Below are 72089 nucleotides of genomic sequence, written 5' to 3'. Positions count from 1 at the left end.
ATTGTGGGGGTAGTGTCAGCTCTTCCTGAGTCCTCAAATAGTTTTCAGTTCTCTGAATTGCTGCTTGTCAAGATAGTTTGAAAATAAAGCATTCCCCACAGCTATTGTCCCTGGCACTACCACCAATGCCCCAAGTAGAAGGGAAGACCTGAGGTTTAGAGGCTCTTCTCACCTGGCTCGTCTCCATGAAGCAGAGACAGTTGGCACCTACCACCAAGATTGTTCTGCAGTCTCCCCCTGGCAGCCCCACCTGGCCCCCAGGCCCAGAAAAAATCTCTTCCTTCTCTATATCCAAGAACTTCCCTATTTCCCAGTGCAGAACAATTGGCAATTCAAATTCTCATGGTATTCTCCATTGCTTCTAATAAAAAATTAGAAAAAAAAAAAAGTCTGAAATTGTTACATCTCCTCCATGGTTTAAGAGATCTACCATGACAACTTTATTGTATAATTATATATAAGTGTGTCTGCCCCTTTCTCTGGACAGAAGGACTTTGGCAGCAGGAATTGTAGTCTCTCTTGTTTATACCTATACTCCTAGCTCCTGATTTGGTATGTGCTACATAGCAGAAACTCAATCAACATTTTTAAGATAAATAGCAAAATAGGTAGATGGATGGGTGGATGGACGGATGAATGAATAGTTAGATGGATAGGTGAATGGATGATATATTAATAAATCCATAACTGCCCCAGGAGTCAAAATAATGCCTCATGGGGCAAGCCCTTTGAGCTAGAAAAGAATAACAAACATTGGTATTATTTACTAGAGCCTAAAAGATCTTCTCATAGCTTTGATCTTATTGATCATCCCAACAATGATAATGGTGATGTTATTATCTAGTTTACAGATGAGGAAACCAAAGTTCAAAGAGGTTAAAGAAGTTGCCTGAGTCACCAACTAGCTACCGTTCCTCCCTAGGTCTAAAATCAAGTCCTATGTATCAGAGCCCAGACTGTTTCCACCACTGAGCTGCCTCTTACAAGAGAGAGTGGAAAACCTCTAAATTCTTGAAATAACATTAAACATTTCATAGATATAAATGTTTAGTGTGTAGATTAAGTATTTGATGGTAACATGAAAGAGTACAGAGAAAAATGAACATAGGAGTAGAATGAGTTATTGCAGAAGAAATACACATTTGTATTTAATGTGATTTTACTTTCTTTTCTTTCCTTCATAAACCACCAACTTGCAACAATTAGGTTGTAGTTATAGGCAGCTTAGAGAAGGATGTTTTGAATTAACAACTAAATTGTCAGGTTTCTTTGTGAAGCATTTTATTGTCGAGTACACTTGGAGGGAATCAGTCCCAGGGGAAGCCTATTTGCCCTTCATTTCACTCTGTTGAACAGATGACTTGCCCACAAAACATTCCTTCCTTTATTCTCTCCAGCCCTCGACACTCCAGCCACTTTCTTGGGCCACCAGGACTGTGCACAATGTTCTCAGAATGGGAAGGGACCTTAGGAAATGGCTAGTGTGAGTCCTTATCCATGCAGGAATCCTTCTTCAATCTCCTAAAATGAGGTCACACAAATTCTGCTTGATCACTGAGCATAATAGGGTGAGTGTGGAGAAGTGGTAGAAGTTCAAATTGAAGCTCTTGCCTAGCTCATCACTAGCTCTGGGATCTCAGATAAGTTCCATAACCTCTCTCACTTTTCATTCTCTCATCATGTCAATATTCAGGACTAGGGTGAAGACTTTATGATCAAAAACATACAAAAAGCCTTGTACAGACCCTGGCTCATGGTCGGTGCTCAATAAATGGTGGTATTTCATTTCTCCCTGCCTTTATTGTTAGAACCCTTAAAATGTTGTGGGAATGTTTTCCTTTGTAGCTTTCTAGTTCTGGTTTCTCTGACCATGAGGAGCAAGTCTCCCTCAAGTTCACCTTTCAAATATTGGCAAATGGTTCTCACTGCCCTCCCATGCCACCTTTTCTTCCACACAAAACAGTCTTGGGCTCTTCAGCTCTTTCTCACCTGGTGTGGTTTGTCATCCCCACTGTATCCTGGGCTCCTTGATCTGCATGCATCCTGCTTTGCCAGTGATCCTCTCACAATGTCCCAATTCCAATCAGAAGCTATGAAGGTGGGGAAGTGTGTCCTTCATGTCTCTTCTTTTTCTCTTCTTCTACCCCAACTTCAGATTCTTTGCACCTTTGTATGTTCCTGACTCACCTACTCACTGATGGCCCAGGGTAGGAAAGGCTGTGTTGTTGGATTCAGGCCAGATACAAGAGAAGATATCGAGAGGAAGGTAGGCCTTCAGATGTCCTTGATGTGACCTCATATGTGTACCTTCCTCTGTGTCCCCACAGCATCCACCCTCCCTCCCATGTTTACTAGAGAGGGACTCATATTCCCTTGTTCTCTTGTCTTCTGATGATGATGATGTTAAGGATAATTTTACTTCTCCAAGGTCTTCTGAGTTCCCAGGAGACATGAACACAATCTGTGGATGAGCAAGGACCTGTGTTCACACATGTAAATGACCGTTGTTTCCTCATAAACATCAGAAGTTATTGCCAAGAAAGGCCAGTAGTTGGGGTATCAGCCAAAGTGGGTCCTGCTCCATTCCCATGCCAATTATTGATGCATTTGTCAAAAGCTAAGGCAATGATCAAAATCATAAATATGGGCTGAAATCTTTAACATGTATCCAAAGCATCTGAATACCTAAAAAGATTTGTGATAAGCTGTGGGCAGATTTCTGAGATTTCAACAGCTCTTACTCTAACATCTGCTTTATTTATTATTAGAAAATCAAAGAACTCAAATACTTTATGCTAATGAAATCTCCAGGCCAAGGCTTTAAATGTGTAAACTTAAAAGAGAGTTAAAGGGAGAGGCATCTAATATGGCAGCAACTCAAGTATATAAGTTCAGAACCAGGCCCAGAAAAGCATGGGCTAAGTATTAGGAGGCAGCTTGTTTCAAAGCTGAGTCACCCATGGTGCATAGTCAGAGGTGACTGGTGGCAGAGGAGAAACATCAGGCAGGTGCACACTGCCATAGTTCCCTTTGCCTTCTGTCCCACAAGAGCCAGGGTTTGGAGACTAGCTTGTTTCTTCATGCAGGTTATTTAGAAGGGAGCAGACTGGAGACCTGTACTCAAAAATATTGTTTTGCAAACCCAGGGGATTGAAAATCCAACCTTTCTTCAAAATCATTTTGGGTCATTTGGGAAGTGAAAACTCTGAATTAAAGACTGAGTTTTGGAAGTACTCTAGTAGTACATAAAAATTCTGTCTCAGGATAGAAGAGAAAGCAATGCTTTCACTGACTCTGAGCACAACCTGAACCTCAGGCTGAAGATAGAGAGGGTGTACTGACTGGGTACAGAATCTGTGGATGGCTAAAACACAGTGGTATATGACAGGTTATTCCAAGGCCATTGGAGCCAAAGTACCCCCCATGGCCTGTGCCAGCATGTCATATGGAAGTTGTCTTTTTAAGTATCATTTGAAAACATTTTTTACCTTTTCATAGCAGGTAAGGCATCATATTCTAGAATGAGCTAACAAATGCTTCATTAGGAAACTAACTTTTTTTGGATCCCTTACTTTTTAATGCATATCTCATATATGTTCTAACAATTAATCCTTACAAAATCCAACCCACTAGATCAAATTTATTGCTCCTCTTTTTCCCCAATGAGAATACCAAGATGCAAAATGTCTCAGAGTGACCTTCTCAAGATCATGGGGATTGGTCACTGAATCCCGAATCATTTCCTTCTAGACAATGCCACTTGGCAGTGCCCTACAAAGGCCTGAGTCCCAAGAAGAGAAAACTTCTTGGGAAAGTTTTCCCAAGTAGGGAAAAGAACTTTAGACAGATCTACATTCAAAATATAAAGTTTGTTAAACTCACCAGCTATGAGAACTGGGGCAAGTCACTTCACCCTATATCTCAGTTTTCCCATCTGGAGAATAGAAAGAATCACCCCTTACTTTATGGAGTTGTTGTGATGACCAAATGAGGTGACCACACAACAATGTTCTGCACATGCTTAGTGTATATGGTTGGTGCTTAATATAAACACACTGAATCTCATTCAGGCTCCAGGCACTAATTTCAATAAGGAAGCTAAGAGAGAGGTGCAGGAAAGGGATATGGGGCATAGCAATGGGAGGAGGGCTCTGCCCTGGAGGGAACTGAAGTATCTGTGAATGCAGATCAGAAGCATATTTTGCTACTTTTCCAGCTTGGTAGAGATCAAATATCCCACTGTGTGTGATGTCCGAGGGAGAACAAATATAGATGCCCTCATCTTTTCTGAATCATTGATTGCATTTGTCTTGTGAAAAATTCTATTGCTGTCTTTATGGCAAACTGAAAAAAAGTATTTTTGCTCCTCGTTTATCCAAGAATAACACAATCCCCCCACAAATAGCTATTTTATTATGAACGCAATCAAAGCTGAAAACAATTTCATTTTCCCCCTTTGAGGTCTTCGGAAACAATTTTAATTTCATAATAAAGTGAGGCCGCACAGGGCTTGTTTCTTAGAGACAGCAGACAGGGTGTATGAAGCCAGAGATCCAGGAGTTAGAGCTGGGTCTGTGTTGGGGTGGGGGGCTTTTCTCCAACCTGTGCTCCAGATGGCTTGGAAAGCATTTCGGAAGCCATTTGCAGTGCTTTTTCACAGCAGGCTTTGACCAAACAGGAAGGCAGAGCAGGGATTCACTTCACTTGGAAGCAGGAAAAGGAAAAATATTCATTCATGCAGGAGAAATCTTGAGCTTCAGCAGACCATGGTGGGGCTAAAGGATTTCCCAGAGAGGGAAATGGGCACCTCTCAGTGCTGGCAGCTCAGTTGCAAGCCTCTGCCTGTGGCCTTCAGCCTGGAAAACAACACTGCCACTTCCACTGCCCTAAACCAGACACCTGAGTCATCCTAGATGTTCCCATATCCCCACATGTCTTTAGGTGTTATGTCTTCTTATTTCTCTCTTGAGAGTTTCTTGAATTCACCTGTATCCTTTCACCCACTGCTGCTCCCTTTGCTCAGACACTATTATCTTGCTCTCACCTGAACTATTACAACAGCCCCTGACTGATCTCTGCTTCCACCTTATCCCTATCCACTCTTCCTCCACATCACTAGGTCTCCCTTACATTTTATTTATGTAATTAAATAATTATTAATAGAGACAGAGTCTGGGTGTGTCATCCAGACTGGCTTGAAGTGGCACAATCTTGGCTCACTGCAGCCTCAAACTCCTGGGCTCAAGCGGCCCTCCCACCTCAGCCTTCTGAAAACAGGACTACAAGTGGATGCCTTCATGCCAGGCTAATTTTATTTTTTCTTTTTTTAGAGACAGGATCTCACTTTGTGGTCCAGGCTAATCTAGAACTCCTTGCCCTAAGTGATCTTTCCGCCTCCACCTCCCAAAACTCTGAAATTGCAGGCACGAGCCACTGCACCCAGCCTCTACCTTATATATTGGTTCCCTACTTAAATCCTCCAATGTCATTCAGTTACCTTGAACATTAAGTTTCAATTTCTTAGCCTGGTACATAAGACTTTCCATTATTCGGCCTCTGCTTACCTCTTGAGCCTCATCTTCCATCATCCCTCCACCCTTTGCAACCTAAACTCCAGTCTTTCTCAGCTATTGACACTTGAAGCATGTCTCTACTTACTGGCACTTGGTGCTTTACCTGAAATATTCTCCTTCCCTTGGCAGCCAGAGGAATCCTTACTGTCAAAATCCAGCAACTCCTACTTTGAGTAACCATCCTGGGTTTCTCTGTATACACCCTTCAGACTGTTCTATTTTTATTTGCTTATATACTAGTATTATCTATTTTATTAGTACCTCCTTGAGTCAGGCACTTTCATATCTGACTGGTCTTTGTGGTCCCTTGTGACCGACACACTCCTGGAATGTTATGGGAGGGAGATAATGAAGGAAGGAATGACAAAAGAAAAGGAAGGAGGAAAGGACAGAACAAGAGAAAGAAGAAAGAAGGAAACAGGCAGGCAGGCAGGCAAGAAAGGAGGGAGGCAGGGAGAGGGAGGGAGGAAGGAAGGAAGGAAGGAAGGAAGGAAGTGAGTGAGTGATGAATGGAGGGGAAAGACTGCTCAACCTACCAAGACATCTCTTCTTGGTTTCCCAGAGATCTTTCCACTTAGAGATATAAAACATAAACTTATATAGAACTCTGGGCTGTTAATAAAACAGCAAAGGAAAGGGTGCATGTGTGTGTGATGTGTGTGTATGTGTGTGCATGTGTGTGTGCATTCCCAAGTGCTTGCACATGTGGGCTGTGTGATTTGAGGAATGGTGGAGCTGGTACTAATAAAAAGCCTAAATATTGATACTTAGAAGGAATTATTCTTTTCTAAGACTCTTTCATAAAAATGGGTCTAGATTCTTATTGACATATTTTCCAACATTTTGTGATGAAAGTTCACAGTGTAGAAAAGTTGGAAAATTGTACTGTGAACACTTATATACCCACAACTTAGATTCTACAATTATAATTTTACAATATTTGCTTTATTATACACTTATTGATCGGTTCATCCATTCCTCATCCATGCATAAATTTAACTTTTACATGCATTTCAGAATACGTTCTAGACACCAGTAGTTTACATTCCTTAGCCTTCAGCATGCATGCCATATAACCATTAGATTTGTTTGTAATCCCCTCTTCCTCCAAAATGGTTCTTGATCAAAGCATGAATATATTAAGACCCTTCCCCCAAAATTGCAAAAGACAAAAGTTAAGCACTAAAAAATGAAGGGATAATAATGGGAGAGGAAAAAATTTTATCCAAAATTTCTGGTGAAGAAAATAACAGCAAGTAAAGGCAAAAAATACCTCTGAGTTCCTAGAAACCAGAAGTTATATTAAGTATTGGCTTTAATATTCTTGTAGCTGCTCTAGTAGGGACAAATTTTTCCAAATCTCGATACCTAGGAATTGGTCAGAGGAACATAGGTAGAAAGGGTGCTTAGTAATATTGAAAACAAAGCCAATATGGTGTACCGATTAAGGACCTAGACTCAAACCAGAGCTTTGAGTTCAAATCTAGTTGTTACCACTTACTAGTTGTATGAGCTTGAGCAAAGGCATTTAACCATGTGAAGATTCTATTCCCTTATCTACAAAATGAGGGTCTCGCAGTACCAGAGTCATCTTGTTTATTTTGTGACTTTAATCAGATAATGCCCATCATTCACTTAATACAATGCTGGACACATAGTAAGTACTCAATAAGTGTAATTATTAAAGGAGGAAAAAGAAGTTCTTCAGGGGAGGGTGAAATTATAATGTTAAAGCATAGCTTTATGCAAGCTTTTCTTAGGGTAGATGTAAGTGTTAATATTCAGTAATACTATTTTCTTTTAATCTAGTTAAGTACAATGAAAAAGCTAGAAACTCCTGAGCAATGTGAGAGATACCACTGATTGCTTATCCAAAAATGATCTCTACTTCTTTCTAGGCTTGAGTAAAAGCCACATAGTCCACTCCATGCTCTTTCTGTTTTTGGTATTTGGGGCAGACCAGGATGGCATCCTACAAGATAATGGAGTCTCAATATGGAAGGAGGTTGGATCCCTGAATTGCTGCATGGAAGAGAGCTGCCTACCACCCTGAACATCTACTTTGGATTACTACAGTAGTAAGAAATAAAATGACATTGTGTTTGGGCTATTATACATTGGTTGGCTGTATTCAACACAGCAGTTTAGCATGTACTAAGGAATACAATTTATTTATTAAATGCAACATATGAATATTTTGCCCTCCTCGAGTCCCATATCTACTGGAGAATAATATTACATATGAACACATACAACAAGATAATATAAGTATATTCTCTTAGTCTCTAGTAAAGTTATTTGTCCCTAGAAACTTATCTTTGTTTTTTTTTAAAAAATATACAAAAATGAATGCTTGAAAGGCCTGCTAGGACCAGAGGCTGGCTTTCCAGGGCTTTTGGTTCTGTGGCCCTGCCGTGCTGTGAGACAAGAAGAGTATTATGTTCCCTTCCAAGGGCCCAAAAGTAGAAAAAAGCAAACTAAATGGGCGAACATAGCTACTGAATAATGGGATCCCTTCCTTACTCACAAAGTCTGCAGTGCTCACTGATGCTTTTGTTTGTATAGTGCATTCATAAGGAAAATTATTTCTAGGGGGCATCCATAAAGAACCTGTGAGGTCTGCACTCACTTAGGTGTGGAGAAAAGGGGAGGCATTACAGATACCTTCAGGATTAGAGCTCTTCCAGAAAATGTGCAAGGAACGAGCTTGGAGAGCACAAAAGAGGAAATGTTTTTCCTAGCCAAGTCAGAGAAAGCTTCAAAGAGGAACTGACTAATCTTGAAAGATAAGTCAGAATCCACCAGTCTAGAAAAGGAGCAAGGGCATTCTGATCAGAGAATAATAAATGGATTTTAGCCTTGTTAGGCCATGGCCTTCACGCATTTCCCAATTACTGGGGCTTGGTGCCTGACCCTGTCGCACCACCATAGCAAATGTGGTTAGAATCACCCTTATCACAGCTGCTTGTATTTCTGCCGGGTTACCTAAGGACAGGGACATAAAATTCACTCCGATAAGGGCTTGTGTGCATCCCAGCAATCTTGTCAATTATCCCTGGGCTGATTTGCATGCCTGCTCCTTCTCAGCTCCAATACTGGCTGGCAAAGAGGCCACTTCCTTTTATCGGTGTCTATTGTGCTGTCAGGCTTGGTTTACAACACGATAAGCTTACAGACACTTACAATTAATGAGCTTCTCATGAGTGTTCACAAACACATTAAAAATGAGCAGGTAGCAAATTATCTATGGGTCCCAATAATCTGCACTTACATAAATATCCAGTTTTTAGCAGACTGGAATTGTCTAAAAGTCCCTCATCATTTGTCAGGTGGGATGTCAGTTTAATGGGCCCCTGAGCATGTTTATGGGTCACCCTATCCCACTAAACTGTCTAAATTATCTGCCTGCTCCCTCTGCTTCTAGAAACCCACTCATGCCTGAAAAGGTGGCTCCAGAATAAAACCTTAGCTAAACTTGAAATCTGGATATTTGAACTCCTGGTTCTTGGGGAATCCACTATGAAATTCTGCAAAAAGTTCCGTTTTTTTTTCCAACATACATATCCACAAGACAGCTGCAAATATGGACAATAAAGAAGAAAGCAATTATGAATTTGGTTGGAGTCTGCCTGCCACTTGCTAGCTGTGTAATTTTGAGGCAAGTTACTTAATGTTTCTGAGCCTCAGTTTCTTTATCTGCAAATGGGGATAAAAATAACAGATTTGACATAAAGATTGAATGAAACCAAGAGTATAAGTAATAGCAAAGTGACATGCACTCTGCACCGATGGTTGTAAGTGTTTTTACATTAGCTCAATTTATCCTCACCACAATCTTAGAGGAAAGCACTATTGTGTAACCCCATTTTGCAAATGAGAAAACTGAGGACCTGAAAGGCTAAAGCTTTTATTTAAAGTCATATAGCTGGTCATTGATCGACCTGGGAGTCAAACACAGATGTTCTGACTCCAAACATCTTGCTTATTTAAGTACTGTGCTACGCTACCTGGAACAGTACCTGGAAAATACTTGGTTTTCTGTGAGTGTAAGGAAGCTAGAGAGATGAACACAATTTGTGTTCTGAATTTAAGAAAATACAAATCTGTTAGAGTGTATTAGTCTGTTCTCACACTGCTAATAAAGACATACCTGGGAGTGGATAATTTATACAGGAATGAAGTTTAATGGACTCACAGTTCCACCTGGCTGGGGAGGCCTCACAATCATGGAAGAAGGTGAAGAAAGAGCAAAGGGACATTGTATTAGTCCATTTTCACACTGCTGATAAAGACATACCTGAGACTGGGAAGAAAAAGAGGTTTTAATAGACTCACAGTTCTACGTGGCTAGGGAGGCCTCACAATCATGGCAGAGGGCAAGGAGGAGCAAGTCATGTCTTACATGGATGACAGCAGGCAAACAGAGAGAGAACTTGTGAAGGGAAACTCCCGTTTTTAAAACCATTAGATCTTGTGAGGATTATTTACTATTATGTGAACAGCTATTTACTATTATGTGAACAATTATTATTTGGAGACCCACGCTCATGGGTCTTTGATTCAATTATCTCCCACGAATTCCTTCCATAACACGTGGGAATTATGGGAGCTACAAGATGAGATTTGGATGGGGACACAGAGCCAAACCGTATCAAATGTCTTACATGGCAGCAGGCCAAAAGAGCTTGTGCAAGGGAACTCCCATCTATAAAACCATCAGATCTCATGAGCCTTATTCACTACTATGAGAACAGTAGGGGGGGATCCGCCCCCATGATTCAATTGTCTCTACCTGGCCCTTCCCTTGACATGTGGGGATTATTACAATTCAAGGTGAGATATGGGTGGGCACACAGCCAAACCATGTCACAGAGAGATAAGACCATTTGAACTCTTGGATAGGACTATCACTAAGGTAGCCATGTTATTAATTTTTATTGTTGCATAACAAATTACCAAAAATTTAATGGCTTAAAACAGCACCTGTTTATTATCTTACAGTGTCCATGGGTCAGGACAGCAGGCATAGCTCAGCTGGGCCCTCTGCTCAGGGACTTGCAAGGCTGCGATCAAGGTGTCTGCTGGGCTGCATTCTTTTTGGAGTTTAGGGTCCTCTTCCTGCTCACAAGATGGCTGGCAGAATTCAGTTCCTTGCTTCTGGAAGACTAAGGCCCTCAGCTGTAGAGCCTGCCTGCAGTTCCTGAGGCCCTTTCCATAGGCAGTTCACATCTTGACAGCTTACACCTTAACAGGCCCTCAGGATAATCTCTCTCCCTTTAGTCTGCTAAGACAGTCTTGCATATAAGGTAACATAATCCAGGGAGTGTCTATCCTGTCATCTTTACCATATTCTGTGGGTCAGAAGCAAGTCATAGGTTCTGTCTGCATTTAAGAGGATATGACTACAGAAGGACATGGCTCGCAGGTCAGCACAGCATGTGTCTGCCATACCATACAACCTAGTGGTCAACTGGGACACTTTGGAGAGTGAAAAGATGCTATTCATAATGATTCTGAGACCACAGACATAAACCAGGACTGTCCTAAGAAACCAGGGAATATGATCATCCTAGCTACAAACAACACGGGCAGTTTACTATGAGACTAGTGGAGGCAAAGTGTAATTCTGACCAGATGGATCTGAGAATACAGTTGACTGTTGATCAACATGGATTTGAGCTGTGCAGATCTGCTTATATACAGATTTTTTCCAACCAAACTCAAATAGAAAATACAGTATCCCGGGATGTGAAACCTGCACATAGCATATAAGGAGGGCTGACTTTTTGTATATATGGGTTGTGCAATTTTAGTGTGGGGGGTGGTCCTGGAACCAATCTCCAAGTATACTGAAGGACAACTGCACTTTATTGAGCAAATTGTTAATTTTTAATCAGGTTATGAAGGATGGGTTTAATTTCTACAAGCAGAAATGGGATGAGAGCAGAGTATCCAGGCAGAGAGAGAAGTTTGGGCAGAGACATAGCAGTGAGGAGGAACAGGTCAGGTTCTCTGAATGAGGGAAGCCAGGCAGAGAACTGCAAAATGTGTATAAAGGTCTTCATTCCCAGAAAGTGGGCATAGGGATTTACCTTGCTCTGTGCTCTTTGGCTGAAGTTTCTGGGGAGAGGGCACCTCTCTAACCCTTAGTGCCTCTTAGATCTTCTAGAAGACCTGCAGAAGAGAGGAGAGAGGCCTTCAGATTTCTGCATCCCAGGAGGGTTTCTCTTGGACACATATGTCTATCAGGTACCCTTCATTTCATTATTCCTGTAAAGAAAATCCTAGAGGAAGGAGCAAAAAGAGATCAGTTAAATTTGATTAATGATTTGTTAGAATTGAAATTAAATAACCACATCAGCCCACAGATCAGCTCTGCAACTCTCTTATTCAGAGTTGTAATGGATGTGCATAATTCATTCTGTGATTGTTCCTTGAGAGCACTCTTCCGTGGAGTACTATGTGCTTAGCTAACCTCTCTTCCTGCTTCTGGGGTGGTCTTGTTAATTTTCCATCCAACCATCCCCTTCTCTGACTTAGTGACTACTCTGACCTCAAACACTTCATCCCTCACACAGGCAAATAGGAGTGATCCTTGAGATGGCCACAAGTGGGCCCTAATATGGTTTGGATGTTTGCCCCAAAACATCCAAATCTCATGTTGAAATGTAGTCCCCATGGTTGGAGGTGGGGTCTAGTGGGAGGTGTTTGAGTCATGGGGGCAGATCATTCATGAAAGGCTTGATGCCTGCCCCATGTTCATGATGGAGTTCTCACTCTATTAGTTCATGTGAGAGCTGGTTGTTTAAAGAGCCTGGCATCTCTCTGTTGCTCCCTCTCTTGCCAGGTAACATAACTGCTCTCCTGTCTTTCTGCTATGACTGTAAGCTTTCTAAAGCCCTCGCCAGAGGCAGATGCTGGTGCCATGCTTTTGTACAGTCTGCAGAACCATGAGCCAAATAACCTCTTTTCTTTATAAATAAGTCAGCCTTAAGTATTCCTTTATAGCAACGCAAATGGAATAATATACACCCTCTGCTACCACTAGTCCACTGGTTAGGTGACACTTGCTGGCATCATATGGAACCACTTCTGGGAAAGCGTCAAGGAAGATACCCTGGAGGATGAGCCATTTGGTTCAGATGGGGTCTGTTGCCAGCTCAGGCTCCAGCCGAGAAAGGTGAGATGGAGACACTGAGCCATAGCCATGACAAGCTCTGATGGCTCCTCAACTTCCTACTCAGGAGAAGAGGATAAGTCTGTATTGTATGCCCTTGGGGAGTAGGAGGCAGGTCCACTTCATTGGAGCAAGGAAAGAAAAGAGGGAGCCAGGCAAATCCAAAGATCTGGAGCACATCTGTTCCTCTCCATTACAAAGCAAAAGATAAAATTTCCCTGATATTCATTCATTCCTTTTTCAACAGCTATTTATTGATCTTCACTTATGTGCCAGGCATTGGACTTGATACTGAAAGCTTAGTGTCAACCAAAACAAAATTTCTACCTTCACAGATCTGACAGTATCGGGTGAACATTGAGAGTGGAGAGGTAACAAGGAAGAAAACAAATAAATACAAAATAGAATAAATGAAGTGGGGTGGTGGAGGGGCATACCTGATTAAACACAGGGAAAGGAAATTAGCTCTAAGAAAGTGACATTTTATTTGAGATGTGAAAGATGACAAGGGGCCAGTAATACCCAAAACATCTCAGACAGAGGAAAGAATGTATACAAATGTCCTAAAGTGGGAAAGAGAAGTTGGAAAACCCCTGTGTGGTTGAAGTTTCTGAGTGAGCAAGGGGCTGGCTCAGAGTGAGATAGAAGTGTGATCGGAACTAGTTCACAACAGACCTGTAGGCCAAAAAAAGTTGGATTTTCTTCTAAGTCCAATGCGAAACTCTTGGAGGGTTCTGAAAGTATCATGCTGGTCTATTTTGAGGCAGTCAGGTCTGAGTCTTGGAGATGTTCAAGGAGATTTCTCCAAGAGGGAGAAGTGAATTGGAGAAGAGTCCTCATCATAGGGTACTTAAGGCCATGAGGTTAAAATCAGAATACTGGGCTGCCTTCTTGCCACTAGGGTTTGTGTTATCTCATGAGCATAGAAAATGCAGCTGAATTTCTAGTTATTCAAATTCTGTAACAAAATCTTCTGCCTGAGGAGAGAAGAGATCAGCTATAGAACTGGAGAATATAAACATTTCGTCCAGAAATAAGTATGCTTCTGTGCTGTGTCCAGCAATGTGGCATGATGCAGGAACCAGAGGCCAGATGATGGGAGTATTTCCATGCTGAAAGCTATCTTGAATTTAAAATAAACATAGAGAGCTGGGATCACTGGAACCCAGTTATAGCTTCATGGAGATTTTTTTCTTTTTTTGCTCATAATTCTATTTTAGTGCATATTTGAAAATTTTCAGAATAAAAAGTTGAGTACAGTGACAAAGAAGAGAACTTTCAAGTTAAACATGTATTAAATATAATCTCTGATAAAAGCAAATATTTATTTAGCACCCACCATGTGCCAAGTACTGTGCCCAGTACTTTACTCAGAGAAAGTCTGGGAAGGAGATATCATTATCTTCATTTTACAGATGAGAATACCGAAGTTAAAATAAATTAGTGGCAAAGTCTGCCTAATTCTACTTCTGCATAAGATGCCGTAGGTATAGTCCATGAATATAGGCATATGTTGAAAAAAAGTATTCAAACGTTCATGGCAATGATAAAAACCAGATACAGAAGGGTAGTCCCCTGTGGGAAAAGTGGAATCAGACATGGATCAAAGATGAGTACACAGGGGCAGATACTGTACCTGAAGCAAAAGACTGGAAGCAAACATTACACAGTGTAAAATCTGATAAAGCTGGGGGTGGGAATGCTGGTATTAGTTATAGTGTTTGCTATACATTTCAGAATGTTTGAAATATTCATAATAAAAAATAAAATTAAACAGATGAAATGTGCACAGGCCTTGGAGACAAGTTATGGTTTTGATCACCAACATTAATTCTGCCCAGGAAATGTCAGTGGGTGAATCTCTACACATTGCAGCCACAACATGAACATTAAGAACATGAGGACAGAACTAACTTCATCCTGTCTCTAGGAAACTGGAAACTGGCTGATAAATTTACATCTAAACAAAAGGAAGTTTACAGCTCACAAATACAAGTCATGCTGAAGTTATGGTCATGAGAAGCAGTGTCAGGCAGGGCCCAAAGAACTACTGTACAGGAAGGAGAAAAATATCCCCAGTTTGAAAGAGCCTGGTCTCTGGACCCACACAGGCCTGGAAGGTGAGCTCAAGAAGGAAGGTCTTCTGGGGATAAAAAACATATATATGTTAAATGCTCCCTGCCTAACAAGAACTCTGTTAGGTGCTCTGCACACATTATTCCATTTAATCTTCAAAACAACCCAGGAGATAGCTATAACTGTACCCATTTTAGAGATGAGAAAAACTGAAGCTCATTAATGACAGATTAAATGACCTGCCCAAGATGCACAGCAGTAATTTGAGACATCCAGATTCCCACCCAGATCTGTCTGATTTTAATGCCACTGCTCCTTCCATTCCATCAAGATGCCACTCTGCAAATTCATTTCACCTGAGTCCCCTGCTGCCTGCTGAGATGGTCTCCCTCTCTCTCTACCTGCACCAGCTCAGCAGGAGCAAGGTCTGTTGCCTAGAAGACCAAGGAAAAAGAAGGTAGCCAGGTGGCAGAAGACAAGTCAAGAGGTGGTGGGAGTCAGGACTCCTTTTCAAAGGCAGCATGCTGGATGATTTAGATCGTGCTCTCTGACTTTGACAGTCTGGCTAGGAAGAGTATTCCCAGGCATTACCAGGGAGACTAATAGAATGGCAAGACAAATATCCCAATGGTCAGGTGCAATGGCCACAGGATTCTCCTGAGAAGGTAAGTGAGGATGATGAGAGTGATCCCACTGCTGGAGCAACTTCTATAGTCAGCAAGTACCCCTGGTTTTCAGGGCAATGTGTCGACTGGGCCCGTAGAAGAAAACAGAAAATAGGAAAATATATCTAAAGGGAAGAAGGGCATAGGATAGAGGTAACACAGTCCACGGTTGGGGACGGTACTGAGAACAGTTCCAGAGGTGACACCCACTAAGAAAGGGATTTCTAGGTGCCTAGGGCAAGTGGCCTCCCCAGCAGCGAGCACCTGCGGAGATGGAAGGGACCTGCTTGCTTCATGCCTCAAACATGTTTAAGAATGGCGACATTCACAATTCTTTTCCCTGAACAGCAGACTTTTTAATACAAAGGGACTATTACTTTTACCTTTTTCTCAGAAGGAATTTCCCAGTGGAAAAACAAAGACCAATGGTGTGGCAGACACTTAAGCATGTAAATTCACTCCAAAGAAAGAGTTAAAGTGCTTTCTAATATAAATTGGTTTTCGGTATTTCAGTGCCAATATAATTAGATTGTAACAAGCAAAGCCCTGTAACATAACACAGCGAAAATTTGAAAATTTGATTCTGCCTGGCAAACAACCAAGTCCCTGCATGTGCGCAAACCTGACATTAATAAGCTACAAGAGATTACATGATTTAGAAAAGAAGCACTTGGTGTTACCAAATCAAATAATAGATCTCTAGGCTATAATTAGGAGAATTGGGACTCAACAATGAAGTCATAATACTGTAATTTAGCTGTGAGTAACAGAGCCACGGAGTCACATTAGGAGGTGGGATAGCGTCTCAGTGGTGTGCAGCTCCCAGTGGGGCAGCAGCTCCAGCACCTCGCACGCAACCACCTGTTGGCACCATGAAGTCACATGATGAACCTTGGCCCTCTGTGGCTGCGTGGGACCCTAGTGCTTCAGACATACAACTTTAAAGATGAAGCTCCCCAGGGACAGCTGAGGGGGCAGAGCTGCTGCCAGGGCCATGTGGGCAAATTGCTGCCCCAGAGTGCTTTGGGAGCTAACAAAAGACACATTAAAAACGCAGAAACATAAACAAAGCAAAACAAACACTGTACGAAAAAAATAGAAAGAAAATGAGAGAGCCCAGCAGCATCATTTATAGTCCCTGAGCTGCAGGGGATTGTCAGGTTGGGCAAGTGCATTTTTCCTCTGAAATAGTTTCTATGTAGAATAGGCAGAGCTTTACTCCACCACCTCCTGGCAGAGTAACACAATCTGTGCTGTTAGGTCATAAAACCAAATAATTTCACATGGAAAAGAAATCCTAGCAGGGCTTCTTAACCTGGAGTCCCCCAAGGGGGTCTGTGGATAGAACTGGATTTCAATATAATTGGTTTTCTTTGTAATCCTATGTATTTTATTTTATGCCTTTTAAAACATTATTCGGGTAAGCGGGTCTGTAGCAGATGCTGGAAGTGCCCCCTTGCATAGCTCTCCTTGCATGCCCCCTTGCATGGCTTCCAACTGTCAGTGTCTGATCTCTGGGTCTAAGGACACTCTACCTCACCAACTATGCAAGGAACCACTGCCCAGATGCCCACACATGGCAGGCTGGAGGTGCCAGGGTATTAACACCCTCAGGAGTAGGTGTATAATTACCCCAGCTCCCTCACCCTTCAGGTAGAAAAATTCTGAGCAGTGGTTTCGCACCTTTTCCAGAGTATCCTGCAGGATTAAGCTCCAGTTGCCCAATTTATTGGCTTTCTTTCCTTTTATACTTCTCTATAGGTATTTTCTGTATCTCTCAAATACATTACTTGCACTTAGAATCTGCTTCTGGGAAAATCCAAACAAAGATAGGGTTCACAGGTCATTAGACTGCCAAAAGGATTCATGGTAATTAAAAAAAAAATTAAGAAGCCTTGCCAGGTATATCTCAGGTCCTCCCCCTACTCCAATCACCATTTCACAGATTAAGAAACTGGGGCAGAGAGATCTAAGCACCTTGTCTTACAAAAGGGAGTTATAAAGAATGACATTAGCTTCTTTTTGGCTATTGTTGCTCTTATGATCATATCTTGCTTACTGATTCATTTTCCACATTTAACTTTTTCAACCTGATTTCTCTTCTTTCCTTATTCTTTCCCAGATTCTCTCCATCAGTAGCCATAGGTCCAGCAGTGCATGCCCTTTGACTGGATGCTTTTTTCTGATCTGGCCTGAATGCATTTGGCAGGGGCCTTGCTCTGCATAACCCTATTACTGCAGCAGCTGCTCCTAGGACTGAGCCACAGCAAAGTGTGGGAGAAGAGTCTCTCCTACCACATTCAACACAAATACCATCTCCAAACATTTAGTTACCCTTGGAGCCCGATGGCACCTGAGTATACGCTTTCGCTCTTCCAGGATTCCACAACAGGATTTAGCACTGGGATGAAAAGTAGTGTGCTTATTTTATTTACATTTATATCATTTCCCTATAAAGGACATTGTTCTAATTATGATTTTAAACAACTTATGGAAATATTACACTATAATAAAGAGAACATATTAGTATGTCAGGTAGAAAAATATAGAGATACAATTATATTAGGAAGCCAGGAATAAAGTTACACAGAAATAACATATAGCCATTTTAATAATAATAATAATAACAGTAATAATTATGCTATTTACAATTATTTTATGTAATCTTCACCACTCCCTCAGGATATTGGTATTATTGTTTATAGATGAGGAAACTTCCTTGGGTGAGGAAATTTCCAGAAAGTAGTTTAATATATTGACACTAATTCCTCAATTTTAAAAGTTAACTTCTTCCTTCCATACTTCCCCTTCTTACAAGAAATTCCCCCTTCCCCTTCTTCCCTCCAAATGGGAGAATTAATCTTGGCTTGCTGTGAGGACAACAATCTGACTAAATTCTTTCTTATCTCATTTTGAATGACTTGTCAGGTCTTTCTGTGACTGTCTCCCAGTTAGTTAATATGAATCTCTAAGTTTTATACATTTTGACACAGCAAATAAAACAGAAAAATATTTTTAGGTATTGCGGATAAGTTGTCTTCAAGCAAGGTGGCTTTTCAAGAATTCCCCAAAGCTATATCCAAGATGGTCAGGATGTCCAGGCAGGAAGCAAGTATCAGACAAGGAAATAAAGAAAGAAAACCTAGGCCAGACTGAATTTATTTGTGGGCCCTAAAAGACAATTTCTTTGATACAACAGCTTTACCCTTTATTGCCTATTTCTCAGCACTGCAACAGGATAATTAAGAAAAAGAAGAAGAAATCTGTGTGTGATTTCCCTATTCTAAAACTTTTGTTAGATCACCATTATTGAGTATTAAGATTTAGTTGCCTTGAAGTTTTTAATATATATTTTAAGTAATCTAATTCCACCTTAAAATAATAATATACTGCTTTACAGTTATACATGAAGATACCATATAATAGATTATCCCCAATTCCTCCTTCCCTTTCCTTTATGCATTGCTGTCTTCATTTCACTTATCCACATGCTTATCCAATATATTGCTACTACTATTACTTAAAACAGTTATCAATTCAAAGTAAGAAAAACTAAGAATTTTTCTTACCTTCATTTACTCTTTCTCTGATATTCTTCCTTTCATTTTGTAGACCCAAGTTCTAACTTAAATAATTTTCTGTCTGAAAAACTTTTTATATTTCTTGTGAGGAAGATGCACTGGTGATGAATTCTCAGTTTTTCTTTATCGGAGAATCTCTTTGTTTCTCCTTCACTTTTGAAAGATAATTTTACTGGGTATAGAATTCTAGGTTGCTATTTATTTCTTTTAACACTGTAATTACTAATTCTACCCTCTTTCTACTTGCATGGTTTCTGATAAGAAGTCTGCTATAATTCTTATCTTGTTCCTCCATGGGCAAGGTTCTCCCCAACATCATCCCCTACCCAGGCTTCTTTCAAGAATTCCTATTTTTTTTCATTTTTTGTTTTTTAGTGGTTTGACTACAATATGCCTAGGTATAGACCTTTTGTATTCAATGAAACTCTTTGAGCTTTCTGAATCTGTGGTTTGGTCTATAATTCATTTCTGAAAATTATCAGCCACTATTACTTCCAATATTTCTTCTGCTCCATTCTCTCTTTCTTCTTCTGGTATTCCAACTATACATATGTTATACCTTTTCAAATTATCCCATAGTTCTTGAATGTTCTGTTGGGTTTTTACCCACTTATTTTTCTCTTTGCATTTCATTTTCAGAAGTTTCTATTGACCTATTTGAAAGTTCACTGATTATTTCCTTTCTCATGTCTACTGATAAGCTCATCAAAGGCATTCTTTATTTCTGTTACAGTGTTGTTGATTTCTAGCATTTCCTTTTGATTCTTCCTTAGAATTTCCATCTCCCTGTTTACATTACTCATCCATTCTTGTATGTCGTCTGCTTTTTCCATTAGGGCCTTTAACATATTAATCATAGTTATTTTAAATGCCATGTCTGATAATTACAACATCTGTGTCATATCTTAGTCTGGTTCTCTTGCCTCCTTTGTCTCTTCAGACTGTGTGTTTTTTCTTGACTTTTAGAATGCCTTGTAATTTTTGTTTGTTGAAAGACTGACATGTGCTGAGTTGTAGGAACTGAAGTAAATAGGGCTTTACTGTGAGGATTTATGTTAAGCTGGCTAGCACTGGGGCTATGTTAATATTTCTGTAGCTGGTGCTAGAGATTTCAAATTCCTCTAACGTCCTTGTTTTTGTTTTCCTTGTTGTCTTTGGGTTTTACTAAGTATTCTTCCTTGGAGACAGTCAGTGACCTAATGGTTCTATTGGCTGTGATCCACTGTTATTATGCTGGAGTCCTGTTGGTATAGTGGTAAAGTTTGTTAGGATAGAAATATTCTATAACTTATTAAATCCTGGTATTTAGTAGGTGATCTTTTAGTCTGTGGGCTGTAACCTTCACAAGTGTTTCTCTATTGGTATGGCACTTTTCCTTCTTAGATGACACAGGAAGGCTAGACAGGTCTGGTGTGGGAGGAATGAATGATCTTCCTCTGGGTAGAATGAGGCTCTAATGAAGTCTTTCTCCTCCCTCCCCCCAGAGGGTTGCACTCTGTTATGAAGAATGCTCTGGATATATCTCATGGTGGTTATTCTTCCCCTTCTTTTGCCAGAGCCATTAGGGAATTTTTCTTGGCCCTTCACCATGAGAGACTGATGGGATTCCCAGAGGTAAAACCCATAAGAGTGTGGTGCTTCCTCGGACTGCAGCCCCCAGGAGTTTCCTGCCCCCATATTATAATGCCCACACTCAGCCTCAAACAATTAATCGATATTACCATTTTACTCTTCCTGCCAGTTCGTGGCCCCAGCAGCTTCTGTTCCAGATAAGCTGATCTCAGCTCTGTCTCCCTGGATCTACCTGTTTCCCCATATTTTGGGGTATTGGTTTACTTTGTCATCTCACTTCACAGATGAGTCAAGAAAAGTAACTGACTTTTAGTTTTCTCTGTTTTTTCTTATGGAAAGGATGGAAGTGATGAATTCTAAACTTTTTTACATGTCAGAGCTGAAACTGGAAGTCCAGCATTGAGATTTCTTACTCTAGAGTAGAAGAAGGTATTGACATGCAAAGAGAATACTATCCCTTTCTACCTGAGGGATTTGGAGAGAAAAAATGGAAACAACGGGAGAGGAAAAGAGGGTCTGATGCCAGGGTTTTTATTTTTCCTCCTGCTCATCTCAAGGCTAAACTTTAAAGGAGAGTGACTTAGAAACATTCAGATGAGGGGAGGGAGAGCATGGGCAGAGGAAGAGTATGAAGCAGTATTCTGCCCTGCTTCAGTTATAGGACTCTGGGGAAAGAGTACCTGCTGGCAGCTGCCCCCCTCCTCTGATACTCTCTGGCAGTACAAGAGAGTTAGTAGGAACGGCTGGCTTACTGCTTTCCTGAGTTTCTCTTGGTTTCCATGCAGTATGTACAAGACTCAGAAGTTCCTGAAAAGTGATTTAAAAGGCAGCAGATTTGGGATGCAATGGACCTGTTGTAGAGTCTGCCATAACAAAAATAGAGATGACTCCTGGCAGAAGATAAAGAATGGATGCCAGGGCTGGTGGTATCCTGGCAGAGGCAGAGCTGCAGATGAGTCAACGGTGCCGAGGAGAGCTGAGATGAAGATCAGTTAGCCAGGGAGGGCTACCAGGTTCAGATTAAACTGAAAGAGTAAAGCAAGGCAAATGAAGGCACTTGCCATGGGCTCAGCTGCAATGGGACAGGTGCCATCAGGCAGAATAACACACTACTTCTTAGACCAGAGAAGCTAGAGGACAGTACAATAATGCCTCATGGATCTTGAGGGCCCTTCTTCCCAAATAGTGCAAGGTCCTAAATAAGACCCTTTCTTCCACATATACCCAGATGCCATCTTGATTTGTAGCCAAAGGTAGGAAAACAAACTCCTAAAGAGACTCTTTAGATTATTCTGTCAGATTAAAATTACAGATTGAACTAATTACTTTTTATGCTAACCATTAGGCAACACATGAAGAATGTCAGAGAAGTTTAGAAATTTAAATAAAATGTATGTTCTCTGTGTCCATCTGAGTTTATTTGGGGATTTGGGACTCCACTACATTCTCCTGTCCATTACCCTGACTTATCTTCTTTATAGCACATCATGATCTGAAGGTTTCTTATTTATTTGTTTGATTTGTATGTCTACCTCAGTAGAAAGAGAGCTTCAAGGAAACAGCAGCCTGGACTTTGTCTCATTTGCCACTGGGAAGCTAACCCTGAGAACAGGGTCTGGTTCACAGAAGGTGTTCAATCAATACTTTTTGAATGAATGGTGCTTTGTAAAGCCTCTTTGTCAGGTGAGACATATGGGTGTAAGGACTGTGAACCTCAAATAATTCAAATAATTAGTTTAATTATTTAAACCTCATAAATTATTTTAATTAATGTTTATTAAGTGCCAAAAGCACTTTACATATGTAGACTCTTTTAAATACTTACAACAACACCATGAAGTCAGTAATATTATTATCCAATTTCTAAATGAGAAAATGAAGGCACAGAAAGGTTAGGTAAACTGTCTAGGTCACAGAGCCCACGAGAGTTTAGGGCCAGGGTTTCAAACAAAGCATTATGGCTCCAAAGCCTGTACTCCCATCCACCATGCCACACTGCCTCAAAATCTCATGTGTGGCCTCAGCTCACCGCCTCCTTCCCCTCCTCCCTCACACCAGATGAGCCACAGACGGTTAAGTAGGCAGCGAACACTTCTCAAGATGTTTTCATCGATTTTGCCAACACTCAGCTGCTTTATCGGCTCTGATGAAACATTTGTGACAACCACAGCAATTGCAATGATCATTTCCATGCTGAAAACATTTGCCTACAAAGCAGACATTTTCTCTTCAAAGTAAACACTGGTGCTGCTGAGAGGCGGCTGCCCATACCCACGCCGTGCATACTGCTTCCTCTAAATGCCTCGAAGGCAAAATCCCCCCAAGCGATGATGACAACAGAGAACAGGATGTGGGCTTCTCCTCCAGGAGACCTTGTCTGACATTTTCAGGCCAGTCATGAAGTGTCTCCCCTCATCCCCACCTGTGAACCCGAAACCCAGCCCTTACTCCACCCATGCTAGCAACACTAGGCACAGAGCAGTCACCCTTCCTGATTATGTGTCTGGTCGCCCTCTTAACTGCATCATGAGGGTATGGATGATGCTTTATTGATCTTCAGCCCAGCACTCAGTGCATCTGCTTCATTAATTAGTTAATTGTAAAGAGAAGAAGATGTTGAAACCCCCTGAAGCTGGTCCCATTGAGTTCAGAGGAAAATAAGATAGAAGCCAATAGTGTTGGGTAGAGAGAGGAAGAACCACCTTAGAGTAGAATTTCCCTGAGTATGTTTCAGTAAGTCCTACTCCAAAAGATATTGATAGGGCGTTTGGTGTGAGGGTGGGGTGGGGAGGCTCTCATTGCCAAATAAGATGAATACATGCAGAATTAAGTTGAATTAAAGCAAAAAAAAGTCTCTGTCTGCAGGACTTCTCAGAGCCTTTGGCATGTCAGAATGCCTGGTGAATCCCCAAAATGGGCAAGAGTGTACAGCATTTTGCAAATGCATTTGACCATAGGCCTGTTTCTTTTCTGGGCGTTTCAGAATCCTAGTGGACTACAAAAACCAACTTGAAGAAATGCTGTCTGCACAGGAGAGGACAGAACCTCCTCAGTCAATGTTTTACATGGGCATGGATGGACAGATCACAGAAAGCTGATCATTAGCATGGCTGAAGTCTTCTTGAGAATAGAGAGATCCAGATGGCATCTCTGTAGGAACAGCCTCTTAGACACATGGAAGAATGTACTGCAGACATAACAAAATGGACCACTACATGCTAAGTCCCGTGCTAGGTCTTCTCAGGAAACTAATTCAGCCTCCGACAGCCCTGGGAGGTCAGTGTTAATATCCATTAATGAGGAACTCCAGGACTGTGGAGGCTGGCCAGTGGACTTTTGTGGACAAGATGGGAGTCTTCCAAACACAAATCCAGTGGCTTCTCTACATTACTTAGCTGCTTAAATAAAGACAAAAACCCAAAATGTGAGAGCAATTCACTTCTCTTTCAGGGCTCTGGGGTCTGCAAGACCATCTTCTCCTTGAAGAACCTGACCAGAAACGAGCTTCACCTGGGGCAAGATGGAGACCCCCCCCCCCCCAAGTCAGAGAGAAGCTCTTCTCATACCTCATCTACACACCAAATCACGAACTTTGCCAGTGTTCTTAAGTGATTGTGACTGTTTTGCTTTCGAAATATCAGTCGGCCTGTTCGAGTAATTTTATACTTAAATTATTTAAATGCAATCTATCCATTGAAGCAATTTCCCCTGCACAGGAGAAGTGTTTTCTTTTTTAGGGAACTGAAGCATGATAAATAAATGAATAAAGACTTGTAGCTGTGTCTCTCTCTCTCCTGAAGAAAGCACTTCAGCGGCGAGTCCCTCTTGTCAGAAATCTTGGAACTCATAATATTCCCTGTGGTTCTGCCGCTCAGCATTAAAAATAACCAAAGACTCGAGTCACAGTTGTGTTTTTTTTCTAGACACGAAGCACATTTTACGCCACAATGCCCGGGATGACACAGGGACAGTGCAGAGCTTGCTAATATTCTCTACTGCCTCTCTCCCCAGGCCTGCAAGCAGTTAGAATGGCTTAGTGGTGATCACAAATGCTGTCCCATTTGGAAAGCACTTCTTTAAGGCAGCACCGATTAAAATTCATGAAAGGCGGCTTGCTTGCATAAATAAATTAAAAGATGCAAAACTAAAGTTTAAACACCCATACACAACTAGCATTTTGCAAACACCATATGCACCGCGGTTCTCAATTCTGGGCTGTCATGCAAGAAGTAGGGAAAGAGGCCTCATTGGGTTTGAATGTATAAAACTGGGAGCACCTTGATCACCTTTGGCACAAAGGAGTCTCAGCAGCAAAGTGTGAACTAATTGATTTGCACCTTGTCTAAATGCATATGGATTTTAGGGGAGCATGCCAATATCTGGAGAGTATTGTTAAAAAAACTAAAAACAGAATGAGCACAGATTTTACAATCATAACAATGCCAGGTCCCAGCTCTTAAAATTACTAGGCTATTTTGGGTAAATCATGGACAGTCTCTGATGCTCAGTTTTCTCATCTGTAAAATAAGCATAAGACAACTAACCTCTAACCTTAGATTGTGATATGGAGAGTAAGTGATATGCCATACTTAGGTCAGCTGGCAGAGAGGAGGTGCTCGCAACGTTTAATTCCCCTCTTCCTGTCTTTATCTTACATTTCTACAGTGGTGTCATTGTGAAAAAGGAATGAGCTCTGGGGTTACAAGCTTTAGAGCTGAGCCCCAGCTCTGACATTCACTGGCTGATTTCATCTCTCTGAGCCTCAGTTTCTTCCTTCATAAAGTGAAGATGTTAACATCACCTCTCTCCCAAATGTACATAACATCTATAAGGTATCTGGTCCTTTCAATATTATAAGGTAGACATGACCAGCAACCTTATCACCATGTCCTTAGTGAAGAAATCTTAGAGAAGATTTTATTTTCCCTCCAGAACTCTAAGGTAGAGAGTGTGTAGTGCATACATTCTCTCTCTAAGATAGAGAGCTCTGGAGGAAAAATAAAATCTTCTCTAAGAATACATAACTGTAATGACATATCTCACACAGGTTTGGAGTTCAAATTTACACTATCCGTGTTGTTTGGTGACCCTGCCCTCCCCCCCACCACCCCGCCTGACCTCGCAACATAGGAAATTAACAAAAAATAAATAGGTCTCACTATTGCCTTAGCATCATCAGGAAAACGATGCTAACAGTTGAGACAAAGTGAGCCCAAAGTGACTTAGCAGATGTGCAACAGAGCTAGGACCAAAAAGCAGATGAGCCTAGCTCCTCCAATTCCACTGCATGTGAGGTATTGGCCCTTGTCCCACTCCAGTGGCTTTTTGCTGACTCTGAGGCAGCTCAGGACCTGCCTGGGAGAAACCTGGTCCAGGTTTCCTTCAGCTGTGGGCGTTTAGAGGCCTGCCCCACCCTGATGGAATGAATATGATTTCATCCCTAAGCTCCAAAGCTTTGCTGCCATATTCAGATTATTCAGTGCAGTTGGCATCAGTGGGATACATTTCAATCTATCTAAGGAACTAGTATGCTCTTTTCTGAACACTAGGGTGTTCAGCAGCTTAGGAGCTGCTCTTCTCAGAGGGGGAGAGGCTGGAGCTGGAGGTCCACAAAACCTTCACATGGGAGAGGTGAGTTCATGGGAGAACAGCTTAAGTAGGCTTGAAATATGTTCCCCTTCATGAGTTGGTTGGGTGGGGGAATCACATGAGAAGCCTGGGAACATCCATCTGGCATTCTCTATCTGGAGCTCTCTAGCAACATATTAAACCTCGGGGATCACTAGGAATCAGGGCCAGACCCAAGGGGGAAAATTCTAAAACACATTGTATCTGTCAGTAGTCTTGGAGGGAGGCAAAAGAAATAAATTCTGGCTAATAGAAGCAAATTAAAAGTGTGAGAGGAATTTATAAAGAGGATATCAGGGAAAATAGTCTTCAATAGGTAGAATGGTAATCTGAAATTCCCCTTCAAAAAATACCTAGAAATGCTAGAAAGATATGATAAACAAACTATGTATTTTAGCTTTTTTTTTCTTTTCTTTTTTTTTTTTTTTTTTGTAGAGATGGGTTCTCGCTATGTTGCCCAGGCTGGTCTTGAACTCTTGCTCTCAAGCAATTCTCCTGCCTCAGCCTCTGGAATAGCTGGGGTTGCAGGCATAAGCCACCATGCCGAGCTATATTTTAACTTTTAAGAGCTTGTAAGAAAGTAAAAGACATCCCTGGGGCAATTAAAATAAAGAGGAAACTAGACCCTTGTGAGCTGACCCTGAATTGCCCTGGTAAGTAGGTAGGGAGGTGTGAAAGAGCATGGGAGGTGCCAATATCATTGACCTAAAAGCTTGGCTTTTTATGCCTACCTTGGAACAAAAGACCAAATCTTAACACCTGAACAAAGACATCTGCATAAAGCCAGAACACTCAAGCAGTTACACCATGTATAAAAGAAAAGACTTGAAAATCCACTCAAGCTAGTCTCTGTGTACAAGGATGCTTGTCTATACTGATTGGGCTCTGGAGGGAAAATAAAATCTTCTCTAAGAATATGTAACTGTAATGACATACCTCATACAAGTTTGAAGTTCAAATTTACACCATCCATGTACATTTTTGGTGACCGTCCCCACCCCCACCCCTGCCCTGCAACACAAGAAATTAACAACAACAACAAAAATAGGTCTCAAACAAGAAATACTTTGGGGCGCCTGGCAGATGCAAGGTTTATGTCATTATTTTCGTTATTTATGTAACTCACAGTGAAACACTTAACTAATACAAGGAGGAAAAAATCTGAGTCAAGACAGTAGGAAAAATAACAGGGCCATGTTTTCAAGAAAATTGGATAATATAAATATTGGAAAACTGTAAAATAATAGTCTAACTCATTAAAAGCAAAAAGAAACAGAACGTGAGAAATGAGCAAGACATTAAGGAAAAGAGTCAGACAGATTTTTTAAAGATCCAAAAAACAGTAACAGAAGTAAAAATTGTTGCCATTGAAATTTAAAAGAAAAAAAAAAACCCTCAATGAATGGGTTGAAAACCCACTATAAAGAGGGAAAAGAGAATTCGTGAAATGGGAGATACTCATTATAATGAAAATGTGGAAGTCCAAAGAAAATGTCTCAGACCAGTAAGAAAAGAAATGAGTTAACTGACTGACAGAATACTTCTCAACAGAAATAGGAGAAAACAGAATATAGTGGAGTAATAGTTTCTTTTCTTTTTTTAGAGACATGGTCTTGCTCTGTCATCCAGGGTAGAGTGCAGTGGCACCATCATAGCTCGCTGCAAATGTGAACTCTTGGCCTTAGGTTATCCTCCCATCTCAGCCTCCCAAAGTACTAGGATTACAGGCATGAGCCGCCATGCCCAGCCAGAATAATATTTTCAAAGTACTGAGATAAAACCACTGTCAACCTCAAATTCTACATCGATCTAAATATTTTTCTTCAATCATAAGATTAAGGATGAAGACATTTCTGGACACATGAAGACTAAAGGCAAATACCACCAATAGACCTTCATTTAAAAAAATTACTGGTCAGGCGCGGTGGCTCACGCCTATAATCCCAGCACTTTGGGAGGCCAAGGCGGGCAGATCACCTGAGGTCAGGAGTTCGAGACAAGCCTGGCCAAAATGGCGAAACCCTGTCTCTACTAAAAATAAAAAAATTAGCCGGGCATAGTGGTGGGCACCTGTAATCCCAGCTACATGGGAGGCTGAGGCAGGAGAATCACTTGAACCCAGGAGGCGGAGGTTGCAGTGAGCCAAGATCATACCACTGCACCCCAGCCTGGGTGACAGAGCAAGACTCCATCTCAAAAAAAAGAAAAATATTACTAAACACTATATTTCATGGAGAACATTGAAAGAGAAGAAAAAGTTGAGCTGCAAGAGTGAAAGGTAAGCAAAGAAACTGGCAAATAAGTGGGTAAATCTAAATAAATGTTAACTTAGTAAATAATTGTAATAACAACTAATTTCAGGGTATAAAAACAAGGTGGAAAGAAAATAGAGGGCAATAATGTAAAGTGGGAGAAGTGAGATTGGTGTTAAAGCAGTCAAGGTCCTTTTGTTGTATATTTTATATATGTAGTATATATAACATATCTATGATATATACATATTCTACATATATGTAAGTAATCCCCCAAAAATAAACATACAAATCCATAAACTAAAAGGTAGAGAATCTCAAATTGGATTTAACATAAAGCATATTGGGAAATTAAATTACTTCTGATAAATCTAGATTTGTAAGTTCAAGTTTTGATGAAACCCTTCTACTCTAAATACTTGGGCAATGTTAAGAATTTTAGGGGACAAACACATCATTCTCTTTACCCTCCTCACCTAAGTTCAGTAGAAATTGAGATACAGACAGAGCAGTTAGACATACGGAAATCAAAGTATCATTTTATTACTGATCACAACTCTGTTTTTTCCTTAGGTGTGCAACGACATACTACATGCTGAACCCTGGAAGGTGGACTGAGTTGCTCACCCAGTGACAGATAGCGCTAGGCAACCTTAGGCCTTCCGCTTCGGGGACAGAGTCTTCTCCTGTAAACGTTATGACATGAGGAAGGAAAGAAGAATCCATGCTTTCTACAAGATGTAGATAAGAAGAGAGAGAAGGAGGGAGGAAGGAACTGGGCTGACCACACTCAGCCCATGCAATAGAAGCACTGAAGTATTGCCATGGGACAGAAGACTTGATTTTTGACTGGGAACATGAGGGTCAGTAAAAGCAACTGTGAAAACCATCAGATAGGGAGAGGCAAGCACCAAGAAATAGAAAATAATATATAGCTAAAAATAAAACCTGCAACTTGAGTTTATCTTATTGACCAAAAGTATAAATCACATAAAGAAATCCAAAGCTAATGAAGATAGCCAACAAAAAGAAAAATCAGGGCATGTGTTCTGTCCACATAAAATTGATGTTATTAAAGCAGTTTTCCAAAGATATTAAAGCACATGCATTTTAAAATTCTCAAGGAGAACAACAAAGAAATAAATTCTATTAAATAAAGAGCAAAAAGTGATGAAATAAAAAAGTGGGAAATGAATAGATATATGTAAAAAGGAACCGATTCACAATTCACATTCTAAGAGATGAACAGTGGAGTCATTGAAATAAATTATTCAATGAATAAACGCTGAATCAGACACAGTTGAAATGAGAATTAGCAAACTAGAGGATAACAACAAGGAATTCAGCCAGACCTCAGCAGAAAGAGAAAAAGGGAAGATTTTTTAAAAATTAATGCAAAGAATAGTTTAGGGAAGTAGAGAATAGACTAAGAGTCTCCAACATACATCTGAGTTCCTGATAAAAATAACAGAGGAAGTGAAAGGGAAGTAACATGATAAAACAATAGAATTCTCCAGGACTGAAAAAAGATATGAGGATTCTAGTTTAAAAGTAGAGAACTGGGAGCATTCACTATACTTTTATCCCTTCCTAAATTTCACTAAAATGACAGTGAAGGGATTTTAAAAGCCATTCATTAACAAAGCAAAAAAGAACAAGAGAGAAGGCAATAGCAACAAAATTTTGGAAGCTAGAAATAAAATAAGACAAAAATCTGTCTTAGTAAATTTTGGAATGCTGAATCCTAAACCAGCAGTGGGAATAGTCAAGAGGCAACCCAGTTTATATCACAGAACTAGCTAAAGGCTCAGGATTTTACAGCAGCTGAGAACTTCTGGAAACTGGGGTAAAGATGGGGCTAAAGACAGATGAATTGGGTAAAAAATCTGTGTGAAAATCAATCAGATCCCACACCACTCCTCACAGTAGGGCAACTGCCCCTGTTCACCCAGCCAAGACTGGAGTCCTTTTCTCGCAAGCAGTGCTTCTCCTGGTGTGGACCCAGGAGCAGCAGCTTCAGCATTACCTGGGAACCTGTTAGACATGCAAATTATTGGACCGCAACTCTGACTTAACTGAGCAGAAATTTAAGGGATGGGACCCAGCAATCTGTGATTTAACAAGCTCTCCAGTGAAATGTGAGAGCCACTGTTCTAAAACAAAGGGTGTTTGTTTGTTTGTTTGAAACAGAGTATTGCTCTGCCACCTAGTCTGGAGTGCAGTGGCATGATCTTGGCTCACTGCAACCTCCACCTCCTGGATTCAAGCAATTCTAGCACCTCAGCCTCTGAGTAGGTGGGATTACAGGCGCATGCCACCACACCCAGCTAATTTTTGTATTTTTAGTAGAGATGAGGTTTCACCAAGTTGGCCAGGCTGGTCTTGAACTCCTGACCTCAAGTGATCCACCTGCCACAGCCTCCCAAAGAGCTGGGATTACAGGTGAGGGATTTTAAATGGCAGAGCAGTAAGCATAAGGGAGATGGATATATTATATTGAAAATAGGAACATTTGGTAAAAGTGTCCTTACTGAATGTTGAGGCTCAGCATTATTTTCTTCTTGACTCTAGAATGCTGGCAGATAGAATACAATATCGTCTCCAGGAAAGAGACTGAAAGGGACTTCTCTGGGGAGTCTGACAAAACGCAACCAAACAAAAATGAAAGACCTTCAGGTACTGACAAGGAAGGCTCTCTGAGTAAAAGCCCAGCCACCCTACCTTTAAGCTCTCAGTTGACAAATCTTATAACGTGTCTAAAGCCTCTATTCAGGTTTGAAGTCCTACATTCTGAAATATGGTCAGACAACCAAGGGCTGTCAGACACCCAGATATCTAAGGAAAGCTTCTGACATCATAGATTTCTTTTTAATGGTATACCATGGAGAACTAGTGAGAAGAAAACTATAAAAACACCTATCAGTCATATCCTTAGAAAATTAATACTGCAATCATTCCTAAAAAAACTGAAAACTGAGAATATTCAGAGAACAAAAGGGAGATCAGGGAAATTAAAAATATCACAAAAATGAGAAACACAATAGGAAGTTTTAAATTAGAAAATTTCTGGAAAAAAAAATAAAGATGAAGAGAAGAATACCCAAAAAGTAAAATATAAATAAATTAAAAATATAAATCAGGAGATCTAATAACCAAATAATAGGATTTCTAGGCAATTTGAGGAAATGAAACAAATACAATTATCAAAAATATAATTCAAGGAAAGTCCCCAGGACAAAAGAACCTGAGTTTCCTGATAAAATAGTTTATCAGAGCAATGGATTAAAAAGAAAATTTTAAGGACTTATGGCAAGACATAGCATTATAAAATTTCCAAATAATAGGGACCAAGAGAAAGTTCCACAAGTTTCCAGAGAAAAAACACACCACAAAGGCTCAGGAATCAGATTGACTTCAGACTAATATCAAGCTGGAGGTTGGAAAACGATGGAGCAATGCCTTAAAAATTCATTCTATTCTCAAACTATTAATAAGGTGTGAAAGTAAAATAAAAATATTTTCAGATCACAAAAGATTACTTTCCATTCAACTTTCCCAGAAAGCCACTAGAGGATGCACTCCAAGAAAAAGACGGAATAATGGGATAGAAGATGGTGAAGGTAGATCCCAGGAAGAATGCTGTGCACAGGCAGAGAGAGATCATAAGAAGTCAGGAGGCTCCTGGAGAGAAATTGCTAGAAAACCTCATGTAAATAAGTCTTGAGAGATATACATATTGGACAAAGGGTTTGCAATTTAGTTACTGATTTCTACATGTAATTCTAAGCAAGTAGAAGAAAAATGATAAATATTAACCCTAGAAAAAAACTAAACGTTGTGAAGGAAAGGAAAAATCAGTTTGCTACATGAATCATTTGTAAAGGTCATTACCTGAAGATAATAATATAAACACTGAATATTTATCTCTCAAAATGATAACATTATCATATTATAATTAGAAGGATGTGGGGTTTGGGAAGAAAATGAGTTGGGTCAGGAGAGCAAGGAGCTAAATTCTCATCTTCCCTCATGGGAAGTCCATAGGTAATGCCTAAATCAAACACTGAGTAAGCAGCAATTTGAGTATATTACTATTAATAAGGGCATGGAAGTAAATAACAAATCTATTAGCTTTTTTGGGTGAAGTGGTTGTCTCTGAGAAAGAAAAAATGAGGAGATGGGGGAAAGAGAGCTTCTATTTGGTATAATTGACTCTGCAAAGCTGTTTGATTCTTCAAATTTTATTCCATAACTAATATGGCATAATTTTTGTAATTTGACTGACATATCTCAAGCCCTGTCAGACCAGGAGTTATATCTTGGCAGCCACTATCACTGGAAAAAGAATGACCTTGGACCAGAGATTTCTAAAGCTATTTGTTTCTTCAAATTTTATCCATAATTAACTTTAAAAAATAAAAAATTCAAGGGGAAAAACATAGAATTAGATAATAGGCCTGTGAGTTGGGTTTCAGCTTTACTTAAAATATGGTCATCTCTTGGGGCCAATGCATCTAAAGAAGTGTGTTAATTTTTCCCTCTTAAATTAGTTCATTTTAGAAAATATATTTTTAGAAAGAAAGGAAAGATCATTTTACAGGTGAAGTAAAATGTTCCAAGGAGATCTCGGTCTTTTTACTGCTCTCGGAAGACAACACAGAGGAAATGAATAGGAACCATTTTTCTCGGTTGCTCGGAGACCTTGTTGAAGTAACATGAGAACTACTGAGGGCATATGAGACATGCCTGACAATGTCAAAACAGCAAGCAGCCTCATCTTCCATTTTATACTTTGAAATAGGAAAGAAAACAGATGAAATAGCTTTTTCATTATTTTCCACAGCCCAAAAGGAAATTCACTTCAATTTTAATAACATTTCTATTTCTTATTTATCATCATACAAACCTTATAAAAATTGCAAACTCTAAATTTGAGGGATAGGGTGGAGGGATGAAAAAGAAAATGTTTCTGTCATCTAGTCTTTTTTTATTGAACTAAAAATAAAACCTATGTTGCTTTTGAAGGAGTAAACAGATGGATAATAGTTCAACAAATGGCCGTGAAGTCTCAGGAAACCGGCTCAAGGCTATGCAGCCAAGAACACCCAAGGTCACACCACAGAACTGGTCAAGTGCAGATGCAAACCCTGCCTTACCTAGCCTTGACGCCATAGATTCCACTCATGACATAGCCAGCGTGAACAATATTCAGCACCTCTCCCACCACAGCCAAGAATGATCCATTGCTCTTCAACCACCTGGTCTCCAAGAAACTCTTCCTCCTGGTCCCCATTCTTTGCATCAGTAGCTCCTGATTTGTATCCTAGGTTGCGTTTTCATTGGTTATACCTGGGGCCTGCAACCATTCTACAGTTATAGGAGCTGTAAAATGCTAGGAAAAAGAGCCTCTGGCATTTTCAACTACCCACCAAGACTCATAAAGGGGAAGGGCATTTAACATCAAGCCACGGAAAGCGACAGAACAATGACTATCATAACTTGAACCCTATCAGATGCTAGTGAAGTACATGGACTCTGCAGTCAAACTGACTAGGTTCAAATCCCAGCCCTTTTCCTTGAGCTACTGAACCAAGTATGCTCCCAGCCTAGGGCCTTTGTCCTGCTCTTTCCTCTTCCTGAGATTCGTTCCCCTCCGATGTGGGATTATTCACCTGATTCATCTTGGTGAGCCATATTGTTTGAAGCCATATCCTCCTTGCTTTCTTTATGTTCGTTCCATGATTTATATGTATCCCTAAAACTTATTACCATGGGATAAACTATATCACATACCTGTTGATCTTCTTCCTTACTGTTTGTGCCCTACTCTACCTACCCCACTTGGCTGTAGGCCCCATGAGGACAAGAGTTTTGTTTGTTTTGTGCACTGCTGTATTCTCCAAAACCGAGAACAGTACCTGGTGTATAGTTGACACTCCATCAATATTTTTGATTGAATGAATGGAATCAGCCAGCCAAGTCACTTCTTTGAACCTTAGCTTATCATCTGTAAAATGAGTTTCATAATAGAAACTGCACCTTAAGGTTGTTTGAAAGATTAAATAAGATTAGCGTCTGCAGTGAGATGGTGATAGTCTCCTTACCCATCCACCTTGCATTTCCTATTTCCATCTCAACCTACCCGCACTGGGGCAGTTAGACTAAAGCCCCTGCTACTTTAGGAAAGCTGTCATGGTAGGACCAGAGAACAAAGGGATCACATTATTGGTTTTGAAGTTCAATGCTCTCAGTCCAGAAGTAAGACAGAAACTATTTAGAAGAATATGTGATCAAGTAGAACCAGTTTTTCCAGTCTCACTACCCATACCCATAAAACTTTTCAAGGTAGGGAGGAGGGGAGAGAGTGCCAGAGAAAAAGCAAAGGACGGTGGCCCTTCCCCTGGGCCCCACCTCCCCTCCACAGGTGTCAGCTGCAGAGATGGAAAAGCGGTCAGGAGAGCTGTGGATACAGAGGAAAGGGTCCATTACTGTGCCCCCATCTGGCCTTCTGTGAGATGGCAACTCATGGGGGCCCAGGAACAGATAGCAGAGATAGTTCCATGGGGCTCCAGAGGCAGGGGTCCTGGACACCCATAAGTCTCCAGTGTTCCCAGCACACCACTGGAAAATAGCCAGCTCCCCCTGTGTAGCATGGGATGGCATTAGAATTAAGAGAGAAAGATGCCACATCAGAGAAGAGCAGAGACTATGAAGCCAGGACCAGGTGGGACAGCAGTGCCCACACACCTGGGAGAGGGTGCCAGTGACAAAGACCAGGAGTCACATCTTGGCAGCCACCATAATTGGAAAAAGAATGATTGTGGGCCTCAGCCTTTTCTCAACTCATACCCATGCCAGGATACATCTCAACACTAGAATGCATATGCCACACCAAGGGGAAAAAGAGAAAGGGAAGAAGTTTGAATGTATTGAGCTCAAACCCAAAGCAACTTAGAAAACACTGAGGGGACCCAGATTCCTTAGTACTAGAATTGGATATCTATCGTGCAGAATGGGGGCTTATATAAACATATAATTAATAAAAATGAAGTCATAGAACAAAAGAGTTACATTTATTTAATTCAATGATTACATGGCCTATGAAAACCGAGCTTGCCAAAATATGTAAAGAACTTATTACAGTGTCTGGCATTTAGTGAACAACTAAACAGATGGAAGCTGCTGTTATCACTGTCATGACCTGCTGGGCACCAGGCCATTCACTTCAAGCGCGTCACCTCTAACTCCCACAACAATCCTGTAAGGAAGGTATTTTATTATTTCTCTTTCGTAATCATGAAAAATGGGACTTGGAAGCATTCAATGATTTGGCCAAAGTCACACTCTTAGGAGAGGCCAGAGCTTTGAACCCAGGTTGCCTGATTCCATTCCAGGTTTCCACATCTCACACTCCCTCTTAGGGGATGGGAGTCCTGCTTAGGTCAGGAGACACTTGCTCTGGTGAGACAGCTGGATGGAGCTGTCCTCAGCTGGTGGGCACTGCCAGCCCTTGAGAATGCTCCCATCAGTTATGGCAAGGACCCCAGGCTGTGAACAACAGTCCAAATCCAAATTGGCCTCTCCAGGGTTACTTACGTAGACAAGGCTTGCTTTCTGATGTAGAGAGAATCCAGGGACCTGTGGACTTTGAACTGAGACAGTGGTTGATTTCCCTCATAGGTCTTCTAATCACTCAGCCCCAAGACCCTCAAGTCACAAAAGTGTGTATGAGAAGAGCAAAGTCCTCCTCTGAGAAGCCTAAAATAACGAGTTGAGATACCAGAGGGAGGAAAGCCCTACCCACTTCAGCTGGGGCAGTATCTGGGCACTGCAGTCTAATTCCAGCTGCAATGATACCTCATTCCTTCTTCATGAGAGCAAGAGAGGCCCCAACACTGGGTCAATATCCCAGGTGGAGCCACAGAACCCAAATGTCCACCAGGGAGCACCAGTGAGTCATATGGGTCTTTGGCAGAGATGTGAGGAAACTAGTGGGGGATTCAGGGTCATTTCCAGGTTCATAACCAAATATCTTTGAATTTTCCTCACTTGGGTGCAGGTAGGCTAGAGAAACAAGAAACAGGTGATTATGCAGTGACTTCAGGGTCACTTTGCTGTGTTTCATCCTCTCCTCCCACAAGTAACACACACACACACACACACACACACACACACAGACACACCCACACGCAGGTACATACGTACATGCCATGCCGAGCCCTGAATCCAATCTGCTCTAGCAAAGCCTGCTTTTTCTGGAATAAAAATGTTCCTTCACTTCCAATAATTTGTTTGAGTTGTTATTTAATAGATTTCTTTTGCCTAATCCTCTCTTGTATCTCCTGATTCTCCACAGCACCTGAACAGTCACCGCACATCATCTGGTCCCTTCAGGCCCCCGCTCTTTCTAATGCTTCTCTCTGAATAACAGGCCTGAGTACAAACTCACGTCAGAGGTGAATGTGCCCTGCTTTAGTCAAATAGTCTCCCAGGACAGTGCTGTCCAGGAATCTTCTTGGCTGCCACCTCCAACCAGGAAGGACCCAATCCAATCACAGCAAGAGACTACCTGAGCTGTGAATCCCAGGCCTCCTTTGACCAAGTACAAGTGACCCACGGCATGAGGAGAGTGAGGGTTTGGGAAATAAAGCTGCAGACTCTGGAGGGGTTTCGATTTTTCAAGAGGGCTGATTACCAAGGTCACAAAAGCAGGTACCAGAGTTGAGGCTAATTAAAATTGCCTGATAAAGTTTCATCCATCCCTGTTGTATAAGATCTCAATGTTCAAACATGACAAAGGGGTGGAGGGTGTTCTTTGAATGGACTTTTTTTGGACAGAAGCCTAGGAGAGTAGAAGCAGACCCTTAGCACTAGGAAACGTAAAGAGATTCAGCAAAATCCTCTGACCAATGGTTTGCCCTATCCACACCTGTATTCACGACACAGGCAGGAATGGTTTATGTTCTAAAAGAGGAATGGCTTCTGAGCTTAAAGTGCATCACTAAACAGACAGCTGAGAAGCCTCCTGCCTCCAGTGGTGGCTTCTCTGAACCATGATGTCTTTATTCTCATAAAAGTTCACCTCTCTGGCAGAGAAATTGCCCAAAGCCAAAGCATCAATCAGATCTCCAAAAGCTCCGCGATAGTAACTAACCGTGACTGAGCTCTTTCAAACAGTCAGGCCCTGTCCTGGGTGTGACTTGGTTCTCAAGCTTTGTAACCCTTACATCTATCTTCTGAGATAGGTACCATTTACTATCCCCAATTTATAGGTGAAGAAACTGAAGCACAGAGAGGTGAAGTAATTGCCTAAGGTCACACAGTTAGGAAGTGACTAGGCTGGGATTCGAACAGAGTGAAGCCACCTCACCACACTGCCTTCCCTGGGATCACTTCTATTACACCCCTTAACCCAATGTGTTGCCACTCTTTGCTCATTTATCACCTCTACCCTTGATCAGAAGTTCCTCAAGGGAAGGCACTATGTGTTATTTATTTCTATATGTCCTCAAACCCAGCATAGGATGTGATTCGAATAGATGTTAAAAAATGTTGAGTTGAATGTTGGGCCTATCCTTTAAAAGCTTGCACTACTGCAGAAGAGAAAAGTAACTAAAAAAAAAGTCTGTTGAACTTTTGCCATGCAAAAAGCACTACACTGAGTACATTGCACATATTGTCCACTTGAATTCCCTGAAATTCTGTGAGAGGTAAATGCTATTTTTAGCTCAGTTTCACAGAAGAAAACCTATGTCACAGAGAATTCAAGTGGCATATACATGACCCCACAGCTGGGACTCTTCTTTAGACATTTGACTTCATTGCTCTACATTTTATTTATGATCTATGTTGTTGCCCCTGTGCTATAAGAACAATGAGGAGCCTAAGGAGGAAGGACCTCCTTCCACCCAGAGGATCAAGAAAGTCTTCCTGGAAGAGGTAGCACCTGGCATAGATTTTTAAGGATGAGTAGGATCTGGAACTGCACAGATGGGCAGGCAAGGCAGGACACCCATGCAGAGGAAACCACGTGAGCAAACACACAGAGGCAGACAACTGCCTGCAGCATGTGCAAGAAAACCAGAACCATTTGCACTTGGCTGCAGCTCAATATGAATGAAGAGGAACATGTGAGATTGAGTTAGAAAGGAAGTCGGGAGCCAAATTGTAGAGAATTTTGAATGATAAGCCCTGGGGTTTGAATTTTAGTTACTGGGCAATGGGGAGCCATTGAGTGCTTTTGAGCAGCAAGTGATATATTCAAGTTGTGCTTAGGATGATTTAGTAACCAGGAAGAGGACAGCTTAAAGCAGAGAGATATAGGCAGGATAAAGAGCAATTAGGATTACTAGAAAGATGGGATCAGTGTCTTAACCAGACCTGGAGAGGAGAGAATTGAAGCAATAGATAATTTGATGCCAGATCCAATTATTTAGCAACTAGTAAGGTGTAAGGGCTATGATGGAGGAAAGAGTTAAGAGAGATGGTAAGGTTTCCTCCTGGCTCAGAGGATGACAGTTCCCTTAGCAGAGTGCATGTTCGTAGGAGACAGACCTTGTCAGGGCTGGTGGATGAAGCTAATGAGCCATTTCCCCCACACTGGGAGCATTTTCTAAGGGGTCAAATCTACATTCCAGGTCATCTGCCCTCTTAGCCCGGAGAACTCCAGTTGGTAACACAGGACTCAATTTCCATTTCTTAGACAAATTTTCTTTCTAGATTTGATTTACACAGAGTGATGTATATTTCAGATCAGTGTCAGGCATCAATAGCCACCACACACACACACACACACACACACACAGACACACACACAAACACATGCCCACCACCACTAATGACCAAGAGCTTAATGAAACCTCCTCCTCTGTGTGAGCCACATTAGTGACTTGATCCAGTAATAGAAGACAAGCCATACAAATTGAAAACTAAAAACTTCCAGATTCCATCCTGCTTTTCCTTATGTCACTTATTTTATGCTGCATGAATTGGATATTAGTTTCTCCGTTTCGCTGAAATGTTGGATCACTAGGGTAGCTTGAGCAGACTCAATTTCGCTTCGAGTAATAGAGTGAGATTATTCAAAATTATTTCCAGTGGGCTGAGCCTGCCTGTTCCTTCTGTTATGAGAATAGAAGTAAACAACTCGCCACCATCCTCGCAAGCTGACATCCTTGACACAGCGCCCCTGTTCCTAGCTCCTTAATCGCGAGAGCATTTTGGTTTTAGCTACACTCAATTAATTCATCCAGGAAAGGGTCCAGTCTGAAAGAGATGATTTAAAGTGAGATAAACTGGGCATCTGCTTGGAAAACCAGATGATCCCAAATATGTCTTTCATAGTGAGAAAATGAAGAGCTCTCTCCACATTTAAAGCAGTAACTTCTCAGTGGCAGTTTTTTTTTTTTTTTTTTTTTTTTTTTCCTTAAGAGTTTAAGCAGGAGCAGAAGCAGAGGCAATAAATGGGATGCCCCTCCTGGGGTATGGGAGGGCCGTGCTGTTGGGGATGAAGACACCTCCAAGCCCCCCACAATCCCTGCTGTGCCCCTCGGTCTGCTGAGACAAGGTATAAAGGGCTGGGGAGTCCGAGCTGAGTTTTTAATCCCCTGCTAGACACAGCTGGTTCCTCTCTTGCAGTAGAACAAAAAAAGCTGAGCTAGCACTTGGGAAAGTGGGATGTCAACATTTTTTGCTCAAATTTGATAAGCAGTGGAAGATTAGCACCTTCCTCAAATCTCGATTTCAAACAATGTTCCTTTCAAGTCGTCCAAATTGGCAAGAAAATCTAGGCCCTGCAGAAAGCTCTGAGGCTTGTGGGGAAAGGACAGAGAAGGGAAGATTGGAGCAAGGGAAGGAAGATATGTTGTGACCAACCCCAAACCCACAGCTTTTAATGCAGCAACATTCAACGTGGGGGAAGAAGGAACCCCCACCTCATGACTTTTCCACTGTAGGATCCCTCCCTGGGAGGACAGACAGTGAAGCATCTGTCCAGTGGACAGGGGGACCCAGGCCCTCGGTGGCCTCAAATCACCCCAGGCATCTGGCTTCAACTGTGCCGAAAGCATTACATGGCACAAACAAGCTGGGGAAATCAAGGACCAATCAGAGCATTAAAAACAGGCTTTTCTAGCCTCCCAGGGAAGGCTAAGGTTTCGGCCCTGCTGCCATCTCCTCACATTTTCCACTGATGTCACCCCAGGCAAATAATTGGTGGAGAGAAGACTTAAAGGGGAAGAGAGGGGCTATGTGAACAGAGCAGTGGAACAGGGAGAAAAATAGGGCTGGGGCTGGCCCCAGCTGTGACCACGGGGCTCTCACTCTTACTTGGTGAGCAGGGCTGCGGGCCAGCCATTTGCTGCAGAATGAAACCTTCTTCTTGTTCCCTGATGGAACACATACTAGCAAAGGTGTGCTTCTACTCCAGGGAGGAGAGACCTCTGTTTCACACCAGACCTGGTTGCTTAATCCCAGCCAGGAGGCAGCCTGGCAAAGCAGGCAAAATGAAGCTGTTGGGAGTCCTGGCCCTGCTTCTATGGTGCTGTGTGACATTGGAAGATCCACAGCCCTTCTCTGAGCCCAGCTGTACCTGATGCTTGGCCAGTGACTCTGTATAATGGGCTCTTCAGTGCCTGTGTTACCAATAGCTCAATTTGAAGGTCTCTGCAAGTAAGCTTCTTCAAACCATCAAAATTCAAGAAATATTAATTAAATGCCTCTTATGTGGCAGGTATTGTGCTAGGCACTTTGCCTAGCACATAATTATTTAACTTATGTCCTTAAAAACAGTTATCAGTTACCTGTTCTGTGTGATCACTTTGCCACTGGGCGTAAAATAGTGCCTAGCGAAGTGCTAAAAAGCAAAAGAGACAGAGTCATTATTTTATCAGAACTGATGTTTGAGCTTCCTCATTGGTACCTAGCAACACTATGATACAGTATTATCAGCTGCATTGTATAAATGAGGAGATAGCAGCTCAGAGAGGTAGAGTGATTTGCCCAAGGTCACACAGCAGTCAAGAACAGAGTCAAAAGAGGAACCTTGGTCTTCTGGCTCAAATCCATGTCTCTTCCCATCACACAACCCTGAATCCCATGCACAGATTAGCAGGGGATACTGAAGCAATCTTCCCAGCCTATTGGGAAGAAAGAAAAGAGGGGAGGTAAATCCTTGCTCACAACACACACATTTTTGTAAATGTTGTCACCAGCCATCACTCTCCAGGAGGCCAAAGCTCTGACCCACCCAAATTCTATTCCTCTGCTCCAAATATTTCTTATACCAACCAGGCAAGAAATGCTGAAGGGGCAGACCAAAAAAATAAGGCTCTAATAATAATAGGCTTACATTAAACCAAATAAAGTCATTCTGAAATGACTAAACAGAAATAGCAGAGGAGAAATGCCCCTGGGCTCACACTCTGTTTATGCATTGCACATTATACCTTTTCATCACAATTACCTAAAGTGGTACATTTGTACTTCCATAATGTATGGAATTCATTACATAGTTTTGCAATGAAATTATCACACTGTGCCTGGGACATCTGCACCCTGTCATACATCATTCTATTCATTTCTAGTTAATTTAATCCCAATATCTGCCCACATGATAAGACAGATGTTCAGCTATGCTGCAGCTTCAATGGTTTTCTGCCTTGAAGAAAGTTGAAGCCGTTGAAAGAAATGACATCTTTTAGACAGAAAGCTTACAGTATTAAAAAGTTGGGAGGCTTTGCCACTTCACTACTATTAGCTTTATTATTTGTTGGTCTATCATAGTAACCTCTGCTGTGAGGATCAACATGTGAGATTAACAGAGGCATGAGCTAATGGGAAGTATTTCTACGGCCACTGAAAATGAATTCCCATCAAAACTGACTCAGAAATATCTGTATGTCACTCAAAAAGAAAAATAAATCTAGACATTTCACACTATTAGTTACATTTGCTGCTTCAAGGGGGAGGAAAGGAGACTGTTGTTCATGAGGGTTTCTCAGTGGCCTATGCCAGTCTAGACATTGACTCACATAATCTCCTCCACTCCTCACTGCCACCATGAGAAGTGGCCACGCTGGTGATCTCCCCACCCGGATGCATGACTTGCGTCCCCGCTGTTTTCCACCACTTCTCTGATCCAGGATCCCATTCTAAAAAATGCAGGGATTCTTGAAGACTGTTTCCCTGGGGTGTGAATTCTGGCTGCTACACAGTGTGTAGGTAACTTGGGGCAAATTACTCACCCTCTTGGATCCTCAATTTCACCACCTGCATAAATAACAGCAACTATTTCACAGAAATGTGAAAATTAGATGAGATAATACATATAAAGTATTGTGCACCTGTTTGGCTCAATCATGTAAATAATAATATTCATAATACTTTTAACAATAAGAATAGCACTCTTCAGATATGCAAAGTGTCTAGCATAGTTCCCACCTCATGGTAGACTCTAAGGACACAACAGACATTATTATTATTAATACTACTACTATAATTGTTATTATTCCACAATGAATCCTGCTACACCAAAAACAAGTTTTGCCCCAGAAGCCACAAGTTAAAGTCATTTCTAATTTTTGAAGTGGTCAACTATTGTCCTTATAAGATCACATAATATCTGCAGTGGACCCTGGAATGCTATGTGCTAATGGCTATAGGTAAGGGAGTCACAAATGAAATAAAAACATTATTTGTAGCTGAGACAGAAGGGTATGAATGTATTATTTGTATCACCTTCAAGTAGGCTGCCCTTAGAGTACAGGAAGAAACACTGCACAACAGATAAAGAATCTAATTGTTCCCAGTTCCATTCATTTGAGAAACATTTTGTGAGCCCCAACTAAGTGCCAGGCTATTATGCTGTGCTGGACTATTATGTGGGACAGGACTGCTAAAGACATACTTTATATTAATATGAACATGTACATATACATACATATATACACAGGCATATGTACATATGCACACACACATATACATATATACACACATACATATACACACACATGTACATACACACACATATACATATATACACACATATATGTACACATATACATATGCATTTGTTTATATGCTATTGTTTTTTTCTATTTGCATAATTCAATATAATTATTATTGTTTTTTCTTTTTTTTTCTTTTTATTACTATTATTATTATTATTATTATTATACTTTAGGCTCTATGGTACATGTGCACAACGTGCAGGTAAGTTACATATGTATACATGTGCCATGCTGGTGCACTGCACCCACCAACTCGTCATCTAGCATTAGGTATATCTCCCAATGCTATCCCTCCCCCTTCCCCCCACCCCACAACAGTCCCCGAAGTGTGATGTTCCCCTTCCTGTGTCCATGTGTTCTCATTGTTCAATTCCCACCTATGAGTGAGAATATGCGGTGTTTGGTTTTTTGTTCTTGCGATAGTTTACTGAGAATGATGATTTCCAATTTCATGCATGTCCCTACAAAGGACATGAACTCATCATTTTTTATGGCTGCATAGTATTCCATGGTGTATATGTGCCACATTTTCTTAATCCAGTCTATCATTGTTGGACATTTGGGTTGGTTCCAAGTCTTTGCTATTGTGAATAATGCCGCAATAAACATACGTGTGCATGTGTCTTTATAGCAGCATGATTTATAGTCCTTTGGGTATATACCCAGTAATGGGATGGCTGGGTCAAATGGAATTTCTAGTTCTAGATCCCTGAGGAATCGCCACACTGACTTCCACAAGGGTTGAACCAGTTTACAGTCCCACCAACAGTGTAAAAGTGTTCCTATTTCTCCACATCCTCTCCAGCACCTGTTGTTTCCTGACTTTTTAATGATTGCCATTCTAACTGGTGTGAGATGGTATCTCATTGTGGTTTTGATTTGCATTTCTCTGATGGCCAGTGATGGTGAGCATTTTTTCATGTGTTTTTTGGCTGCATAAATGTCTTCTTTTGAGAAGTGTCTGTTCATGTCCTTCACCCACTTTTTGATGGGGTTGTTTGTTTTTTTCTTGTAAATTTGTTGGAGTTCATTGTAGATTCTGGATATTAGCCCTTTGTCAGATGAGTAGGTTGCGAAAATTTTCTCCCATTTTGTAGGTTGCCTGTTCACTCTGATGGTAGTTTCCTTTGCTGTGCAGAAGCTCTTTAGTTTAATTAGATCCCATTTGTCAATTTTGGCTTTTGTTGCCATTGCTTTTGGTGTTTTAGACATGAAGTCCTTGCCCATGCCTATGTCCTGAATGGTATTGCCTAGGTTTTCTTCTAGGGTTTTTATGGTTTTAGGTCTAACATTCAAGTCTTTAATCCATCTTGAATTGATTTTTGTATAAGGTGTAAGGAAGGGATCCAGTTTCAGCTTTCTACATATGGCTAGCCAGTTTTCCCAGCACCATTTATTAAATAGGGAATCCTTTCCCCATTGCTTGTTTTTGTCAGGTTTGTCAAAGATCAGATAGTTGTAGATATGTGGCATTATTTCTGACGGCTCTGTTCTGTTCCATTGATCTATATCTCTGTTTTGGTACCAGCACCATGCTGTTTTGGTTACTGTAGCCTCGTAGTATAGTTTGAAGTCAGGTAGCGTGATGCCTCCAGCTTTGTTCTTTTGGCTTAGGATTGACTTGGTGATGCGGACTCTTTTTTGGTTCCATATGAACTTTAAAGTAGTTTTTTCCAATTCTGTGAAGAAAGTCATTAGTAACTTGATGGGGATGGCATTGAATCTGTAAATTACCTTGGGAAGGATGGCCATTTTCATGATATTGATTCTTCCTACCCATGAGCATGGAATGTTCTTCCATTTGTTTGTATCCTCTTTCATTTCCTTGAGCAGTGGTTTGTAGTTCTCCTTGAAGAGGTCCTTCACATCCCTTGTAAGTTGGATTCCTAGGTATTTTATTCTCTTTGAAGCAATTGTGAATGGGAGTTCACTCATGATTTGGCTCTCTGTTTGTCTGTTATTGATGTATAAGAATACCACCAGGCCTGCCCTAAAAGAGCTCTTGAAGGAAGTGCTAAACATGGAAAGGCACAACCGGTACCAGCCACTGCAAAATCATACCGTAATGTAAAGACCATCGAGACTAGGAAGAGACTGCATCAACTAATGAGCAAAATAACCAGCTAACATCATAATGACAGGATCAGATTCACACATAACAATATTAACTTTAAATGTAAATGGACTAAATGCTCCAATTAAAAGACACAGACTGGCAAATTGGATAAAGACTCAAGACCCATCAGTGTGCTGTATTCAGGAAACCCATCTCACGTGCAGAGACACACATAGGCTCAAAATAAAAGGATGGAGGAAGATCTACCAAGCAAATGGAAAACAAAAAAAGGCAGGGGTTGCAATCCTAGTCTCTGATAAAACAGACTTTAAACCAACAAAGATCAAAAGAGACAAAGAAGGCCATTACATAATGGTAAAGGGATTAATTCAACAAGAAGAGCTAACTCTCCTAAATATATATGCACCCAATACAGGAGCACCCAGATTCATAAAGCAAGTCCTGAGTGACCTACAAACAGACTTAGACTCCCACACATTAATAATGGGAGACTTTAACACCCCACTGTCAACATTAGACAGATCAACGAAACAGAAAATCAACAAGGATACCCAGGAATTGAACTCAGCTCTGCACCAAGCAGACCTAATAGACATCTACAGAACTCTCCACCCCAAATCAACAGAATACACATTTTTTTCAGCACCACACCACACCTATTCCAAAATTGACCATATACTTGGAAGTAAAGCTCTCCTCAGTAAATGTAAAAGAACAGAAATTATAACAAACTATCTCTCAGATCACAGTGCAATCAAGCTAGAACTCAGGATTAAGAATCTCACTCAAAACCGCTCAACTACGTGGAAACTGAACAACCTGCTCCTGAATGACTACTGGGTACATAACAAAATGAAGGCAGAAATAAAGATGTTCTTTGAAACCGACAAGAACCAAGACACAACATACCAGCATCTCTGGGATGCATTCAAAGCAGTGTGTAGAGGGAAATTGATAGCACTAAATGCCCACAAGAGAAAGCAGGAAAGATCCAAAATTGACACCCTAACATCACAATTAAAAGAACTAGAAAAGCAAGAGCAAACACATTCAAAAGCTAGCAGAAGGCAAGAAATAACTAAAATCAGAGCAGAACTGAAGGAAATAGAGACACAAAAAACCCTTCAAAAAATCAATGAATCCAGGAGCTGGTTTTTTGAAAGGATCAACAAAATTGATAGACCGCTAGCAAGATTAATAAAGAAAAAAAGAGAGAAGAATCAAATAGATGCAATAAAAAATGATAAAGGGGATATCACCACCGATCCCACAGAAATGCAAACTACCATCAGAGAGTATTACAAACACCTCTATGCAAATAAACTAGAAAATCTAGAAGAAATGGATAAATTCCTCAACACATACACCCTCCCAAGACTAAACCAGGAAGAAGTTGAATCTCTGAATAGACCAATAACAGGAGCTGAAATTGTGGCAATAATCAATAGCTTACCAACCAAAAAAAGTCCAGGACCAGATGGGTTCACAGCCGAATTCTACATGCTATTGTTTTAATATAGAGATACATTTTTTCTTTTTTTTTATAGAGATACATTTTAACACAAAATAATTGACTAGACCATGGGTCTTGATGGGGCTATTCATATTTTGGGGTGCCCTACTACATTAGCATGCCCATTGCAAAATTGCAGGCATGTTGTTAGGAGGTACATCCCAGCACCAAGAGAAACTTGCAAATTCAATTATATTGAATTTTGTCAGCAGAAAACCTTCAGTGTCCTTTTCCTACCATCTAGAGATAGTTCGGTGCACACTCTCCATCCTCTTTTCTTATTTCTTTTCTATTCTGTTCTGATTTCTCTTGTTTATATACTCATGCCATCATGATATTTACCTTCCACATTGTAATTTATCCCTGTGCCACCTTCTAAATACACACAGCCACATGCAGTGTCCTTCTTGTTTTTCTGCCTTCTAACTTGATCATAGCCACAGCAAGTAGTTTTTTGATGGTTTCATTGAAGTATTGCCTAAAGTATGGCTCTATACCCATATCTGCCACCACTAAGAGTTCCCCTGGCTTGAGCCATTCTTTCTGGTATAACTTTGAAGGGAATGGAGTACTCAGCAGAAACCTACAGGTGACCTGGATTAAGGGAAAGGACAAGGAGGACACAATGGCTCTGTGTCCTCTCATCTAATAAGAAGCCTAAAGATGTGGGATTCCAGATGGGCCAGCAGTAGACAATAGATTCAAGGATTGAGTCCAAACAGAGTAAGTAAGTACCCTCAGAGTACTCAGGGTACTGAGCAATGCTGTGAGCGATGGAGAGCAGGAATGGCACTCAGGCAAGCCATTCCTGACCACCAGGCCTTCCCGAATTAGCAATATCAATGCAAAGCCAGCATAGAGAACAACCTGGTTTGACGGCCAGCATTGGGAAGTCATGTTTCTGAGATGACCACCTCAAGTGGTATGGAAAAATCTGACGTAAAAATGGCCTTAGGGATCACTTAGTCCAACTCTCTTTTATAGAAGAGAAATGTGAGACTGAGAAAATATGCCACCAGCCCACCACCCTCTCACTGTGAGCATCCATCCTTTTGACTTGTGTCCCAAATGCCTCTCCCAGTGGTCGGCCCATGCTGGATGTTCAATAACAGTTCAATGACTTAAAGTGAGCAGAGGCCGAGAGCTCTGAGGGTATACCAAATTAGGGGCGGAGTGCTCAGTGGAACTCAGATTCCCTGGCCCTGATGACTTTAATTTTGGTCACCAGACAGATTAGTCTTTCAGAGTCATGGACCCAGTGGGCTCATAGTCAGGAATAACCTGCTGGAGGGCCAATCCCATCACTTTCATCACTCACAACATTGCCCATTATCCCAGTCCTGTGACATTTGCCCCTCTTGGCTTAAATTCAGAAATCTAAGGTCAAATCCCTTTACTGTTTCACTGTCTTTAACTTGAGTGACTGGTCTACATCACTCAAATATATATTCCAAGATTATATGTTTCTGTTCACTGCTGAATTCCCAGTGCTTAAAACAGTATCCTGACACAGTGGGTCCTTCACAAATATGTAATAAATAAACAAGTGAATGAATAGCCCAGGCATTCAGTTAGGTTCCAGCTCATGGGCCAACAACCATTTGAAGTAAATTCCTAGATTTCTGCTTTAAGAAGAAATCCAAGGCAGTTCCTGGGCTTCCTGGGAAAGAATGTTATGATTAATTAGTAATGCCTACCATGGGCCCAGAAGCGTGGTGTGTAGCCTGGGTATTTGCTATCACCAGACAGGATAATTAAACGGTGGGAGGAAAAGAGAGGGAGAAAAGCATGCAGTTTGGCTTTGTGGAGGGGACAAAGAATGGGAAGTAAAAATCAAAGGTGGGATGAAGTATAAAAGCCACTACCTTCCAGCTCCAAATTACTCTGATGAAGATGCTGACATCATAAAAGAAGACATGTTCATGGTATACACACAAGGCTTCCACTTGAGGCCTAGCTAAGTGCTCCTGCCAGTCCCCAGGGATGTCTGCTTCAGGCAGCTTCCCTCTTCTCTCCTGGAGCAGGGTCCGCTTTCTAAGTAGCAGAATCTGAATGAGCTGGCAGCACTTTTCCAAACTAGAGTACAGCCCTGCCTGGAGGCTGGTTCTGATTAGTAGGGGGAACATAGCTCAGGTTCTGGGGTCAAACAGATCTGGCTTCCGTAACAAGTTCTGAAAACCATGGCTTTGTTTGACATAGAAAAAAACTATATATCTTACTGATATAAAATGGGAATGATAAAATGACCCAACCACAGGAGTGGGCAAAATGAAATAATCTCTATAAAGGGATTAATTCACTTCATATCTTTGTATTAGGATCTTTTGTTTTTAGTTTTATTTTGCTTTAGACCAGCCAATTATAGGCAGCACCAATATTGTTCCCAAAGACCCACCATTGCTTAAGTGGATGGAAAAAAATGGGCCTCCCCTCTGTGGTTTGCTGCAATAGTAGCTGCTTTTCCTAGATCCTGGAAGCCAGCTTAATATTGAGTTCCCTGGCTGGGAGCCTCCAAATAAGCCCTGAGCATATTGAACTCCAGCTGTTGAGCTGAGGAACAGCTGGAAATTACACAATTGACACCTAAATGGAGGCGATGATCCCTGCACAATCACCTTCGATTACCTGCACGTTGCTTTCTGCCTCAGCCTTGCTGATTTTCCTGTGGTCGCCCAGGACCTTGCTGAATTCTGAAGCTGGCCTGAGCTTGAACAATGTCTGTATGGTGGTGGTGGTGATGGTGGGGCTGTGTGTGTGCATGCATGTGTGTGTACACTGAGTCTCATAGCCAAATTCACACAGAGCCTGGGAAGTGCACATTGATTTCTATTATCTGTGCCTCTGTTTCCTAATGTATCAAGAAATCTGAAGCATTCCTTCAAACACATTGGGCAGAACAAAACCATTCTTGGCTGCTTTTCAGCCCTGAAGCTGAGGCAACAATGTTCCTGAGAGACTACGTAAGGAAGGCAGAATAGTGCAGTAGGAAAAGCATAAACTTTGTCTATTGCAAAGGCTAATTCCCAGCTCTACCATGTTCAGCTGTCTGACCTTGGGCAAGTTATTTATTTTTTCTGTCTCACAGATGCTTTACCCAAGGTCACATTTGGGGTTACTAACTCTAACGTCCATTTGCCTAACCACTAGGTAATCCTCTGCCTTCCTCATTTTCTGCACCAATCCAGTCTAATCCCATACAGGTGTCTGTCAGTGCCTGTAGGCCTTGCCTAGATCCTCTCACCACACCTCTCTACCATTCCCTCTAATGCAAACCGGGGAGGTCTTCATGGTCCAGGAAGAGGTAGGAGCCTCCCTGCTTTTCCTTATAAAAAGCAAAGAAAAGAAATAAGCATTTACGGTATAACTAAACTATCTGCCAGGGGCTATAATTGCTGATAAATCCATCAAGTGTCATTCCTAATTTATGGATGAGGTTTCTGAAAATCACAGAAGTAAACTGAGTTACCTGTACTCACACAGGTAGTGAATGAAATGGCAGCTGGCTTTGGTGGCCAGCCAGGAGTGAAGAAGCAGGATCTCCACCAGATGGCAAGATCACAGGCCCCTGGCCTGAAGCTCACCTGCTAATTTTGTGGCAGTGGTATGGGAGGAAACCTGTGGGGATGACAATAGACACCAGGAGACTGCAGGAGCAGTACTTCAGGCTGGCAAGGAAGGAACCACATGGCAGGGCCCAGGACAGCTGGTTAGGGAATGGCTCTGAGTGCTCATGCAGCTCTGCCAAGGAGAGGAGGGAGTGGGGAGGTAGTGGAAAGTGAGGTGCCCCAGGGATGAGGCTGAAGACTTATCTTGTTATTTTTTCATTGTTATTGAAGTGCATATCATGTGACTTTCCTTCTTAGGCTGGAGCAGCCTAAAGGGAAACATCCAAAACACATTTCCAGAAACAGCGTCTTGATCTTCTTTGTGCAACATATGTTCTCTGAATGCTCAGAGAACATATGTTGAGTGTCTGCTTGGTGCCAGGCATTGTTTGAGACTCTGCAAATACAGGAAAGAGCAAGACAGACGAGTTCCTTGCTCTCATGAAGCTTTCATTCCTGTTAAAGGAGACAGATGATAAAAACAAAACATGTTAGCTGGGGGCTCTGACCCTGAGCCCGTACTGTCTGCCAAGTGGGGGCACTGGATATCTGTGGGAGATAAGAGGAATTTCTTTGATTGTCATAAAGATTCTCTCTGTCCCTCTCCTCCCCACCCTGGTATGGAGGTTGAAATGCTAAATACTTCTCAAGGAAAAGCTTGTTTCTATACAGTGAATTTTTGCCCTGCTCAAAATGCCAGATGCACCCTGGTTGAGGACACTGTGGAAAATGCATAAAGGAATTAGAAAGCTCCAGATAGTGACAGATGCTGGACAGGAAAGAATACAGAGTAATGGGATAGAGGCAGGCAATGAGATCTGTTCTAGACTTGGGGGTGTAACAGGTTGAATGGTGGACCCAAAAAAGATATATCCATGTCCTGATCCCTAAAACCTGTGAATGTTACCTTCTTTGGAAAAAGAATCTTTGCAGATGTGCTAAGTTGAGGATCCTGAATGAGGAGCTCATTCTGGGTGGTCCAAGTGGGCCTTAAATCCAACAACAAATGTCCTTATAAGAGAAAGGCAGACAGAGATTTGAGACAGACATGAGAGAAGACCCACAGAGGAGACAGTGATGTGTTGATGAAGGCAAAGATTGGAGTGATGTGTCTACAGGTCAAGGAAGGCCAGAGATTGCTGGCAGCCACTGGAAGTTAAGAGACAGACATTGAATGGAGTTTCCCCCAGAACCTCTGGAAGGTGTGTGGCCCTGTCAGCACCTTGATTTCGGACTTGCAGCTTCCAAAACTGTAAGAGAATACATTTGTGTCAGCAAATGAATTCAGGTGGTCCGAGAAGGCTTCTCTGAGGTCACATATATGCAGAGAGCTGACTTCCCAGTGGGACCAGCCATACAGCGTGATGAAACACCCCAAAGATGGCTTTTCTTGGTTTGAGGAGAGATGAAGTCCTCAGGCCAAAAGAGTCAGGCAAGAGGCAGAATAAACTCATTAAACCTGGTAGGCAAGGATTCAACTCCTGGGGCTCAAATTCTGATTCTGTTGCTAATTAGTAGCTGTGTGACCCAACAAGCTGTGATCTGTGCCTCTTTTTCTCACCTAAAAAGGGGCTCAATCATAGTGCTCCTCCAAAGTTGAAAGGAATGAGTTAATCAACGAAATGGTTGGCCTGGAGTGAGCTCTCAATAAATGTTAGCTATAATCACTACTATTATTATTATTTGAAGTCACAAATGGCCTGAATTATCTTTCTTGATTACCAAGACTTAAGCAGAAAGGCTGAGGCTGTTTGCAAAACCATGAGAGAGTGTCTTTTTGTTAGCTGAGTCTTCAGGGTTGAGACTTCCCATTTCCAGACAGTGGCCTTGGTGGGGCGGGAAGGAAGCCCCCAGCTTGCTAGAGGACTGGGCTGCACATCTTGCAGATTTCTGCCTTTCAGAGACCCACGTACATGCCACTCAGCTCCCCTTAAAGGCACAAAGCCGCCTGATAAGCAGATGACTGTCAGCTCCTCTTATTCTGCACCTGAGGGCCTGAGGGAAAGGAGAGGCCCGCTGGAGCTCTGCAAGCACAGTCCTGCACTGCACACCTCCCTGGGCTCCAGGAAAAAAAAAAAAAAAAAAAAGAAAAGTCCTGATGCAGATGAAATGATTCCAAGAGGAGGGGCCAATGCCCTCTATAAGGCCCCTCCCAGAGAGGTCTGACACTGATGCCCAGCTCCTGCACAATGACCTTCCCTACCCCTAAGGAGGGGCAGGGCAAGAGAGAGGTGGGTCCCTGCAGGGTAAGTGTGGATCAGCAGAGAGAGAATGCAGGCTCAGGCAGAAGAGGCCTCTGGGACAGGTTGAAGGCTGAGCAAAGGTTGAGGGGAGGATGTGGTTAGGAAACAGATTCATTTATTTAGTATGTGAGTAGTTATGGTGAGCCTACTGGATCCCAGGCAAGAGCTTGGTTCTGGGGACATAAAGACAAACTAAATCAGATAGTCCTGCCTTCCTGGTTCTTACAGTCCAGTGAGGAATCAGTGTCTAACCCAATAAACCCACAAACAAGAGTATAATTAATTACAAAGTCAGATAAAATTGTTCAAGCCACCCCAGTTTCCCCAGCTGTCTCCCCTGGGGCTTCTTGGCAGACTCCAGAGCTCTCTAGACTTAGCATTCAGTCCTTAACTCCAGTTCTCGTCCCTACCAGCAAAATACATGACTCCATTCCCTTTGTCTGCCCTAGGCCCATAAAGGGGCTTCCCCTCCTAACTCTCATTCAGCTGCCAGTGGCTTACTAGGTCCCAGCCTTAGTCTCTGAACTACTTTCAACCTCCAGGCTTTGCAGATTTACTCTTCCTTTTTATGGGTTTTCTAAAAGAGAAAAAGTAACAATTACCTAAAGAAGAAGAGAGAGATCACTTTTAACCCAAAGGATACTGTTGCAACAAAAATCCTGTGCTTATCAAGTACAGATAAATTTCCAGGTGTGGGCTGGGTGTAACACCAAGATTTGCACAAACATTCCACCCTTTCTTTTGCCTCTCACAGTTTTAAGTTTGTCAGGTGCTGGGCTTCTGTTCCCCAGAGTCCAGCCAAAAAAGATAACTCAAAGGCTGGTATCTGCTGTTAAGGTGAAATACCACTCCCCAGCGCTAGACTCCACCTCCTGAAACTCCAGCGTTTTCTTTGCTTGCATTAATTTTACTATTTCTACAGAATAGAAAGAGTCATCATGTTTAAAAGTGGCTATTTATCCTCTGCTCATTTCAACCATGGAGGTGGGTATACTCTGACAAAGGCTGGCAAGCAGGACAAGGCCTGGGTGGGGGCTGTGAAACCAGTAATTATCAGGATTGGAGGCAACAGGGTCATTTTGGAATTGACTGCTGCCTTTGACACTGGATGGCATCACCACTAGACCTGGGAGTTAATATGGATCTAGGATTAAAATGTCATATGAAGTATATAAGTTTGTAGGTAAAAATGTATCTCTGTTCTCTGTTGTTTGCCAACACATCTCTTAATATCTGTTAAGGCTGAACGCTAAGGCTGATTTCCTGATTACAGAGGTCCTCTGATAGATATTCCACCCTAGGTATTTTAAATGTCATGCTTGTGTATATGAGTGTTTAAATGGCATGAGACAGACAGACAGAGAGAGAGAGAGAGAGAGAGAGAGAGCATGTGCATTAAGCATTAGAAATGGGTTTTGTAGACCCATCCATCTATCTGGCAAAGATTTCAAGGCCGAGTACATGCAGATGTAAATCAGACACAAAGAGTTCAAACCTAGTGGGGACACTCAGTGTGTATACAAATGATAATGGCACAAGGCATAACACAAGTGCTATGAACAAGGTCCAAACAGAACATCACAGAAGTCTGGAGGGAGGGAGAAAAATTACCCCTGGTTAAACTCTTAGGCATCACAAATTTCACCTGTCCTTGAGGGTTTCACTGAACAGGTAAGGCCTTTTTAGACAGCCCGCACAGCATGCACAAAGCCGTGGAGGGGTAAAGGAGGAGAAAGTTCAGAGAGTGAGCCAGGAAATCAGAAAATCCCTGCCAGTAACAAGTGTTCCTTGCAAGAGGGGTCTCCTGGAGACTTTACAAAAATGTATCTTTCCATCCTGCCACCTGTCACTTCCCACCCTCCTAAACCCTCACCAACTAAAACTCCTCTTCATCCTCCTTCTCAACTACAATGACTATACCACTATCTTCACCTGGACTTCCCACAGGTGCTTTACCTGTCCTGAAGATGGTCAGGCCACTGTTGGAGACTACCCCCCTGAGGAGGCAACAAGATCCTAATCACCATAAGTATTTAAACCAAGGCAGAAAATCTCCTTGTTTGAGACATTATAGATAATGTGAGTGTCTGAGTGTTCTAAGCCAAAACCAGTAAACAAATAATAGTTGGTGATGTTGGGGTGGTGGTGAGCATGTTGAGGATGACCACAAGAGAATGTGCACATCAGGTGAGAGGAGGAGGCTAAAGACCTGGGAACCTGAGAGAGGCAAGCAAGGATCCAGGGGAAGAATGTGCACATCAGATGAGCGGAGTGGGCTAGAGACCTAGGAACCTGAGAGAGGCAAGCAAGGATCCAGGGGAATAAGGGACTGGCTCAAAATCATCCAGCTAATGAATGGTGGGACCCAAGTCTCTTGAATCATTTTCACAGCACTGTGATGCCTAAATAGCGTTTAACATTCAAACCTGGGAACAATATCCATCTCCATCTGCCTAAATAAATTGCCAGTTTCTAAAAATGGCACTACTGGTTGTTAGCATTTATGTTAGAAATCCCGAAGTTAAAAATAGTTTTTCAACATTATGGATTTTTTTTTTCAAAAGTTATGTTCAGATGATTCTATAATTTGGGCAATTAAATGCACTCTCATTATGTGTCCATTAGTACTGACTTCCTGTCCATGTGGAGAAGTGTTGTGTAAAAATTAAGAACTCAGGCTCTGGAACAAGGCTGCCTGGTTTTGATTCACACACTAAGGTGTAGAAACCTAAACAGGATTCCTAACCTCTGTGTATCTCGGTTCAGTCACCTACAAAACAATAATAAAAAAATAGTGGCCAGGTGCGATGGCCCATGCCTGTAATCCCAGCACTTTGGGAGGCTGAGATGGGTGAATCAACTGAGGTCAGGAGTTTGAGACTAGCCTGGCCAGCATGGCGAAGCCCCATCTCTACTAAAAATACAAAAAATTAGCAGGGCATAGTGGTGCGTGCCTGTAATCCCAGCTACTCGGGAGACTGAGGCAGGAGAATCACTTGAACCCAGGAGACGGAGATTGCAGTGAGCTGAGATTGTGCCGCCATTGCACTCCAGCTGGTCAACAAAGCAAGACTCTGTCTCAAAAAAAAAAAAAAAAAAATAGTACTTGTCTTATAAGATGTTGTAAGGCTAAAATGAGTTAATACATGGCAAATTGTTAGCATAGTGTCTGGCACATGGTAGCAGTACTATAGAATTTTGGTCCTATTATTATCATCAGTGATACTATTATTTTACAGAGTTGAAGCTCTCAATCCTTATATTAAGAGCTCAGGATTTGATGATAATCAAGCATGCTACAAATGATCCTTGTGCATGCATTTCTACTCCATGTAACCAGATCTGAGTTACTTACTCAACCCCTAAATCAATTATAGTCCTGGCAGTAAAGAAATGGCATATCCAAACATGTAGGAAAAGAGAGTTTCAAAGAAGGACTATTTATAGAGGTGTGGAAAGGAATACAGAAAACCAACAAGGGGTGATACAGCACCCAGGGTTAGCAACAGTGGGAGTTGCAAGCACTCTGCCCTGAAGGAGCAAGTAGAGGGACTAGCTATAGGAGCCTAAGGAGGGAGCTAGGGTGTCAACGAGGCTCATTAATAGGAGCTATAGCCTCCAGAAAGGAATATCACCATTCCCAGTGCTCTGGCTGAGAAGCAGCCAGGTGCCATATTCCATTTTCCTGCTGCAGCTTCCCATTGGTCAAACTTAACCACAGCCAGAGGTCAACAGAGTCAGAGTAAAGCTGTCCAAAGAGGCCATCCTCCTGGGGCACAGAGCTGAATCGAGAAGGGTAAAAGGCTTAGGGTGGCCAGTGGAAAGGATTCAGTACAATCCCTCATTCACTTTGCTATGACGATCTACAGAAAATTTACCAATGATCACAATATGACGCTAACCATAATTAGGACAGGAGTTCTTCCTTAAGCCTGCCCAACTGAAACGTGGCTTATGAAAAACTTTTTGTCTCAGTATTTTCTGTACAATTTTAAATCCTACTAAAACTTCACTGCAGTCAGACTTATGAACTAAGTCAAAATAAAACGCACACCGGCCTTCAAAAGATATAAACCCTGGTACCTAAATTCTGGGTTCCATTACTAGTTCTACTTCTTGTCAAATAAATGATCTTTGGGACTAAGTGAACTAAATTCAATGGCAGTGAAGACAGAAAAAGTAAGGTGTGAGAAACACTTAAACAGCACAAACAGGCCTTAATGAGTCCTTAGATGTTGGAGGTATGAATGCTTAGACGCTGAAGAGCAAAGTGGAAGAAGCCAGGACTGTGTGAAACCATGTACTGCGTTAGGGGATGCAGGAGAGGAGATGGCTTCTCTTTCTCTGCAGAAGCACCTATTATTTCTACTCCTTCTTCAAAGCCCTAAGGTCTTTGTTTTCCTGGTAAATGGCCTCAGAAGGAAAAATTTATGCTGATGACCCCTTGGCAGCTGAGGTCTATACTGGCCCAGGTCCCCAGCACAAAGCTGCCACCTTGGAAACTCAGCAAGTAGTTTGGACTAACTCCCGATTAACTAGGAACTTTGCAATCTCAGGAGAGGGATAATTAGCACAAGTGGTACAATTTGGCTGGGTCCTCAACTGAAAGCTGCAAGGAGACAATCAACATCAAAAAACCTCCTGGTCCGGAACTCTGCAAGGAAGTGGCTAAGGATAGAGAGATTTTGATTTTGTGCTTTTAATTTCCAGCTGAACCAGGCCCTAATTGGAACAATATCATTTATTACAAATTTGTCCCCATGTGGTCTCTGGGTTTATAATCTGCTACAGACAAGGATCCCTACCATGGAGTAGTTTATGACTATGTCCTCTGTCTTGTGTTGCAGTTACAAGGCAGTGTGGCATGGCTTGTTTTGCTGCTAAGATATCAAGTGCAGTTGGCAAATTTATTGGGTTTGCCCTTCCCTATCCAAACAGATTATTCTTCTCTTTCTCCCTTGCTAATGACACTCCCTGCAAAGAATAGAAATAATTAAGAAATCTGGTCACCATTGTCCTCAAAAGAAAGAGATGTTCTTTTAGAACTGACTCCCAGTGAAAAAGCTTCCCAAGGATTTACCTGGGCTGAAGACTTTGTTGACACTTCCCTGAACCAAGTGATAAACATCTATTAAGCAGCTATGGTATACTGGAATTGTGAGGACACCAATGCACATTAAAACATGGCCTCTGCTGTTAAGTAACTTAGAATTAAGTTAGGTAGACAAATGCATACATTCAAGCAGATGACCAACAACGTGAGTCCACCGGAGGACCTGGGCTTCATTCTGACTTCACCAAGCTGAGGCTCATCATAGAACATCTCTGAGCCAAGTAGTCCCAGGGTCTTCCTCTGTAAAAAGGCACCAAAATGTCTAGCTCATAGAATTGCTGTAGGAATTAAAATGAAGGCTGCTTGTGAAAGTACTTTAAAAACAAGAGTATTTTTTATTACTTATTGCAAATTACAAAAGTAAGCTAGAAATAATTTCAATTATGCAAAATGCAAAAAATAATTTTTGGCATTATCCACAGATGAGAATTATCTAATTATCTAGAAAGTTGCTTGGGATAACCAGGAAAATACCCATATTATGCTCTTAAATAAAAAATCAAGGATAAAATTTCAGCATGGTACAATTTTAAGTTTGTAAAAACAAAGTATGGGAAAAAATGCAAAGAGAAACATCAAAGTGTTAAATAGTAAATGTTAAAATGATGACTTCTTTGGTAGCAATAACAACACCTAGCATTCAGATCTTGATTTCTAAATATCATGACCCACTAAAAGTAACCAGGAATCTTTGACAAAATGGCTAATTTCAGGGCTGGAACTGCATGAGTATAATTTGTGTTTGGAACATTGTCTTGTCCCAAACAGTATGGAAGTGCTCTAAAAGTAATAGGCAGATAACAAAAGGACATAGAAATCAACTTGAAGGAACTTTCATTGGCCAAATCTAGGACTGTTTGAGGATCTGAATAAATAATAGAAACAAATCATAACTTATGGAATAAAATAAGAATCCATTAGCCCATAATGAAAAAACATAAATAAATAAATAAATAAATAAATACAATTGGAGAGAATGGGAAGATTCTTCCCTACAGTAGGAAGAACTTTTGTTGCCAGCTAAGAAATATACACAAAATTATAAAATTAGAAAACCACTATTTGGCCACCATAGTAGTAGGTGATTCAAGCAAGAATTATCAATATATGTTAAAACTAGCAGGTAAAATTTTGATGAGAAACAGGATATGAACTTAGTTTCAAAGTATCTTCTCAAAAATACTTATTAATTTCAAAGTGGAAAATAGTAACTGTACATGAATAAGCCTATGGATACCACCTTAGCTAAGTTATTAAAATTAACATCCTTAGTAATGGGACAAATCCATATCCTGTGGCTGATACAATGCGATGAGAAAGGTGCAATTTTACTTCTGTAATGTTCATGCCAAAATTGCATAGTTTGAATTCACATATGAAAAACGAAGTCACACCCAAATGGAAGGGCAGTGTACAAATACTGATCAGTGCTCTTCAACAATGTCAAAGTCATGAAAGAAATAAACCAAGAAGAACAAGGAGCTAACCATCACAATTGAAAAGAAACTAAAGAGATATGATAACTAAATCCAATGCATGATTCTAGATTAGATCTTGGAGTAGATTTTTATTCTCTTGCCATAAAGGCATTATTGGGACAACTAGAGATATTTGATTAAGATCCATGGATCAGGCAATAGCATTGAACTAATGTTAATTTCTTAATTTTGATAAAGTTTAGGTATGTAAGAGTTTATCTTTTTTTTAAAGGAAATACATCCTGAAGTATTTAGGAATAAAGAGGGACTATGCCTCCAACTCATTCTTAATTGATTCAGGGAAAAAATAATAATAGGTGCCTATGTGTGTGTGTGTGTATATATATATATACACACACACACATACACAAAGATATATTAGTGAGAATGATAAAAATATATGTGGTGAAATGTAAATATTTATGGAATCTAAAAGAACAGTATACAGAATAGGTTGTGTTATTTTTGTAATTTTTCTGTGTTATTTTTGTAATTTTTTGTAAGTTGCAATTAATTATTTAAAAATAAGGTTAAAATATAATGGTGTTGGGCAGTGGGATCATTCTTCTTTATACTATACTCTCCTCTATTTCTCAATTTTTTACAGTTAATATGTAGGGCAGGTAGAAAGATCTAGATACATATACACATGAGAAATATAGTTTTTATGTCACCCATTAGCACTACTCCCATTGTACTTTATGTACTCCTCTAGTGTAAAACATTGTCTATAGTCAAATTATCCCTGTTTCTTTCAGAAAAAGAGTACCTTTCACTTCTTTCAGCTTCTGAAGGACAGAAGGTAAATTCTGATAAATAAGAAAATTAGGTAGAAATTGTTCAGTAAAACTCTAGAGATGTAATTCAGGGGACCTGAGACAAGACCATCCTGTGTCCCAAGAGACTACTAGTCCAAAACCTAGATGTATCGGTCAAGTATATGACTGAAGCAAGACTGCAATAACAAAAATCCCCAAATTTCAGAGCCTTTTATCAATAAAGGCTTATTTCTCATTCACATTACCTGTTGACTGAAGATGAGCTACATTCTGGGCTCAGTTGTACATGACTTCCTCATCCTGGAATCAAACTGGGAAAGTATCCTCCATTTGATTTCATGGCAAAGAAGAAACAGCAAGACAACTAATGGAAACATTCAAGGCGGCCTAAAGCTTTTCTTCACAAAGGACATATGAGAATTTTACTCACATTTCATTGATCAGAACCTATGCTACTCTTCCTATGGGGATGCTCTGCAAATTAGATGGCAAGAGGCAGGGATATCAAATCTTTTGGAAATGAGGAAACAAAAGTTGGAAGCAATGATATATAGTTAAACAGTATGTATTTTTCTCATAAGTCTTTGCTTTCCTCTCTTCTGCACATAAAATTTACCTACTCTCCAAAGGAGAAGGCCAGAAGTCTAAAGGAATATGACATTAAATCAAAAGCCCAGGTTCTTATAATAGTCTATATACCAAATGTGATAGAAATGTGGCTCCTTTTGATCCAGAGACCTATGTACCAAAACTAAAACAAAACAGTTAACTTTTCTTTCTCAAACTCAACATACATTTGTGGAACAGGGCCAAGAAAGCTGCAATAAACTCTCCCATTTGTAAAGGAGAAGAATGAAAAGATGGAAGACATCAAGTGGTCACTGGCCTAAAGCTATTCCGAAATCTGGCTGGGCAAATATTGTAAACCCATACCCTGGGATGGGGAATATTCTTTGTTTAGATATCAGGTCTGCTTCATGGGTGAAGGCATTTCTCTTCATGGCTCTTGGATTCACACTTTGATAATTCCTTTTCTTTTCCATTATTCTCTTTAAGCACATGTATAGAAAATATTAGAAAATATCTTCTTGAGAGCTGGGTGGCAGAAACTTAGGAGCCCTAAAGTTATTTTCTGTGTTTAACAGCCATAGTCTCACAATTCAGGCTAACGGCCCTTTGGAAATAAAACTATCTCAAAAACATTATGGTCCTTTTCACCAACCAACTTTTTATGCCAACTGCCACACTTGGAATTCTTTTCTGGACATGCATTTCTTTCTATAACTAATTGGAAGGACTTTACAGTTATTGTACTTTAATAAGACAGAAAACCTTTCTTTCCTTTCTTTGAACTATTTTGTCCAATTTAAATCATGTACTAGGGGTCACCTTAATAAATTACAGGCTTTAAGAAAGAACATGGAGATCACATCCTTGATTTGAACTTTGCCTTGAGACCATAATACAATAAGATTTTGTTGCTTGACATGTTTCCAGTTTAACTTTTATATATTAAATACAAGAATCTGTTACATCCTACAGATTCTGAAAGTTCAAGACTCTCTCTTTTTCTTTTTATTCTTGCTTTAAAACTAGCCATGTCCTTCTGAACTCATCTCTTCTTTATAGTATCTTGTTGTATCCTTCTATGAACAACTAAGTCACCCAGGCCTCGTCCCATTGGCCAACCTTATCACCTAAAGCCACTGCTTCATTAGATAAATTATCTGTCTTGCAAGTTATCTTATGGTTTTACAAATGTTTAGTTATTTCCTAATGTGAGTCATAATGTTATCAGATTCAATAATAGTTTCCTCACTACCCACTGCTTGACTCTGAAGCTAGTTACATAATTTTGTTGTTTTTGTTTTGTTTTGTTTTGTTATGGTAACACCCCACTTCTGGTACTGACTTCTGTATTAGTCAGCTTTTACTGAGTACAATCATAGTAACTGCCTAAAGTCTCAGTGGCTCCTAAATATAAAATTTAATTTTGCTCGTATGTAATGTGAGCCTTACCTAATGACAACTAATTTATACACTTACGCACTGGGACCGTAAGTTCCAAAGGAAGGGCTCAGTGCTTCAGAGATGGTATTATAGTAACCAGGAAATCCGACAAGAGGGAAGAAACTTTCTCCTTCTGCTGTTTTTCTTAATACAGTGAATGACTTCACCATCTATCTAGCTTCCCAAAGCTACAAATAGATAGATGAGTAATCCTCTATTTCTTCCTCTCCTTCACCCCCTACACTCTTCAGTCATCAAGTAAAAACATTCCTGGCAACTAGAACATTACCTGACTCATTGTGTAGTCCCTCTAAACGTTTGCTGTTTTTTATGTTAATGCACAAAAATATATGATCAAAAAATATATAAAGTTTATGAAATCCCTATTCTAAAGCAGGGCCTATTTTTATTTTTATTTTTATTTTTTAGAGAAAGGCTCTTGCTCTGTTGCCCAAGATGGAGTGTAGTGCCACAACAATAGCTCACTGTAAGCTCAAACTCCTGGGCACAAGTGATCCTTCCACCTCAACCTCCTGAGTAGCTACTACTATAGGCAGGTGCCACCATACCTGACTAATTATTTTATTTATTTTTTTGTACAGATGGCATCTTGCTATGTTGTCTAAGCTGTTCTCAAACTCCTGGCCTCAAGTGATCCTCCTGCCTTGGCTTCCCAAAGCACTTGGATTATATGCATGAACCACCACAGCCAGCCTGAAGCAGAGACTATAGCCCGCACAACTGCTAAGTGATAATACAAGGAACCAAACACAGGTCTGCATCACTGAAATGCTCCTGTTCTTTGTATACCACCTGCCTCTATTAGTCACTGCTTTGGGACTAACTGGAGGACCATAAGAATAGGCCGAGGCAGACCCTATTCTGCTACTAACTCATCTCTACTTGTGCATTTAAATATGCTATGTATAAGGGGCAATGTGGCCTACTTATTTTGTAGGCCCAGGGTCATTTTCATCTTCATTTGAAGGACTCCAGAGCATCACCTTCATTTAACAGAATCCTTCTGAGAAGTATTGGCCCCTCTCTCTAAATTCTTGGATGACCCAGAATGAAGAATCTTATGTTGTTGATTTTATAACCTGGCCATTATTCTCATCAGCTAGGAAATTATAAGAGTAGCCACAGCACTGAGAGCCTTGTTCCCAAGAAATTGATCACAAATTGTAGTAGGTGGTGTTCAAAGATCAGATGATCTCAATGAATCACATCTTTCAGTATTTACATCCTGAGATAGTCTCCTCCCACAATGAAACTGAGTTGGCCTGTGACACACTTTAACCAATAGAGTACAGCATTATATTGTGTCAAATCTGGGCCTAAGCTTTAAGAATATCTGGCCATATTTGCCCTTTTAGTAGCCTTGAGTTGCCATTTAAGAAGTATTGCTGCCTGCTGGAAAGTCTACTTGGAGAAAGCAAGTGGAGAGGCCACACGGAGAGAGTAGTCCTAGACTACATGAAGACAGAGAGAATGATCTGCCATCTCAGCATCCCAGCTGAGTTCAACTTTCAGCCAACCTTTCTTGATTCTCCTGGCTATAGTGAAATGTCAAATGAAGTAAAGTTTGAAAAGGTGATGTGTAAGCTGGACAAGCACACAGGTTTGTGTTACATTCAATCAATCATAAGAGTGTGTTGAGTATTGAGCTCAGCCAGGCTGTTGTAGATAGTACAGGGAAGAGGATACCAACCCTATTCTGAAGGATTTCCCTCTGGGGAACAAAATGAATTTCTGTGCAGAGACACTGCATGCACAGACATTCTCCCACTCAGCTCTTGTCAGAACCACAAGGATGGAGGGAAGAATAGAAGGTCAGGACTGGGGAGTGGGGCTGGGGATGGTGTGTGCCACTGAAGGTCAGAACACATAATGAGATGGTCACACCACCTCTCCTAGGGGAGGCAGATTTGTTATGGCACTTTCTGGGGAAATCAACTAACTTATCATGGGCTCTGTGAGTGAAACCCCATTTCAAGGGAGCAGGGTCTTAGAGGACAGAAAGGAAGGTGAGGTGGCATTAAACACAAGGTGCTAGAATTCTGACCAACCTTTCTCCAGGTGACACAGGGAAATTTTGAAGCCAATTATCCGCCTCTGCAATAGCCCTCCATTCCTAGAAATGCATTCTCGTCCTTGGAGAAAGATCAAAAGTTCCTGGAAAAGAGCCACAACAGGAGCAAGACTGGCGAGATACTAATAGAGAGAGTGAGAGAGTGCCATGGATTCACAATATGTGGTGCCAAAAACTAAAAAGAAAATAAATGAGGGAAAGTCAAACTCCCTCCTGGCCACGGCAGCCTTCAGGAGGCAGAGCAGCTCACAGGCTGCTGGAACCACTAAACTGATGTCCTGAACAACCAGTCAAGGCTGCAGCTGAGCTCCATTCTCAGTGACACTCTATGTGGCTAGTTCTGCCTTGTGAAAGAGCCCTTCTCTAGACTTAAAGAATTCTAGAATTGGCACAGCTTTAAGAGCCCAGCCAAAACTGTGCTGCTTTATGAGCATCTCAGTATGAGCTGTTCATGGTTATAACTTGGTCAGACTTATCCCAAGGCCTGCTAGGACCTCAGCAGTACAGACTATGAGATGAAAAGAAAAAAAAAAAAAAAAAAAAAGGAAGAAAGAAAGAAAAAGAAAAGAAAAGAAAAAAAAGACTGACCCTGCTCTAAGGGTCTAAGGGGGAAAGCCAAAGGCCCTTTTCACACGTACAAGTGGTGAGCCCAAGCTTGAATTAGGCTGGAGTTTTTGTGAAAGGAAATCTATTCAAGTGGCCAGTATAGCAATAAGAAATCTGGTTTGCATGGATCCATGTATCAGGAATACTGAGAAATCAGCAATTCAGAGAGTACATGGAGCCACAGATAACCTCCAGGCCCACCAACTAATGGGTTGAATGCAACAAGGCAAATATTAGACTCATTTAGATACAAGGATAAACCTAACAAATATTCTATCAGTCTTGGTCACAATTTCCTTAGTGAACACACTACTGCCTACAATTTAAGAAGTCAAGAACTGATCATCCCAGTGATGGAGTGCTCTCTTTTCCCTCCAGTTTTCTGGAACTTTCCCACTTAGATCCATTCAATCCCTGCATACACATAGCCATATCAAAGCTTGGCTCATGTTCTAGGGGACCAGCTCTCAATACAATACATGACTCTATTTGTATTTGATGAATTTTAATTTTTTTTTCTTTTTTCCTTTTTTCAGAGACAAGATCTCACTTTGTCACTCAGGCTGGAGTGCAATGGTGCAATCAGAGCTCAAACTCCTGGGCTAAAGTTATCCTCCTGCATCAGCCTCCCGAGCAGCTGGGGCTACTGATGCATGTCACCATGCCCGGCTAACTTTTTATTTTTATAGAGACAGGGTCTTGCTACATTGCCCAGGCTAGTCTCGAACTCCTGGCCTCAAGCAGTCCCCCTGCCTCAACCTCCCAAAGTGTTGAAATTACAGGCATGAGCCACTGTGCCTGGCCTAAAGTCAATTTTAGTGCAGTAACTAATGACTCAACACTTCTTTCCTCCTACTGATGCTTAGAACTAAAGATGCCTCCCCAGGTTGAAATATTACCTTGACCATGTTGATCCTTCCCTTGAAGGTCTAACAGTTCATTGATGATCACCTCATTTCTCTACCCCAGCCTGACAATACTCCTAACCACTGCCTTCTTCTCTCCAGCAGGTTATACTGAAAATTTTCTGATTCTATTCATCCCTGATATACATGCCTAGGTCTCTTCTCTGCTCACGTAAACTCTATATGCCTCACAGAAATATTTTAATGAAGAAATAAAGTGGAAATCTAGATCCAAATTGCCCAAAAAAATCCATAAAACAATTGTAGTTCTAGAACCTGTTTTCTCCAAACAATATTTTACATAGTGGTCTGGTGTGTATAAGTAACAGATAAATGCTTATCTACTAAAGTAAGGGTACGGAGAAAGTTTGCCAGGGGAGATCCTTAGGCCTCCAAAGGACTCCCAGACTCCACAGGAAAAAGAGAAAGCACCACTGACCTAGGCAAGTCACTCAACCTAGACTAAGTCACCTAATTTACAAAGGAGAAAACTAAGGCCCAGAGAGTGGAACTAGTTTTCTCAGAGTCACAGAATAAATTGGTATGAGAGTCTAATCCAGAAATAATGTCTGTTCTGATACCATACTCTGTCTCTAAAATTTATCCAGGATATCCATGGAATCAGATAGTCAAGTTTATCAACTACATCAATTTGACTTGGTTCATCTAATTTGGGAAATGTGTAAAATAACAAATCTAACATAATGTCAAATCAGATTTTATTAATTTCATTGATCCCTATTAGAGTCATCACAAAACTTTTATTTTAGGAGAATCAGAAAATGCTCAAATTGAATAAAAATAAGTTGATTGTGTTAGATAAATAATTCAAATGTGCTTTGAAAAATGCATTTTTTCTAATAAGTCATTGAAATCATCTTTCTATGGAAAACTACGTTAATAATTTAAATAGATTTGTTAGTGTATCTGTTCATGATCAATGCAAAGGGCTGCAATCAGCACTTGTTTGAAACACCTGTAGAAAATCTAGCAGGATATGAGATTTGGCAATACCTGTATGGAAGGGTGAAGTTAGTCTAGGGACTCAAGTTTTATAACATGCATATGGTGACCATATTTTCTAAATGAGAAATCAGGACACATGGTTGACAAGTAAGAATATCCTTCTGGGGACAATGGAATAGATATAGCAACCAGGTCTGTTGCAGAGAACCTGGAACATATGGTCCAGAAAGACAGCCTGCAGAGGCAGTTTTGTGAGGCTTGTCTCCTTCACAATTAATCGTCTTATTTCAGGGTTGGGAAATTGATGTGTATTCCCAGTAACCGGGTCCTTAACTTTCACTTTGTCCTCCTAAGGCAAACTTTACTGAAAAAGAAAGGTCTTTGAAAGTTAAAGTGCTCTAGAAATATGAATGAGCATAACTATTAACAAGATTATAAATATAAAATTATTTATATGTTGGACAAAATATTTATTCATTGATCAATTTAACATACATTTATATGCCTATTTTGTATTATGCTTTGTATTGGACATTGAGGACATACTGATGAGCCAAGCTTGATCCTGTTCTCATGAAGTTTACAGTCTAAAAGATGGTATACAAATACAATAATAATCACAGTATGGTGGTCATATAGTCATAATGAACAGTCTAATTGCCATCTTTTCAACCATTTTTATGTGATATGGTAGAACAAATACACCTATTAATAGCTAGATACTAAGTATGTAAGTTTAGATACTTAGTAACTGTGTAAATTACAACAAATCACTTCATTGCTTTGAGTCTCACTTCTTGTGCTAGGCAGTTTTTCCATTGTTATAAAAAAATACCTAAGACTAGGTAACTTATTAAGGAAAGAGGCTTTATTTTGGCTTCTTGTTCTGCAGGTTGTACAGGAAGCATGGTGCCAGCATCTGCTTCTGGTGAAGCCTCACGAAGCTTGCAATCATGATGGAAGTTAACAGGGAGCCAGCATATCACATGGGAAGAGAGAGGGAGCAAAAGAGAGAGGGAGGAGGGGCCAGGCTCTTCTAAGCAACCAGATCTCACATGAACTCAAGGAGAGAATTCCCTGATTTATTGAGAGGACAGCACCAAATTATTCATGAGAGATCCACCCCCATAACCCAAACACCTCCCACCAGGCCCCACCTCTAACACTGGGAATCACACTCCAACATGAGATTTGGAGGGGACAAACATCAAAACAATATCAGTTCCCTAACATGCTGTGTAGGGATAATTAATACCTTCTCTTCATAGAAGAAAAAAATGAAATTGTGCATGTAAAATGCTTTTTACTGAGACAGCCCTACAGTTTGCTTCTTAATAGTAAAGGTATACAAGTGAAATGCAAAAATAATGTCAGTTTATTAAGGCATTTCGATAAATAATCTTTGCAGAATAGGTTCTGAGCTCCCTAGAATGTAAGAGTTTAATAGCTCTTAGTCCAATTCACTCAGATTCAGAAAGAGGTGACTTGCCTCAAGTAAAGAACTGTTCTGCCTTACTACTGTTTGAGTAGCTCTCTGGTAAAAATGTGATAGAAGTTGTTATACTGAAGTCTAAACAAATCAGGCAATGGAAAGGCTCACTAGTTATCAGTTATCTTTCAAAGAGCTGGGTCCTCATACAGTAAACAGGAACACCTTTGCAGGTGGGAGAGGTATCCCCACTTTTTTTAGGAGAGGAGGATTTGAGGAAGATTAGATATCTCGCCCTAGGGCCTAGATGAGTGGTAAATGACTCTTGTCACAGAAGACAGGTCTAGAGGTAGGATGATGCTGTGTCACTGAGCAAAATGTGGCTTGTCAGCCAGATATGATCATTTTTTGATGTATTGCCTAAATGCACACCCCTTTTCTCATCTCCAGGTTTAAAAAAATCTTTGTGCGAGTGGCCAAGCCTTTTACAACTTTGTAGAAGACTATTAAGGTGCTCTATGCAGTAGTCTAACATGTCAGTTTCATGTCCTTAGGATAGACAAACACATATTCAAATTTTTATATACATCTTTTTTAATATCCAGGAAGGTATGCCTCCCACATTATACCTTGGTATGTTGGTCCTTATACAGAGACATATATGTGATTGGTCTTCCAACAAAAGATATAAGGATGACATCTTGATGCAACATACCACTTCCACGCCACTACATCTCACAAATATCTTGCTGAGGACCACCAGTATGTAGCCCAAAACTGTATCAGCTGCCTAAATTCCAGCTAATGATGGCCTTCCTTCCCTTTTCTCCCATGTAGACTGTCAAAGCAGTGAGTTTAGTCCCCACCAGAAACAGACAGTGGGTAGTGAAGGAACAAAAGTCATTCTGCATGCCACATGCAATTCTGAAGAAACCATGGCTGAGTCATGAAGAAAATGGTAGAGGTTGCCAGAGGAGGAAGCAGGAGGCACAGGGCTTGGTGTGCATCTTAGAGGCAGCGCCTCAGTCTGTGGTTCTTTGCTGGCTGCATTCCAGAGGGCCAGACTTCAGACATGTAGGCAGTAGAGACAGAAAAGGAGTTCTCTGGAGGCCAGAAAAGCCAACCGGCTACCTGAGAGCTTAGCCACCACTGGCATGGACAGAATTCTCACCATAACAACTGGTTAAAGGTAGTAAAACCTCTCTTATTTAACTGGCAAGTGATTAAGACTGTTCAGTTTTGCTTTCCTCAGAATATAAAATGAAACAAATTTCCAGAAAAGAGAAGCAACCCTAACTCACTCCCTGAGTGAAGCAAGAATTAGATGAGACATCCTATGTTTAAATGGAGCCCAACAATAAGTTGCCACATGAGTCCTTTCACTTTCATGATTCCCACACATCTAAATCCCTTTCTTCCCTTCTTATGTCAAAACTCTTGATAAGCAAGTTTTCTCTCCGGGGGGAGGGAAGATAATATAATTATTGTTGCTGTGCTATCCCAATGTTTACATCAATGGGCTCAAACTAGCCATGCCAACTCTTTTGGGGGCTGTGTGAATTCATGTACTCAAACAGTAGACATGCTCGCTCAGCAGTCACACCTGCTATCTGCGTGATGCTACCTGAGCCTGCTACCCACAGGTAAATGGACAACCACATGAGTAAAATGATGAGAAAAAGTTCTACTTCCTTTGGAAATGTCTCTTCAGAAAGTTCTTGTCTTCTTCCTCCTTCCTCACAAAAGTTTCTCTTCCTTGACATTTTTCTTTAGCAGACCTTATGTTATAATAGAACCACAGCTCCTCGGCCTTTGCTGAGTGTAGCCACATCTAAAACTCTGAGACCAGTTATGTAACCAAAATTTTAGCTCTCAGGTAGACTGCTTTATGCCAGCAGACTTTCGTATTTGTTGTCAATAGTTTCCAAGTCACTTTCAGCCACCTTCAGGAATTTATTCCTGGTATCTGTCTCACACACACACACACGTACACACACACAGGTGCAGGCCCACACACTCAAATACTTACACCGCGAGTGCTACTGGTTGATTGACTCACACTTTATAATTTTCTTAGAACAGGGGCCTGTACATCAGCCTCAGCTCTCTTCCTGAAGAAGAGCCAGTCCCTCCTGCCTCTTGGCCTGAGTGAGCCCACCTGCATTTCCAAGAGTTACCACATCATTTGCCCTGGAAAATTCTGCTGACTTCGAACAGATATTCAGAGTGTTCAGGGAAAAATAAGACACCTTAACAGCATTGCCAAATAACTTGTGGGGAGGGAGCTTCAGAAATCACCACAGGCCTGAGTGGGAAGTCTATGAATCTTTGCAAAGTAAAATCCTTTTAGCACAGGATTCCTCCAGGCAATGGAAAGTGCCCTTGAGTATATAAAGATGGATGCTGGTCTGCTGTCCACATCTCAGGCTGTGGGAGAACGTGTGTATTTTTTAAAATGATGTTTATCAGGTCTAGGTTGTTTTTCCAGCTCAAAACTGAGACATGAAAATGGAATTTTTAGCCAGTAACTCATACATTTAGATTCCTGGTTTTTAGGTTTTGGAAAAAATGCACCTAGTTGTTTTCTTATTACAATACTGCTGGTTTTGTTCACCGGTCCATGTTTTTCTTGGACTGTGGTAGAGTGGAATGTTTTAAATTATGGGCTTTTGCTTTTTACCCTCCGATGTCTACTAAATAAGTCCATCGTCTAATTCTAAAATTGTGAAGCAGCAAATATGCACTTGTAGCCAACAAAGCTACATTTTTATTCCAGAAAGAGTATTTCTGTTCTAAATTTACAGCAAAATAGCTCTGGAGACAAAGGCAGGATTTTGGCCAAACCAGACATGCTCTTTTATATGGCATGTCGCTTCCAATGCCCTTGCTAAGTACTCTACCTTGCTGAAGGCTTCTTTTCACTATTAAAATCTATAGTAAGTATTTTGAAGTCTCAGCTGATGTTAAAAAAAAAAAGAAAGAAAATTTGCTATGTTTTGATTTAGCCATTAAGACAAAGCTCAATGACAACAAAAAATAAACCCACTACTCTTTGGGATGAAGAAACTTGATATTTGGAATCAAAGACTAAGTCATATTTTAGGCTTTCCTTACCAACAAAGTTACCAATCCAAAGCAGTTGTAAATTAAATTTAAGTGAAATGGATTAAACCCCTCTTGGTGGAGCTACTGCAATTTGGCTAGACTCCTTGTCCCTCTCTTTTCTGCTATAATCTTTTTTTTATGCCAGGGGCTGAGTCTGGATACTGGATGATCTTTAATGCCTCTTCCCAATCTGAGATTCCAGAACTTTATAATACTGAAACTACAAGGTACTCTGAATCAGTAATTCTAAGAATCTCTGATTCTCTGCCTTGGTGTATCTCAGACATCATCACAGGCTATAAGGTGGTCTCCTAGTCTTTTATTATTATTATTATTTATTATACTTTAAGTTCTAGGATACATGTGCAGAACATGCAGGTTTGTTACATACATGTGCCGTGGTGGTTTGCTGCACCCATCAACACGTCATCTACATTAGGTATTTCTCCTAATGCTATCCCTCCCCATGTCCCCCACCCCCCAACAGGCCCCAATGTGTGATGTTCCCCTCCCTGTGTCCATGTGTTCTCATTGTTCAACTCCCATTTATGAGTGAGAACATGCAGTGTTTGGTTTTCTGTTCTTGTGTTAGTTTGCTGAGAATGATGGTTTCCAGCTTTATCCATGTTCCTGCAA

Source organism: Pongo pygmaeus, chromosome 9 (genome assembly GCF_028885625.2).
Source record: "Pongo pygmaeus isolate AG05252 chromosome 9, NHGRI_mPonPyg2-v2.0_pri, whole genome shotgun sequence".
NCBI classification, from domain to species: Eukaryota; Metazoa; Chordata; class Mammalia; order Primates; family Hominidae; genus Pongo; species Pongo pygmaeus.
This window is presented reverse-complemented; position numbering follows the sequence as displayed.